The following is a 72,089-nucleotide window of genomic DNA, read 5'->3' as shown; positions in this document are numbered from 1 at the left end:
CATCACCACCATCATCGCCATCATCACCACCATCATTATCACCATCATCATCAACACCATCATCACCACCAACACCATCATCACCATCATCATCACCACCATCATCGCCATCATCACCATCATCAGCACCATCATCACCATCATCACCATCATCATCATCACCATCATCACCATCATCAGCACCACCACCAGAATCAGCACCACCACCAGCATCATCACCAATATCATGACCACAATCATCATTACCACCACCATCATTACTATACCATCACCACCATCATTACCACAATCATCATCATCACCACCAGCACCACCACCATCATCACCACCATCGTCACCATCATCACCACAATCATCATCACCACCACCATCAACACCAGCACCACCATCATCCTCACCATCATCACCGCCATCACCACCACCATCATCACCACCATCACCACCACCAGCATCATTACCACAATCATCATCATCATCACCACCACCATCAACACCAGCACCACCATCATCCTCACCATCATCACCGCCATCACCACCATCATCACCGCCATCACCACCACCATCATCACCACCATCACCATCACCACCACCATCACCACCATCACCACCATCACCATCACCACCACCATCACCACCATCACCACCATCACCATCACCACCATCACCACCACCACCAGCAGCAGCACCGATCAGCATGGCCGGTTTACGATGAGCTGCTACGACCTCCTTCTTGCACGTAAAATGCATGACGGTGATTCACACACACACAGACACACGTGTAACATCACTAATATTACACAGACACACGTGTAATATCACTAATATTACACACACACACACACGTGTAACATCACTAATATCACACACACACACGTGTAACATCACTAATATTACACAGACACACGTGTAATATCACTAATATTACACACACACACACACGTGTAACATCACTAATATTACACACACACACGCACACGTGTAACATCACTAATATCACACACACACACACACGTGTAACATCACTAATATTACACACACACACAGACACACGTGTAATATCACTAATATTACACACACAGACACACGTGTAACATCACTAATATTACACACACACACACACACGTGTAACATCACTAATATCACACACACAGACACACGTGTAACATCACTAATATCACACACACAGACACACGTGTAACATCACTAATATCACACACACACACGCACACGTGTAACATCACTAATATTACACACACAGACACACGTGTAACATCACTAATATCACACACACAGACACACGTGTAACATCACTAATATTACACACACACACACACACGTGTAACATCACTAATATCACACACACAGACACACGTGTAACATCACTAATATCACACACACACACACACGTGTAACATCACTAATATTACACACACACGCACACGTGTAACATCACTAATATCACACACACACACACACACGTGTAACATCACTAATATTACACAGACACACGTGTAATATCACTAATATTACACACACACACACACGTGTAACATCACTAATATTACACACACAGACACACGTGTAACATCACTAATATCACACACACACACGCACACGTGTAACATCACTAATATTACACACACACACACAGACACACGTGTAACATCACTAATATCACACACACACACACACACGTGTAACATCACTAATATTACACACACACACACACGTGTAACATCACTAATATTACACACACACACGTGTAACATCACTAATATTACACACACACACGTGTAACATCACTAATATTACACACACACACACAGACACACGTGTAACATCACTAATATTACACACACACACACAGACACACGTGTAACATCACTAATATTACACACACACACACACGTGTAACATCACTAATATTACACACACACACGTGTAACATCACTAATATTACACACACACACACAGACACACGTGTAACATCACTAATATTACACACACACACACAGACACACGTGTAACATCACTAATATTACACACACACACGTGTAACATCACTAATATTACACACACACACGCACACGTGTAACATCACTAATATTACACACACACACGTGTAACATCACTAATATCACACACACACACGCACACGTGTAACATCACTAATATCACACACACACACACACACGTGTAACATCACTAATATTACACACACACACACAGACACACGTGTAACATCACTAATATTACACACACACACACACGTGTAACATCACTAATATTACACACACACACGTGTTACATCACTAATATTACACACACACACGTGTAACATCACTAATATTACACACACACACACAGACACACGTGTAACATCACTAATATTACACACACACACACAGACACACGTGTAACATCACTAATATTACACACACACACACACGTGTAACATCACTAATATTACACACACACACGTGTAACATCACTAATATTACACACACACACACAGACACACGTGTAACATCACTAATATTACACACACACACACAGACACACGTGTAACATCACTAATATTACACACACACACACACGTGTAACATCACTAATATTACACACACACACGTGTAACATCACTAATATTACACACACACACACACGTGTTATATCGTACACGGGGAACTGAATGTTTGTGCCGTTCGCGTTTGCCGTGATGTTGGCAAATTCGCGATGAGTTTGCGGGGCAAGGTACCATTTTGGTGGTTCACGCTGCATGATGTTTCACCTGCGATGTGCATCGCCTCTGTTGTTGTTGTTGTCGGCGGATCAGTGGTGTTGTCCTCACTGGTGATGTGACATCTCAAGTCGGCAACGGCCACCCACCCACCCACACCGGCCACCCACCCACCCACACCGGCCACCCACCCACCCACACCGGCTACCCACCCACCTACCCACACCGGCCACCCACCCACCCACCCTCACCGGCTACCCACCCACCCACCCTCACCGGCTACCCACCCACCCACCCTCACCGGCTACCCACCCACCCACCCACCCTCACCGGCTACCCACCCACCCACCCTCACCGGCTACCCACCCACCCACCCTCACCGGCTACCCACCCACCTACCCACACCGGCCACCCACCCACCCACCCGAACCGGCAACGGCCACCCACCCACCCGAACCGGCAACGGCCACCCACCCACACCGGCAACGGCCACCCACCCACCCACACCGGCAACGGCCACCCACACACCCACACCGGCCACCCACCCACACCGGCCATCCACCCACCCACCCACACCGGCCGACGCGAAAAATGCGCCGCTACTTAGCGGCGTTGCCTCTCGGTACCCGAATGGGGCGTTGAAATCCGCCCTGTCTGTGAGTCCATATGTGTGTGTGCGTCGATGTGTTTCAATGTGTGTGTGCGTGTAAGTCGATGTGTTTGTATGTGTGTGTAAGTCGACGTGTTTCTATGTGTGTGTGCGTGTGATTCGATGTGTTTCTATGTGTGTGTGTGTAAGTCGATGTGTTTGTATGTGTGTGTAAGTCGACGTGTTTCTATGTGTGTGTGCGTGTGATTCGATGTGTTTTTATGTGTGTGTGTGTGCGTCAATGTGTTTCTATGTGTGTGTGCGTGTAAGTCGATGTGTTTGTATGTGTGTGTAAGTCGACGTGTTTCTATGTGTGTGTGCGTGTGATTCGATGTGTTTTTATGTGTGTGTGTGTGCGTCAATGTGTTTCTATGTGTGTGTGCGTGTAAGTCGATGTGTTTGTATGTGTGTGTAAGTCGACGTGTTTCTATGTGTGTGTGCGTGTGATTCGATGTGTTTCTATGTGTGTGTATGTGTGTGTGTGTCGATGTGTTTCTATGTGTGTGTTTGTAAGTCGATGTGTTTCTATGTGTGTGTATGTGTGCGTGTAAGTCGATGTGTTTTTACGTGTGTGTTTGTAAGTCGATGTGTTTCTATGTGTGTGGGTCGAGGTCTGTGTGTAAGTCGATGTGTGTTTCGTCTTTTTCGCCCGGGAAACGCCGGGAAACGCCGGGTACTTACCGCTATTATTATATTTAAGGTGCGCGAATTCGAGATCCCAATTTGTGTTTGTGTTCGCGCGGTGTGTTTGCTGCTCCGCTTGCGTTGCGATCGAAACGTCGTCGTTATTTTTCGAAACGTCGTTATTTTTGATTATTTTCTTTGAACCTATCTCTACGCGACTTTACCGAAAGACCCACGAATATGAATTCCTGCGGTCACGAAAGCTGAAAGTGAAGAATTGTGGTGTAGTCATGGACTGTGACGGACCCGCCGTTTGGGTGGCTGCCGTGTTAATTGCCTCGCGTGCCAGGGTCGGTGTGAACCCGCATCTCTGTGTTGACGCGTACATAAATAGTTTAAATAGTTTAACATAATGTTTATTCGATTTCCCCCGCCTTCCACTTCGGGGTGAAATGTGTTTTTAGTTCCAGCTGCTTCCGCCGAGCGGAGGAGTCGTGCTTTAGTCAAATCTGCCGGGCTGCTGTGACCACAACACTCAATGGCCAGGGACACATTCATACGTAGAGGACCGCAGAGCTTGGGAAATCGTTGGTCGCGCCGGCTCCTCGCCACCGCGTGGCTGCTGCTGCTGCCTTCCCGCTCCTCGTCTGTGGCTCCTCCTCCCCCTGGCGACTCGTCTGAGTCGTCCTCTCTCTCTCCGAGTCGTCCTTTCTCTCTCTGAGTCGTCCTCTCTCTTTCCGAGTCGTCCTCTCTCTCTCCGAGTCGTCTTCTCTCTCTCCGAGTCGTCCTCTCTCTCTCCGAGTCGTCCTCTCTCTCTCCGAGTCGTCCTCTCTCTCTCCGAGTCGTCCTCTCTCTCTCCGAGTCGTCCTCTCTCTCTCCGAGTCGTCCTCTCTCTCTCCGAGTCGTCTTCTCTCTCTCAGTTGTCCCCTCTCTCTCTCTCTCTCTGAGTCGTCCTCTCTCTCTCTCTGAGTAATGTCCTCTCTCTTCGAGTCGTCGCCCATCTGAGTCGTCCCTTCTCGCTCTGAGTCGTCCCTCTCTCGTCTCTCCACGAGAGCGATGAGCGGGCACCGTTGTTGGTGGTGTTCCAGGCGAAGCAGTCTTTTGTTCTTGGGATGGTTGTTTGACCATACTTCACCACGCTGGTCAGTGCGGGTTGGTGAAGGCAGTGGGACTGGCAGAGCCCAGGATCGCTTCTGATATCACTCGCCACTCATGTTAACCGCGGCCGGGTTATCGAACCTAAAATGTCTCGACTTAAAGCTTTAGGTAAAGTCACGTAGATAGGTTCAAAGAAAATAATTAAAAAATTACAAAAACTACGACGACGTTTCGATCGCAACACAAGCGGTCGTCCTCTAACAACCCGTTTCCTGGAGACGGCCGCGTGTGTTGCGATCGAAACGTCGTTGTAGTTTATTGTTATTTTTTGTTATTTTCTGTGAACCTATCTACGTGACTTTACCACCGAAAGAGCCAAGAATACTAAATTGGCTGGTCGGGGTTAGTGTCTGGATTGTGATCAGAGTTGGTGGTCGGTGTTACAGGTGGTGATGCAGGGCTAGAGTCAGCCTGGTTTCCAGGCGGATTTTATGTTGCGAGTTGGGGTCTGTGGTCAGCTTCGTGAGCCAGGGGCTTCGGTGTTATCATTTGAGTTGCGTCTGAGTTGAGGGTGAGTGTCGATTGGGTTAAAACTTGGGTCTTGGCGAAGGGTTAGGGCCTTTGTTCGGGTTAAGGCTAGATATATGGTAAGACATGCTCCACGTTTCTAAGGGGTAGGGTGAAGGATATGATATGCTTCAATTTGGGGTAAAGTGTAAGGTTATTGTGTGGTATCGAATTCGGGCTCGGCTTATGATTTGAGTGATGGTCCGGATTGGGTTAGAGCAATGGTCTGGTATACGGCGCGAGGGCTATTTCTGCGTGAGGATGATGGTTATGTCTGGTTTAGGGTAAAGGAATAAACTCTGGGCTAAACCCTGGCTTACTCTGGGCTAGGGCTGGGGCTATGGTACGGGATACTCTCTGGGCTGGGGCTGGGTCTATGGGATATTCTCTGGCTTACTGTGGGCTGGGTCTATGGGATATCCTCTGGCTTACTGTGGGCTGGGTCTATGGGATATTGTCTGGCTTACTCTGGGCTGGGGCTGGGTCTATGGGATATCCTCTGGCTTACTGTGGGCTGGGTCTATGGGATATTCTCTGGCTTACTCTGGGCTGGGGCTGGGTCTATGGGATATCCTCTGGCTTACTGTGGGCTGGGTCTATGGGATATTCTCTGGCTTACTGTGGGCTGGGTCTATGGGATATTCTCTGGCTTGCTATGGGATATTCTCTGGCTTACTGTGGGCTGGGTCTATGGGATATCCTCTGGCTTGCTATGGGATATTCTCTGGCTTACTCTGGGCTGGGGCTATGGGATATTGTCTGGCTTACTCTGGGCTAGGGCTATAGACTATGGGATATTCTCTGGGCTAGGACTATGGGCTATGGGATATTCTCTGGCTTACTCTGGGCTAGGGCTATAGGCTATGGGATATTCTCTGGGCTAGGACTATGGGCTATGGGATATTCTCTGGGCTGGGTCTAGGGCTATGGGATATTGTCTGGGTTACTCCAGGCCAGGGCTGGCCGTGCCTCGCGGAATGAGCACCACGCTCCGTCGGCCTCCGAGCTGCCCGCTCCTGATTGTCCAAACGCAATTCTTGATGTTTTCTTGAAAGGCCGAGGCTTGTGTCTGGACATCGGCAGCTGGTGGCTCCATCATCATCATCAACACGTGGGGGAAGAGAACCGAGTTCGCGGGTGTGCACGTGGTGGAAGTGGTGGCGCAGCGGTGAGCGCGCTACGTCGCGAACCCAGCCACCCCAGTTCCATTCCCGGCGACGGCGCATCTTAGCCTGTTCCGGGATCCGTCTAGGTCGACTTGACCTTAAATGAGTCCAAGGTTATTGGCGTTCCGAGGCAAGGTTTCTGCATGGACCGGGTTCCACCTCCTCTGAGACTCCTCAGCAGAGGCATGAGCCTGTGAAAGCAAAGCTGCTGCATTGCCAGCCGGTTGTTGACGAGTGCCCGCCATTGACACCTGCGAGCCGTCGCTACACCGCGGACCAGGGCGTGGAGTGAGAGGCGGAGTGATGGGTGCGGGAAAGAGGCGAGGAGCGGGAATGAGATTCCAGGACGGATGTTCCTGAGAGGGGAAACTCGGAGGAGGAGGCCCACGGCTCGAGATGAGCAGCAGCAGTAACAGTAGCAGCAGTAGCAGCAGCAACAGCAGCAGCAGTAACAGCAGCAGCAACAGTAGCAGCAACAGCAGCAGCAACAGCAGCAGCAACAGCAGCAGCAGTAGCAGAAACAGCAGCAACAGCAGCAGCAGTAGTAGCAGCAGCAACAGTAGCAGCAACAGCAGTAGCAGCAGTAGCAGCAGTAACAGCAGCAGTAACAGCAGCAGGAGGAGCAGCAGCAGTAGCAGCAGCAGTAACATCAGCAGGAGGAGCAGCAGTAACAACAGCAGTAGCAGCAACAGTAGCAGCAACAGTAGCAGCAGTAACAGCAGCAGCAACAGCATCAGCAGTAACAGCAGCAGTAGCAGCAGTAACAGCAGCAGCAGCAGCAGTAACAGCAGCAGCAACAGTAACAGCAGCAGCAGCAGCAGTAACAGCAGCAGCAACAGTAACAGCAGCAGTAACAGCAGTAGTAACAGCAGCAGTAGCAGTAACAGCAGCGCAGTAACAGCAGCAGGAGGAGCAGCAGTAACAGCAGCAGGGAGAGAGGCGCTGCAGGAAGGGGAGGGATGGCCGGGTTCAACATGTCGGGGACGATGAGAGGGTGGTGATGATGAGAGGGTGGTGGTGGTGGTGATGATGAGAGGGTGATGATGATGGTGATGATGAGAGGGTGGTGGTGGTGGTGATGATGAGAGGGTGGTGGTGGTGGTGATGATGATGAGAGTGGTGGTGGTGATGATGATGATGATGAGAGTGGTGGTGGTGATGACGGTGGTGGTGGTGGTGGTGATGAGAGGGTGGTGGTGGTGGTGATGAGAGGGTGGTGGTGGTGGTGATGGTGATGAGAGGGTGGTGGTGGTGATGATGGGAGGGTGGTGGTGGTGATGATGAGAGGGTGGTGGTGATGGTGATGAGAGGGTGGTGGTGGTGGTGGTGATGATGAGAGGGTGGTGGCGGTGGTGATGATGAGAGGGTGATGATGATGGTGATGATGAGAGGGTGGTGGTGGTGGTGATAATGAGAGGGTGGTGGTGGTGGTGATGATGATGAGAGTGGTGGTGGTGATGATGATGATGAGAGTGGTGGTGGTGATGACGGTGGTGGTGGTGGTGATGATGAGAGGGTGGTGGTGATGACGGTGGTGGTGGTGGTGATGATGAGAGGGTGGTGGTGGTGATGACGGTGGTGGTGGTGGTGGTGATGAGAGGGTGGTGGTGGTGGTGATGATGACAGGGTGGTGGTGATGATGATGATGATGAGAGTGGTGGTGGTGATGACAGGGTGGTGGTGGTGATGATGAGAGGGTGGTGGTGGTGATGATGAGAGTGGTGGCGGTGATGATGATGATGATGAGAGTGGTGGTGGTGATGACGGTGGTGATGGTGGTGATGAGAGGGTGGTGGTGATGATGAGAGGGTGGTGGTGATGGTGATGAGAGGGTGGTGGTGGTGATGATAAGAGGGTGGTGGTGGTGGTGATGATGAGAGGGTGGTGGTGGTGGTGGTGGTGATGATGAGAGGGTGATGATGATGGTGATGATGAGAGGGTGGTGGTGGTGATGATGAGAGGGTGGTGGTGGTGGTGATGATGAGAGGGTGGTGGTGGTGATGATGATGAGAGTGGTGGTGGTGATGATGATGATGAGAGTGGTGGTGGTGATGACGGTGGTGGTGGTGGTGATGAGAGGGTGGTGGTGGTGGTGGTGATGATGACAGGTTGGTGGTGGTGATGATGATGATGAGAGTGGTGGTGGTGATGACAAGGTGGTGGTGGTAATGATGAGAAGGTGGTGGTGGTGATGATGACAAGGTGGTGGTGGTAATGATGAGAAGGTGGTGGTGATGAGAGGGTGGTGATCATGAGAGGGTGGTGGTTATGATGAGAGGGTGGTGGTGGTGATGATGAGAGGGTGGTGGTGGTGGTGAGAGGGTGGTGGTGGTGGTGGTGGTGATGATGAGAGGGTGGTGGTGGTGGTAGTGATGAGAGGGTGGTGGTGGTGAGAGGGTGGTTGTGGTGGTGGTGGTGGTGAGAGGGTGGTGGTGGTGGTGATGATGAGAGGGTGGTGGTGGTGATGATGAGAGGGTGATGATGATGGTGATGATGAGAGGGTGGTGGTGGTGGTGATGATGAGAGGGTGGTGGTGGTGGTGATGATGAGAGGGTGGTGGTGGTGATGATGATGAGAGTGGTGGTGGTGATGATGATGAGAGTGGTGGTGGTGATGACGGTGGTGGTGGTGGTGATGAGAGGGTGGTGGTGGTGGTGGTGGTGATGATGACAGGTTGGTGGTGGTGATGATGATGATGAGAGTGGTGGTGGTGATGACAGGGTGGTGGTGGTGATGAGAGGGTGGTGGTGGTGATGATGACAAGGTGGTGGTGGTAATGATGAGAGGGTGGTGGTGATTTGAGGGTGGTGGTGATGATGAGAGGGTGGTGGTGGTGATGAGAGGGTGGTGGTGGTGGTGAGAGGGTGGTGGTGGTGATCATGAGAGGGTGGTGGTGATGATGAGAGGGTGGTGGTGGTGATGATGAGAGGGTGGTGGTGGTAGTGAGAGGGTGGTGGTGGTGGTGGTGATGATGAGAGGGTGGTGATGGTGGTGGTGATGAGAGGGTGGTGGTGGTGAGAGGGTGGTTGTGGTGGTGGTGGTGAGAGGGTGGTGGTGGTGGTGATGATGAGAGGGTGGTGGTGGTGGTGATGAGAGGGTGGTGGTGGTGAGAGGGTGGTTGTGGTGATGGTGGTGGTGAGTGGGTGGTGGTGGTGGTGGTGGTGAGTGGGTGGTGGTGATGATGAGAGGGTGGTGGTGGTGAGAGGGTGGTTGTGGTGGTGGTGAAGATGAGAGGGTGGTGGTGGTGGTGATGAGAGGGTGGTGGTGGTGATGAGAGGGTGGTGGTGATGATGATTAGAGGGTAGGGAGAAGAGAGAAGGAGCGAGCAGCAGTAAGCTGCACCTTTGATTAACACGGCTGGCAACGTACGGCGCCAAAGAAGTTCTCCACAGGGAGGAGCAGCGTCTGTTTTCACAGTGGGCGTGGTTGGGGCAGAGGGGTTCAGAGTGGGGCCACGCACAGAAGTCACGTGACGGGCACGCAGAGAAGTCACGTGATGTGCGCGCACAGACGTCACGTGATGTGCGCGCACAGCCAATCCACTGCTGGATGAGAGCCTCTCCATTCATTATTGATAATGGTGGTTATTTGACCATACTTCACCACGCTGGTCAGTGAGGGTTTGCTGAAGGCGGAGAACATAGAAGTGCCGTACAACGCAGACGGTGGATTTCGCTGCTCTGCCCTGCCCACCGCGCAGGCCCCACGGGATCCTGAAGCCGCTCGAGTCGCCTCGTGTGCGTGGTCCTCACGTGGTCGCCACGAGAGCGGCACATGGCGACCTGCACTGAGCGAGGTTCTTGTTAGAACTTGGGGAGAGAGGAGGGGGGGGGACGGGTGCGATGGGAGAAGGGGATTCTAAAGTGGAGGCGGACCTGGTGAGTGGTGAGTGAGTGGGTGGGTGAGCAGTGTGGTGAGTGGGTGAGTGAGTGAGTTGTGGTCTGCAGTGTGGTGAGTGAGGTGAGTGGGTGGGTGTGGTGGGTGAGTGAGGTGAGTGGGTGGGTGAGTGAGTGGTGAGTCAGGTGAGTGAGGTGAGTGGGTGTGTGAGTGGGTGAGTTGTTGTGTGATGGTGGTGGTGGAGTCCTCCACACGGCTGGAGCGATGGACTACCACCACTACCACCATCACCACCACCACTACCACCACCACTACCACCACCATCACCACCACCACTACCACCACCACCATTACCACCACCAACACCACCGTCGTAGCGACTCATGAGTGACGAGGAGGCGGACTGGAGGCAATCTGCGAGTCCTGATTCATCGATCTGTTGTTGTTGTTTTAGTATGTCACGATGTGTCTGTGTGTGTTTGTGTTTTATATATATATCTATATTAATGTTGTGTGGGGCGGTAGTGGAGTGGTTAGCGCAGCGCTGCGCCACAAACCCGGAGAGCCGAGTTCGATTCCCGCTCACGGCCAACACCAGGTCACGATTTTTTTGAACCGGTCCTGGGCCTCCCCTAGGTCGACTCGGCCTCAAACTAGCACCTGATGCACTAGGGAGACAAAAGCGGCCGGGCGTGGTGATAACGAACCATGCCCTCGTGTGCCGTGCCGGCCTTCATTGGTGCTCGCTAAATCGCTCTTTCCCCAACAGTTCCGTGAAGGCTACACGGGGGACCTTTGTGTGTATGTGTGTCTGTGTGTGTATGTATGCGTGTGTGTGTGTGTGCTCGCTAACAGCACTTGCCCCTACAGTCTGTTAAGGCTATACGGGGGATCTTTGTCTTTATATGTGTGCGTATGTTTGTGTGCGTGTGTGTGCGCGTGTATGTGTGTGTGTATGTGTGTATGTCTATGTGTGTGTGTCTATGTGTGTGTGTATGTGTGTATGTCTATGTGTGTCTGTGTGTGTGTATGTCTATGTGTGTATGTATGTGTGTGCGTGTGTGCATGTGTGTGTGCGTGTGTGTGTGTGTGTGCGTGTTTGCGTGTATGTGTGTGTAAGTATGTGTGTGTGTGTGTAGTGTGTGTGTATGTGTGTGTAGTGTGTGTGTGCGTGTCTGTGTGTGTGTCTGTGTGTGTATGGGTGTGTATGTGTCTGTGTGTGTATGTGTCTGTGTGTGTGTGTCTGTGTGTGTATGTCTGTGTGTGTGTATGTCTGTGTGCGTGTCTCTGTGTGTGTGCGTCTCTGTGTGTCTGTGTGTGTATGTGTGTGTCTCTGTGTGTGTGTGTATGTGTGTGTATGTGTGTGTATATGTGTGTGTGTCTCTGTGTGTCTCTGTGTGTGTGTGTCTCTGTATGTGTGTATGTGTATGTATGTGTGTGTCTATGTGTAGTGTGTGTCTCTTTGCGTGTCGGCGTGGCGCTCATTGTGTCCCATGGATGCTGCGCGAGTGGGCGGCGTGGCCATGACGACACCAGCAGGACGACGACGTTCGTCTTCCCCGGCGTCGTTCACGCAGCGCGTCGTGTCCTCGCTCGCTGTTAGGGCTGAGTCGACCTAGAGCACACCGCGGTCAACTCGCTGCACAGAACCATTCTTTGTTTTGAAATATCGCTCCGCCGATGTGTTAGCCGCGTTGCTGGAATCGAACTCGGGTGGGTCGAGTTCGGAGCGCGGCTTGAACCGCGCCTCGCCACGACTCCAGAGGACCGTGAAGGCATCGTCACGGAGGCGGAGCTCACGGTCCCAACACCACCAACACCACCAACAACACCACCACATCGCACCGCCCGCGCCTAACGCAGATTCATAATCATCGGCCGCTCCACTGCTGGATGAAGGCGGCCTCGCCTTGGTCACGAGCGCGTGAAGGCAGACGCGGGGAGGTGTCGCGGGGGGGGGGAGGGTTGATGCGCCACGGAGGTGTTTACCAGGGCGGGCCGCGCGTGCCGAACCGCGAACAAATCTGCCACGAAGCGAGGAGAGGGGGTCCGGTGGCGTGCTACAGTTCGATTGCTTTGTTTTTGGGCTTCGGCAAATGCTGCTGTGAGATGTTTTTTTCCCCCTAAAGAGAAGACAGAGTTTGATGGATGAAGAGGCACGAGGCGATGTTTTATTGCGTCGATGCTATCCTCGTGTTTATTTATCTTCCCGAATAAAACTAAATAACGAACGAAATACCGTCGTCAAATGAACACAGTTGCAGATATTAATATTTTAGAATGTACATGTATATATATAGTTGTGTGTGTGTGTAACAAACACAATGCCATCATCAGCATCGTCGTGGAGAATGTAACATCACGTGTCTTGCAGGCAGTGTGTGCACCCTTCCCGTGTCCGTCTCCGTGTCACCTACAGAATATAAAGTCGATATTTCACGCATCCCATCAGCGCCCCAGCAAGGCCTGCTGGGAGTGCATCGGCAGTATGGGTTCAGATTTCCCAAATGAGGCCGATAATGTCTGTTCGTATTGCTAAGATGTGTATGTATATGTTGGTATTTGCTATATTTTAGTATTTGTTCACTCGCAATAAATGTGGTCTGACTTGGTAAAAAACGAAACAAATAAAGGTTTGTATTTCCACTATTAAAACGTGTGTTGCAAATGTACACATTGATATACATATTCTTAGGTTTTTTCGGTAAAGTCACGTAGGTAAAACATTTAAATGAATAAAAGTAAAATTGATATACCCTTATACATATATGCAGCGCGCTGCGCTAGAAACCCGATTCCCGTTCACGGTCCTACCCCTCCCCTCCCCCACCACCAACTCAATCACCAACCCACAATGACCAGCGCGGTGAAGTATGGTCAACAATAACCTCCGCACGATTGTGCGCTCGGCTTGGACTGAGTGTGTAGGTGAGCGGGGAGCGGTGGTGCAGCGGTTAGCGCTACGAAGCCAGCGAGCCCCGGTTCGATTCCAGCTCATGGCCAACACCGGTGACGATTATCTGAACCGGTCTTGGGCTTTTTTTGGGTCCACTCGGCCTCAAATTAATACCTGGTGCGGTGTGTAAAACATCGCCACTGGGGAGACAAAGGTGGCCGGGCGTGGTGCTGGCCACCCACCCCCTCCTGTGCCGTGCCGGCCTTCATAGGTGCTGCTCGCTAACAGCACTTGCCCCTACAGCCTGTTACAGGCTACACGGGGGATCTTTGTCTTTGTGGACGAGTAGATAAATGGGGGGTGGGGTCGGTGAGCGAGGTAGGTGAATGGGTTCAGACGAAGATGCCGATGATCGTGTTGGCAGGTGGAGCATCCCGGATTCCCCTGTGATCGTGAGCAGAGCGAGGTTCTCGGCTGTAGACTCTCAACTCCCTGACATGGGGAGAGGCCATTTAGTGATCACACATTCAGAATATGTGGCAACCCTAACATGAGCATAGTCTATAGACGGCATATCTGTATATTGCCTAGGCCGGCTATACTGAATCTATGTTAACGTGCATGTCTATGATGATTTTGTATAAACTGTTTATCGGGTCGTCTGTGTCGCTACTACATCTGTGTCTATGCCGTTTTTGCCCTCTCCATGATGTGTATTGACAGAAGTTGTAAATTAATGTTATAGTATTTGTGTTCCTATAAATGCGAGCCTATGCATAATGGTGCAGTCTATATACAGCAGCTGTATACGACGTAATGATCATCGATGCTTTACACGTGTGTACAATGCACATACGAAGACAAAGATCCCCTTATAGCCTGAACAGACTGTAGGGGCAAGTGCTGTTAGCGAGTAGCAGCACCTATGAAGGCCGGCACGGCACACGAGGGGGGGGGGGGGGGGGTGGCCGGCACCACGCCCGGCCGCCTTTGTCACTCCAGCGGCAATTTTCTTTTACACACCACAGCAGCTACTCGCGTAACAAGGCCGAGTCAACCTAGGCGAAGCCCAGGGCGGTTTTATAGATTCGCCGCTGATGTTGGTCGTGAGTGGGACATGAACTCGGGCTCGCCGGGATTGTAGCGCAGTGCGCTAACCACCGCGCCACCGCTCCCATCATACACATACGGGCACTATACACACACAAAAACAAAGATCCCCCGTGTAGCCTTAACAGGCTTGGGGCAAGTGCTGGTAGCGAGCACCTATGAAGGCCGGCACGGCACACGAGGGGGTGGGTGGCCAACACCACGCCCGGCCGCCTTTGTCTCCCCAGTGACGATGTTTACACACCGCACCAGGTACTCATTTCAGGCTGAGTAGACCTAGGGGAGGCCCAGCAAGACCGTTTCAGATAATCGTCACTGGTGTTGGCCGTGAGCGGGAATCGAACCCGGATCGCCGGGTTCGTAGCGCAGCGTAGCGCTAACCACTACACCACCGCTCCCCACACACACACACATGTATGTATACATACACACATACACATATATATACACGCACAAAGTGCACACACACATATATATATGCAGTGTAAGAATGAGTTTTCAATGAAAAATGTATTTCGGATATTCGGAAAACAACATATTTATCGTTCGGATTGTATAACTCGTGAATATTTTTTTTATAACTTTAACCGTTTCACTCTTTAAATGTCGGCTAATTATTGTCTGTTTGAATATGTTTCTTGGGGTAATGAGTACATTATTTGAAAATCGAATTAACTTCAAACATTTTAACATGAACGATAATGCGAAACATTGTCATTAATTATAATTACGTCATTTTAATATTTAAAGCAACATAGCGACAATTTTAATTATTATCTTAATCTATTTTTAAAACGTTAGAACAATTGATTACACGCAACAAAGACAAAGATCCCCCGTGTAGCCTGTAACAGGCTGTTGGGGCAAGTGCTGTTCGCGTGCAGCACCTGTGAAGGCCGGCACGGCACACGAGGGGGTGGGCGGCCAGCACCACGCCCGGCCGCCTTTGTCTCCCCAGTGCTAATATTTTTACACTGCCCCAGCCATTAATTTAAGGCTGCGTCAACCTAGGGGAAGCCCAGGACCGGTTCAATTATCCGCCACTGATATTGTTCGTGAGCAACACCCGGCAGAGGACGTCACAGCCCCTGCACCAGGCTAGGTGCACCTTGAGGCCACGTGATGTGTCGGAGGCTCGCTGTTGGCAGGAGGTCACGGGACAGACCCGGGTGCCGCCATGGGTTGACAGATTGGTGCGTTTTATCTGTCCGGCGCTCCGCTCGTTGTTGTGAGCGTCGCTCCTGCGTGATTGCTGAACGACGGCTACCTCCGTCGGCCCGGCAGCATCCTTCACGATCCTGCTCCACAGAGGCCCAATATGGACACTGCTGGTACCGATTATGGAACATCCAATCAACTTCACGTCTTCCTGAACCACAACACCTCGTCTCTTCTCTAGCCCGGGTGCCATGCCCGTTCAATCCAACCAAAGGGAAGCTGCTTGGGCTCGCAGCCCCGCCCGTCGGAGGAGCGCGCTGATGGGAACTGTGTCCAGATCTGTCGAGGATCCGGTGAGCTCCTCGCACAATCGCAGCCCGGTTCGAACGAGTCGTGCCGCCGACGTCGCACAACGAACGAGACGCCGCCGCGTCCTTACACAGCGCCGTCTGACGTCACACGCAACGCGTCATTAGCCCCCCCCCCCCCGTGGCCCTGCTTGGCCCCGACCCAGATGTCGAAGCATCATCATCATCGATTCAATCGCCACCATCGCCATCAACGCGATCGTCATCCTTGATGCCAGCGCATAGCGATTTGAATTTCCGATTCGGAAACGGAAAATATCGCCAATTTAATAAAGACACCCGTGCCATGGAGGCCCCGTGCTGGTTCGGCTCGGATGTGCCAGTGGAAAAATAAAATGGGGTGGGGTAGGGGGGTGAGGTGGTGGAATTGGTGACAAGCTCCAGGGTTCGCGCGAAGAATCGTAAACTCCTTCTCAGAGTGAGCAGCAGTTACTGGATCCATACGAGATCATCAGCATGCATACCACGATCACCCACACGGGATTCATTCCGTGACCGCTGCCCGGCCTCTCGTTTATCAAGCTGTCGCTGTCTCTGTTGCACGTGCAGACTCCTCTGGCCCAGCCGTGGAAGGCTCCTGGAGCAACGTGGTCAGAAGGTAGAAAACAAATAAAGTTACTTTCTTTAGGAGGTCAGAAGACATCCCCCCCCCCTGCCCTCTGCACCATCGTGAAACTCGTGAATGATCGCGAGTACAAGGGTAGGGGGACCTGGATAAGGGGCCGTCCATAAATGACGTCACGCACCTAGGGGGGGGGGGGTGTCAAACATTTGTGACGATGTGTGACGAGGGGGGAGGGGTTGAGAAATGTGACGTCACATCAAAATGCGCAACTTTAAATAAATATAGACAACACGTTCTACTTAATTAAATAGACTTTTCAATAAATGTTTTCTCCTACAACATCAGAGTACAGCGCCACATTAAATACGCACTACAATGACGATAGTTTAAAGCGATTTGAAGCATGTTTTATTTTTGAAATGGAAATATGGTTTGGGGGGGGGCAGAGATATAGCTACAGTAGGTACAGTAGATACAGTAGCTACAGTAGATACCGTAGATACAGTAGCTACAGTAGATACAGTCGCTACAGTAGATACAGTAGCTACAGTCGCTACAGTAGATACAGTAGCTACAGTAGATACCGTAGATAAGTAGATACAGTAGCTACAGTAGATACAGTCGCTACAGTAGATACAGTAGCTACAGTCGCTACAGTAGCTACAGTAGATACAGTAGCTACAGTAGATACCGTAGATACAGTCTACAATACAGTATATTATACAGTCTATAGCTACTCCCCCTCCATCTCATCTCCCCCCCAGACCCCCACCCCCCCTCCCCTTCCATCTCATCTCGCTTCTCCCCCCCCTTCCATCTCCCTCCCCACCTCTCTCCTGCCCCCCCCCCAGCTAATGAACAGCAATGCCCCCCCCCTAACCATTCACGCGCGTGGTGGATAGGGGGGAGGGGGCATTTAAGTTCAAGGTCAAGAGGTCATCATCGAGACGCGTACCGCCATCGCTTCCTGCCCTCTGCCAGTTCGCATCCTGCCTAGGGGTTGACTCAGCCCATCATCCCGCAGGGTCTATAAAATTGGCACCACTTCGTGGGGAATTCAACAGTAGCCTCTCCCACGAACCCACTCGCCCTCGTCCATAGGAATGTGGCATTTTCGCCACTGGTTTCGGAGATGAACACAGATGCCTCATTATGGGCAGGACGTCATGTCGACTTAATACTCACACACGCGAATAACAGCACGGATATACAAAGACAAAGCCCCCCCCGTATAGGCAATACGAGCAGGTGAGGCAAGTGCTGTGAGCGAGCTCCTATGAAGGCCGGAACACCGCAGCATTCCCGATGCCGATGTTTGCACCCTGCCCAAGTCCACCTCAGGGAGGCCCTGGATCGGTTCATTGATATTAGAGCCGCCGGCTTCGTAGCACAGTACGCTAACCACTGCGCCACCGCTCCCCACACATGTACGCACAAGCATATTCACACACAGACACAGAGAGATAGACTGACGTTCACACATCAACCACGTATCTATCTATACACATACATCCTTATGGGGCCGTCCATAAATGACGTCACGCGATTTTGGACGATTTTTGACCCCCCTCCCCACCTCGTCACACGAGGTCACAAAAAGTCAGACCCCCCCCCCTCAAAATATGACGTCACAAAGTTCTGTCCCTCCCCAAAACCATTTTTTCCAGTTTGAAAATTAAACGTATTTCAAATCGCTCTAAACTGTTGCCATTGTAGTGCGTATTTAATGTGGCGCTGCACTCTGATGATGTAGGAGAAAACATTTATTAAAAGTCTATTTAATTAAGTAGAACGTGTTGTCTATATTTATTTAAAGTTACGCATTTTGATGTGACGTCACATTTCTCAAACGCCCCCCCCCCTCTCGTCACACATCGTCACAAATGTCTGACCCCTCCCCCCCACAGGTGCGTGACGTCATTTATGGACGACCCCTATATACCGTGTACACAGCCATATGAATGTACACACACACAACAACAACCGCCATTCGCCACTAAGTGGCGGTGACGTCACCACGACGCTTGTGCCAGGCCATGTGCACCTTGAGGCCACGTGAAGTGTCGAACGCCCGCTGGCAGGAGGTCACGGGGCAGACCCAGCAGGTGCCACGGGTCGACTGACTGAGATGACCGAGATGACTGGCTGATGCACCACCTGTGCCCCCTACTGTACCAACTTGCTGTGCTTTAGCCACCCGGCGCTCTGCTCGTTGTTGTGAGCGTCGCTCCTCCGCCCTCCGTTGTTGCTGGAGGGCGACTGGCTCCAACTGCCCAGCAGCACTTGCATACGCGTCGGGTGGCGGAGGACATCGACGAGACACATTTTGGGCATGGAGTTGGTGCGACCCTTACCCCTCCCACCCCCCCATGTGTCTCTTATCAGCTGGCCGGCAGATGAACTGGGGATGAGCCCTCCCCGCTCCAGGTGATATACAGCCCGGCCCCAGCTATCGCGTCGCCCGCCTGTGTGTGTCTCTGTGTGTGTGTGTTAGTGGGTGTTTAGTGTGTGTGTGTGTCTTTGTGTGTTAGTGTGTGTGTGTTAGTGTGTCTGTGTGTGTTTGTGTGTGTGTGTGTGTTAGTGTGTGTGTGTCTGTGTGTTTGTGTGTGTGTGTTAGTGTGTGTGTCTGTGTGTGTGTGTGAGTGTGTGTGTCTGTGTGTGTCTGTTTGTGTTTGTGTGTCTATGTGTGTGTCTGTGTGTTAGTGTGTGTGTCTGTTTGTGTGTGTGTTAGTGTGTGTGTGTGTGTCTGTTTGTGTGTGTGTGTCTGTGTGTGAGTGTGTGTCTGTGTGTGAGTGTGTGTCTGTGTGTGAGTGTGTATGTCTGTGTGAGTGTGTGTGTCTGTGTGTGAGTGTGTGTGTCTGTGTGTGAGTGTGTGTCTGTGTGTGAGTGTGTGTGTGTGTCTGTGAGTGTGTGTGTGTCTGTGTGTGTCTGTGTGTGAGTGTGTGAGTGTGTGTGTCTGTGTGTGTGTCTGTGTGTGTCTGTCTGTGTGTGAGTGTGTGTGTCTGTGTGTGTGCGCGGGTATTGTAGCGGTTAGCTCTGCGTTGCGCTACGAACCCGGCAACCCCGGTTCGATTCCCGCTCACGGCCAACACCCAGTGACGATTATCCGAACCGGTACCGGGACCTCTCCTAGGTCGACTCAGCCACAAAAGAATACCCGGTGCAATGTGTAAGAATCGCCACAAGGGAGACAAAGGCGGTCGGGCGTGATGCTGGCCACCCAGCCCCTCGTGTTCCACCCCGGGCTGTATAGATGCCTCCTCGCTCACAGCTCTTGCCCCAACAGTCTGTTTCGGGGTCTTTCTCTTCGTAGGGGGGGCAGTGCTTTTGGCTGTGGGTCGCGTGTTGCAACAGTCGAGTGGTGGCGGCGATAACCCACACGCGGGCATCGATTGCGTGCCGCTAACTGGGGGATGACAATGAGGAGGGGTTCATTGGCGGTCCGCGCGCGTGTGTCTCTGTGTGTGTCTCTGTGTGTGTCTCTCTGTGTGTGTCTCTGTGTGTGTCTCTGTGTGTGTCTCTGCGTGTGTCTGTGTCTCTGTGTGTGTCTCTGCGTGTGTCTCTGTGTGTCTCTGTGTGTGTCTCTATGTGTGTGTCTCTGTGTGTCTCTCTGTGTGTGTCTCTGTGTGTGTCTCTGTGTGTGTCTCTGTGTGTCGCTCTGTGTGTCTCTCTGTGTGTCTCTGTGTGTGTCTCTGCGTGTGTCTGTGTCTCTGTGTGTGTCTCTGCGTGTCTCTCTGTGTGTCTCTGTGCGTGTGTCTCTGTGTGTGTCTCTGTGTGTCTCTCTGTGTGTCTCTTTGTGTGTGTCTCTCTGTGTGTGTGTGTCTCTGTGTGTGTCTCTGTGTGTCGCTCTGTGTGTGTCTCTGTGTGTGTCTCTCTGTGTGTGTGTGTCTCTGTGTGTGTCTCTGTGTGTGTCTCTGTGTGTGTCTCTGTGTGTGTCTCTCTGTGTGTGTGTGTCTCTGTGTGTGTCTCTGTGTGTCGCTCTGTGTGTGTCTCTGTGTGTGTCTCTCTGTGTGTGTGTGTCTCTGTGTGTGTCTCTGTGTGTGTCTCTGTGTGTCGCTCTGTGTGTGTCTCTCTGTGTGTGTGTGTCTCTGTGTGTGTCTCTGTGTGTCGCTCTGTGTGTGTCTCTCTGCGTGTCTCTCTGTGTGTGTCTCTGTGTGTGTCTCTGTGTGTCGCTCTGTGTGTGTCTCTGTGTGTGTCTCTCTGTGTGTGTGTGTCTCTGTGTGTGTCTCTGTGTGTGTCTCTGTGTGTGTCTCTGTGTGTCTCTCTGCGTGTCTCTCTGTGTGTGTCTCTGCGTGTGTCTCTGCGTGTCTCTGTGTGCGCTCTGAGCGAGTAGCAGCACCGATACAGCCCTGGGCGGCACACGAGGGGTGGGTGGGTGGGTGGCCAGCATCACGGCCGACCGCCTTTGTCTCCCCAGTGGCGATGCTTACACACCGCACCACGTTACTCATTTTAGGCTGAGTCGACCTCGGGGAGGCCCGGGACCGTCACTGGGAATGGAACTCGGGTGGCCGGGTCACGGCGGTCATCGCGCTACGAACCCGGCCACCCGAGTTCGATTCCAGCTCACGGCCGCCGACGTCGGTGACGAATGTGTGAAGCGATCCGTCGTGGGCCTCCCGCAGATCGACTCGGCCTAGAAACGAGACAAAGGCGGCCGGGACGTGGTATTGACCGCCCACGCCCTCGCCTGCCGGGTTGACCCGCTAACACCACTTGCCCCAGCAGTCTGGTGTAGGCTATACGGGGGTTCTTTGTCTTCTACGCAATGTGATGTTTTAGCAGCCGAGCAGGGCTCATCGCACAGAGCGCTAACCACTGCGCCACCGCTCCACCCTCGTCTTCATGTGTGTGTGTATTTGAATGTGTTTGTATGTGAGGAGCGGTGGTGTAGCGGTTAGCGCGCTGCGCTATGAACTCAGCGAGTTGGATTCCCGCTCACGGCCAACACCATCAGTGACGATTATCTGAGCCGGTCCTGGGCCTCCCCTAGGTCGACTCAGCCTCAAATGAGTACCTAGTGCGGTGTGTAAGCATCGCCACTGGGGAGACAAAGGCGGTCGGGCGTGGTGCTGGCCACCCATCCCCTCGTGTACCGTTCCGGCCTTCATAGGTGCTCACTAACAGCACTTGCCCCTACAGGCTATACGGGGGAACTTTGTCTTAATGTGCATATAGGCAGCAGTGTGCGCATGCATACACTGCGTTCTTCACGCGTACATGAAACCCACACCACGTGTGCGCTTACAGAGCGGTGGCGCGGTGGTGAGCGCACTGCGCGACAAAACCCCCCGGCCACCCGAGTTCGATTCCAGCTCGCTGCGAATATTTGCGCGCGAACCGAGCGTCCCATCGGTTCGACTCAGAGTTCAAAGAAGAACACTGCGTGGTGTGGCGAATATCGAACACCGGAGAGACAAAGGCGGCCGAGCATTGTGGCGCCACGCAACCACCTCGTTTGCAGTCAGCGGGACGTGGCCCGGGGGATATTTGTCGATCGTAGGATGTTTGCGTCCGCACGAGTAATCATGCGTGTGCGTGATGCGTGTACGCTTGCTCATGCGTGAATGCACACACGTGTCAGTATGTGTATCTGCGTCATTTGTGGGGAGCGGTAGTGTAGCGGTTAGCGCTGCGCTACGAACCCGGCGAACCGGGTTCGATTATTTGCTCAAGGCCAACACCCACAGTGACGATTATCTGAACCGGTCCTGGGCCTCCCCTAGGTCGACTCAGCCCCCAAATGAGTACATGGTGCGGTGTGTAAACATCGCCACTAGGGAGACAAAGGCGGCCGCGCGTGGTTGCTGGCCACCCACCTCATCGTGTGCCGTGCCCACGTTCATAAGTGCTCGCTCAGCGCACTTGCGCCAACAATCTGTTAAGGCTACCCGGGGCATCTTTGTATTTGTATGCGTGCGTGTGTAGTCGGTGAGCGCATGGGTGTGTGGCAGTGCGTCTGTGGGCTGGCACTGCGCAACGAACTCGCAAACCTGAGTTCGATACGAGGCCACATCAGCGATGAACTAATCTAGATTTGAAGTTTTCGTTACTGCAGGGATCCATAAATTAGATCACGATGTTTCGGGCGCAACACAAGCGTCCGAAACGTCTTGATTTAATTCATTTTATTTTCTACCCACGTGACTTTACCGACAGAACCAAAGAGTATGGATCTCTGAATTGGTCCGGCACCGCTCCGCCAACTTTTACTTGCCAGCACCGACCAGCGAGGTGAAGTATGGTCAAACAGGCGACACCACGGGCACGAGGTGCGGGGAGTCCTTCACCAAGCAGTGGCTTGACACAAGGCTAAGATGTGTACACCTGAACGCACCGTCTGTTACGCGCGTGCGTGTCTAATGCACGCGCGTGCGTGTCTAAGGACGCACGCATCCATGTGTAAGTGACATATTATGGGGAGGCGCTGGGATAGGGCTGACCCCACTCCTGACCTCGTCGCGGGGGTTAAACTGCCCTCATTGGGGGTTCACCCGGCACTGGGGTCAAGCGCTCGCAGCCTCCTCTTCCCACAGTCCCCCCCCTCCATCTCCTGCGAGGGGGATGGGGGGGGTGACAGGGTGGGGACGTCATTCACACCATCATGATCCTCATCATCATCAGGCGACACTGATTTTTACTACGATCATGATGATGTCACGATAACCGTCGTCATCATCATCATCATCACACACTAATAGTAATCATCATTATTAATTGCACCTGATGTCATCATCATTAGGTATTCATCATCGATTCAATCCCCAACAGCAATATCGTCACCCTTTAAATCATCATCATCATCAATGATCCACCTTTTCAACACTGACTCAACGAAAAATACTGGCGTCATCATCGTCATCATCGAATCAGACGTGAACAGCATCACATGTATATCACAATACAATACGCGGCATTGAATCTTGACTTGAAGTTTTTGTGACTGGTTCATTCGGTAAAGTCACGTAGGTAGTAAAGTAATCGATCACGACGTTTCGATCACAACACAAGCAACCGTCATCAGGTGGGACAACCACAGCAATGTGTTCTTGCTGTGCTTGTGTTGCGATCGAAACGTCGTGATCGATTACTTTACTACCTACGTGACTTTACCGAACGAACCAACGAGTACGATACACGGCATCTCGATTGCACGACATTCATCTACTGCCTGGGGTGGAGCGGTGGGGCAGAGGTTAGCGCGCTGCTGCTACGAACACGACGGCCACGTGACTTCACGTCTAACATCAGTGGCGAGTGAAAGTCTCCTCCCATCCCCTCCCGCGCGCCTGACACCCTTCACCTATACCGCACTGACCAGCGCGGGGAAGTATGGTCAAACATCCGACGTAGCGGACGTGGTGTTGGGGGTGGTGTCATTCAGCGGTGGAATGGCAATGGGATGCCAATAAACTGGGGTGTGTTGTGTGTAGTCATTGCAGGTCTCTGCTTGTCTATGGGTCTCTGTGTGAGTCTATGGGTCTCTGTGTGAGTCTATGGGTCTCTGTGTTAGTCTATGGGTCTCTGTTAAGTCCATGGCTCTCTGTGTTAGTCTATGGGTCTCTGTTAAGTCTATGGGTCTCTGTGTTAGTCTATGGGTCTCTGTTAAGTCTATGGCTCTCTGTGTTAGTCTATGGGTCTCTGTTAAGTCTATGGGTCTCTGTGTTAGTCTATGGGTCTCTGTTAAGTCTATGGCTCTCTGTGTTAGTCTATGGGTCTCTGTTAAGTCTATGGCTCTCTGTGTTAGTCTATGGGTCTCTGTTAAGTCTATGGGTCTCTGTGTTAGTCTATGGGTCTCTGTTAAGTCTATGGGTCTCTGTGTTAGTCTATGGGTCTCTGTTAAGTCTATGGGTCTCTGTGTTAGTCTATGGGTCTCTGTTAAGTCTATGGGTCTCTGTGTTAGTCTATGGGTCTCTGTTAAGTCTATGGCTCTCTGTGTTAGTCTATGGGTCTCTGTTAAGTCTATGGGTCTCTGTGTTAGTCTATGGGTCTCTGTTAAGTCTATGGCTCTCTGTGTTAGTCTATGGGTCTCTGTTAAGTCTATGGGTCTCTGTGTTAGTCTATGGGTCTCTGTTAAGTCTATGGGTCTCTGTATTAGTCTATGGGTCTCTGTTAAGTCTATGGCTCTCTGTGTTAGTCTATGGGTCTCTGTTAAGTCTATGGGTCTCTGTGTTAGTCTATGGGTCTCTGTGTTAGTCTATGGGTCTCTGTGTTAGTCTATGGGTCTCTGTGTTAGTCTATGGGTCTCTGTGTTAGTCTATGACTCTCTGTGTTAGTCTATGGCTCTCTGTGTTAGTCTATGGGTCTCTGTGTTAAGTCTGTTTGTCTCTATTTATGTCTATATGTTGCAATGTAGTATGAGGGTCGCGTAAGTCTATATGTGGGTCTCTATGCAGTCTATGGAAGTCTCATGTCTGTATGGAGGTCTATGGGTGCGTTTTCGTTTAGCGCGCTGCGCTACGAACCCGCCGATCCGAGTTCGATTCCAGCTCACGGCCATCCAACACCAGTGACGATTATCTGCAGCAGTGCTTGGCCGCCCCTAGGTCGACTCAACCACAAATGCGTACCTGGTGCGATGTGTAAACATCTCCACTAGGGAGACAAAGGCGGCCGGGCGTGGTGATGGCTACCCACCCCTTTGTGTGCCGTGTCGGCCTTCATAGGTGTTCGCAAACAGCACTTGCCCCAACAGTCTGTTAAGGCTGTACGGGGGATATTTGTCTGTGTATTTCTTACGTCTATGGGCCTCTGTGTCTGTGCCTATGGATGTCTAAACAAGTCTACGGGTGTCTATGTGCAGCAAGGCCGTAGCCATGGAGTCAACATTGGGGGGGACCAAATCTTCCAGGGGGTCTGGGGGTTCCAACCCAGGAAAATATCTACATTTGAAAAAATCTTTAAAAAATTCACAAACACATGGGATGGACTTTTTATTTATGTTTTACAATAATGTCTAATAGTGTATTGTATTACATTGCTCTGTTTTTACTTTTTTTTACCATTTCTTGTTTCATTGTATGTAGTGGCAGAGATTAGGGATTAATACAGTACAACCATAACCACAATCATATAAACATAAATCTATGCATTGATTTATATGAAGACAAGTCCAGATATTGTGACCAAGGTTTAGCAAATTGTTGTTTTTATTTACATAGCATAGCAATTATATATTTTTAAAATAATATATGTGGGGGACGACGACATTTTGAGCATATCTGAATATTGGGGGGGGGGGGGGGGGGACCCCCCCCCCACAATATATATTATAATTAGGGCTTTGGTGTGAATGTAACCGGTTTCTACACGTGCATCTCTCGCACTAGGAGTCTACGTGTCAGTCCGTGGGTCTCTCTCGATGTGAGTCATTGGTGACGGGGCTAAGACCACCAATAAGCCACAATTCAAAACACATTTTCACCAAGAATATATTATGTTAATGAGTGTACATGATGTTAATATTATTTGGGTCTTTCTATAAAGTCACGTAGATTGTGGCCGTCCATAAATGACATCACGCGATTTTGGACGATTTTTGACCCCCCCCCCCCCCCCTAGTCACACGGCGTCACAAAAAGTCTGACCCCCCGCCCCTCAAATTTGACGTCACAAAGCTCTGCCCCCCCCCCCCCCAAAAAATATAAAACATGCTTCAAATCGCTTTAAACTATTGTCATTGTAGTGCGTATTTAATGTGGCGCTGCACTCTGATGTTGTAGGAGAAAACATTTATTAAAAAGTATATTTAATTAAGTAGAACGTGTTGTCTACATTTATTTAAAGTTGCGCATTTTGATGTGACGTCACATTTTTCAACCCCCCCCTCGTCACACATCGTCACAAATGTCTGATCCCCCCCCCCTCCCCAGGTGCGTGACGTCATTTATAAACGGCCCCCTGCCTTATTACAGACCAATTCAAACCGTATGGGTCACCACTTGCCCTTACAAATCTCAACGTTCATCCCACAAAGTCCCATCACAAGGGAGAAACACAAACAAATTGACCAACACAAAAATTGTGCCCGTGTTGACACGGCTGTACGCCGCATAGAGCTGACAACTCAATTCCCTTGTACAAGAATGCGGGCTAAACCGTGTGGGTCATCAGGGATGCTGACGTGAACGGGATATATATACAACTCTTCTCTCTTAGCTCTACAGCGACCTCTGCTGGCTGGCCAACGCGGCAATATGGAAGCGCTGTTTGATATCTGAGTGGTCGTCAGCTTTGTCATTCAGACGCTGTCTTCCCGACAGACTTGTTCTTCACCTGAGGACGGCTGCTTGCGTTGTGGCCGAAACGTCGTGAGAATTATTTTATTATGTTTTATTTGTATTATTTTATTATTTCCCTTCTACGTGACTTTACCGAAAGAACCAAGAAGATGAACCCACTGCTGTTGTTCCACTCCGTGCGTCATGCCCAGGGGTTCGGCAACCGGTGGCTCCCGAGCCGCATGCGGCTATTTAAGGACACAATAATTGCAGAATGTGAAGAACCAGTGGCATCTATATCTGCAGAATGTGAAGAACCAGTGGCATCTACATCTGCAGAACGTGAAGACCCAGTGGCATCTACATCTGCAGAACGTGAAGACCCAGTGGCATCTACATCTGCAGAACGTGAAGAACCAGTGGCATCTACATCTGCAGAACGTGAAGAACCAGTGACATCTACATCTACAGAACGTGAAGAACCAGTGGCATCTACATCTGTAAAACGCGAAGACCCAGTGGCATCTACATCTACAGAACGTGAAGACCCAGTGGCATCTACATCTACAGAACGTGAAGAACCAGTGGCATCTACATCTGTAAAACGCGAAGACCCAGTGGCATCTACATCTACAGAACGTGAAGAACCAGTGGCATCTACATCTGTAAAACGCGAAGACCCAGTGGCATCTACATCTACAGAACGTGAAGAACCAGTGGCATCTACATCTGTAAAACGCGAAGACCCAGTGGCATCTACATCTACAGAACGTGAAGACCCAGTGGCATCTACATCTGCAGAACGTGAAGAACCAGTGGCATCTACATCTGCAGAACGTGAAGAACCAGTGACATCTACATCTGTAGAACGTGAAGAACCAGTGGCATCTACATCTGCAGAACGTGAACAACCAGTGGCATCTACATCTGCAGAACATGAAGAACCAGCGCCATCTACATCTGTAGAACGTGAACAGCCATTGCCATCTACGTCTGCAGAACATGAAGAACCAGTGGTATCTACATTTGCACAATGTAAAGAAGCAGTGGCATCTACATCTGCAGACCAGTGGCATCTACATCTGCACAATGTAAAGAGCCAGTGGCATCTACATCTGCAGAACATGAAGAACCAGCGCCATCTACATCTGCAGACCAGTGGCATCTACGTCTGCAGAATGTGAATAACCAGTTGCATCTACGTATATAGGAGATTATACAACTTTTAACGCCATTCCCCATGCTGAGGGGTCGGTAACCAGCGGCTCTTTAAGGACACTATCATTGCAAAGTATAAAAAGCGACTCTTTACTTTCGATAAACGGTGAACGTCTAAAAAGCCAACTCGAACACGTTGACTGTTGCCCATAGAGGGCGCTGGAACGCGATACAGGGAATTCCTCTACTGACGAACCACATGCTTCAAATCGCTTTAAAACACATTCCTGCGGAGGGAGCTGGTAGGAACGTTGGGTTGCTCGGTCAATGGCCAGGGTCAACGGCGGCGTGTTATATTCTGCAAATATGGCCGACTGTGAGGGCGGGCACGAGCCGGCGTGAGTAGGTTAAACGTTGAGTTTTATAAGGGCACCACGGGGTGACCAGCCACTCCCCACCCAGCCCCACCCCTCCCACCCCCCACCCAGCCCCACCCTCCCCACCCAGCCCCTCCCCACCCTCCCCACCCAGCCCTTCCCCTACCCACCCTCCCCACCCAGCCCCTTCTCACCCTCCCTTCTCCACCCAGCCACACCCCTCCCATTTTGGATGCACGACGGACGGACGGACACAATAATCCCCTGTGGGCTGGTGTAATCAGGAGGTTCTTACCAGTACTATTGTCATTGTAGTGCGTATTTAATGTGGCGCTGCACTTTGATGTTGTAGGAGTGTTGTTATAACAATTAGTGTTATAACAATTCTATATTTATTTAAAGTTGCGCATTTTGATGTGACGTCACATTTCTCACCCCCCCCCCCCTCATCACACATCGTCACAAATGTCTGACCCCCCCCCCAGGTGCGTGACGTCATTTATGGACGGCCCCATAGGTCAACAAAGCCACGTAGATAGGTCAACCTATCTACGTGACTTTGCCAAAAGACCCCAAAAATATGAATTCCTGCAGCCACGAAAGCTTTAAGTCAAGACGTTAATGATACATGTTATGTTTATAAATATATATTATGTTAATGCTTGGAAAGCCGAATCGGTGTCAACGTTCGGGCCTAATATGGGATTTAGTTTTGATTCCAGCAATGTCTCTTTCTGATCAAGAGATCATGGGACAGGAATGAAACAGCCTCGATCACTCCTCGGGCACTTTGGGGGAAGTGGGGTTTGGTCTTCGTATCGTTAAGAAATCGGTCGAAATCCCATTTCCAGTATTCCTAATATGGTCAAAGCCACGCCTAAAACTCCATATATGGGCCTCAAGTATTAACATAATTTATGAGCTCTCGCTCTGTCACGGATTCATTGTATCACGTTATCCGGTGCTCCTTATATGGTCAAAGCTACGCCCAAAGATTCCATATATGGGCCTCAGATATTAACATAATTTATGAGCTCTCGCTCTGTCACGGACTCATTATATCACGTTATCCGGTGTTCCTTATATGGTCAAAGCCACGCCCAATGCTTCTATATATGGGCGTCAAACTTTAACATAATTTATGATCCCTGCTGTCACGGATTGATTACGTCACGTTATCCGGTGTTCCTTATATGGACAAAGCCACGCCCAATAACTCCATATATGGGCCTCAGATATTAACATAATTTATGCTCCCTCGCCGTGTCACCAATTGATGATATCCTCGTCGGGCGCTCCATGTCCACACGGTCTCACGCAGGCGCCAAGCGCGACAGGCGGCCACCCACAACGCAACAACAAGTGTCACCTTGCGCGCGGAGATCGACAACTACGTTAACGACATCACGCCGCCCACGACGATGGTGGTGGTGATGGTGGTGATGTATAACGACGCGCTGTGTACACACGCGTGTGATGGTGCACTGTAGTGGACCCGTGCCTCTCCCATGATAAACAAGCGGCAGGCGTCGTCGCTATTGATGATGGGAGCTCGCAGATCGCTGCCGACGCCGTGATGTGGTGAGTTGTTGTTGTTTGTCTCTCTGATTGTTGATTGTGGTGGCGGGGGGGAGCGGTGGCGTAGTGGTTAGCGCCACGACCCCGCCTGAACCGAGTTAGTGACGATTATCCGAATCGATTATCCGAACCGGTCCTGCCGGGGCCTCCCCTAGGTCGACTCGGCCGCAAACGAGCTACCCGGGTTAGGGCATGAGGTGAATATCTCCGCTGGGGAGACAAAGGCGGTCCGGGGCGGAGCGAGCGGGCGTGGTTGGTGGCCACCCATCGCCCATCGCCGCCCAGCCTCGTGTGTTTGTGTGCTAACAGCACTTGGCCCTGACAAGTCTGAGGCTACACGGGGGAGCTTTGCGTTGAGTGGTGGTGGTGGTGGTGAGGGGAGGGAGCGGTGGCGCAGTGGTTAGCGCCACTTGTATTCGGCTATCTTCGGTGGCGGCTGTCTGGGCCGGGGCTCTCGGCATTGAGCAGCACGTGCTCCCCAGTCGTTTAAAAGCGACGACAAAGAGCTTCACTGCTCATCGGATTTCTCCGGTATAAATGCACATTGTGTATGATGTGTGGGTTGTGTGTTCATAGTGTTTGTGGTGGGGGAGCGGTGGCGCAGTGGTTAGCACACTCGCGCTACAAAACCACGGTGAGCCTCAGTGGCGAGGGCGGATATAATCAGACTTGGTCACCGTGATAACTGGGGAGACAAAGGCGGCCGGGCGCGCTATTATTGAAGACATCAGCTACCACCACTGCCAACAACATCACGTGTCCTGCAGTGGCCTTAATAGGTGCTCGCTAACAGCACTTGCCCTAACCGCCTGTGTTGTCTGTATGGGGGAGCTGTATCTCTGTGTTTCTGTGTGCGTGTGTAGTTAGTTGTACTGTACACACCGTTTCGTCTACGCGTCCTGGAAGTGGCTGAGCTGAAATGTAAGGAGACTGAAACCTCCATCCCCGACGATGATGGGAGTAAAGGTAAGAGATAATTAACTACAACAGCACTGATAAAGGGCCATTGGCCGAAACGTCGCCGATTATATTTGTCCTTTTCAGACAGGTCTCTGCGTCATTCTGTGGGTCCCTGTCAGTCTATGGGTCTCTGTGTGAGTCTATGGGTCTCTTTGTGAGTGTATGGGTCCCTGTGTGAGTCTATAGGTCTCTGTGTGAGTCTATGGGTCTCTGTGTCATTCTATGGGTCTCTGTGTGAGTCTATGGGTCTCTGTGTCATTCTATGGGTCTCTGTGTGAGTCTATGGGTCTCTGTGTGAGTCTATGGGTCTCTGTGTGAGTCTATGGGTCTCTGTGTGAGTCTATGGGTCTCTGTGTGAGTCTATGGGTTTCTGTGTGAGTATGGGCCTCTGTGTGAGTCTATGGGTCTCTGTGTGAGTCTATGGGTCTCTGTGTGAGTCTATGGGTCTTTGTGTGAGTCTATGGGTCTCTGTGTGAGTATGTGGGTCTCTGTGTGAGTCTATGGGTCTCTGTGTGAGTCTATGGGTCTCTGTGTGAGTCTATGGGTCTCTGTGTGAGTATGTGGGTCTCTGTGTGAGTCTATGGGTCTCTGTGTGAGTCTATGGGTCTCTGTGTGAGGCTATGGGTCTATATATGAGTCTATGGGTCTCTGTGTGAGTCAGTGGGTCTCTATGTGGGTCTATGGTTCTCTATGTTAATCTATGGGTCACTATGTCATTCTATGGGCCTGTATATCATTCTGTGGGCCTCTGTGTGTGTCTGGGTCTCTTTGTGAGTCTGTGGGTCTTTTTGCGAGTCTAAAAATATAATTCTCACCAGGTCCCAATGGTGCAGTCTCCAACTCTCGTTATGCACTCCGGCTTTCTCTGGCCTCGCTGTTTTCCTATGTGCTATGAATAAGTGCACTGGCGGAGCCAGTGGGGGTAGGGGTGGCACGTGCCCCCCCCAATGATCCGATCGAAATTAGGGATTTCGATCGGATCATTGGGGTTTATTAGTAATAAATCGGCATTTTGCAAACCCCCACTGCCACTGTGTAGCATATTATTATGTGCCAGGGACTCTATGAGATGATAGGACAACAGTCTGAGTCCATAATTGGCAATATGTAACGGCAAAGCGGTTATAAGTGACTCACAGAATTGTGCGCAGTTGCGTGTACAGGACACGACTTCCCTGAAGGCATCAACACCTTCAGCGAGCGCGATGCCGATCACACAACGCGGTTCGAATTCGACCCTAGATCGATGGCTGCATTATCGCCGCACACGCGTCGAATGGAAAGCAAGTGACAAGTCCTTACTCACTAACAACTCCTCTATCATTGTTCATTGCTGGAGGGGTTGCCCCCCTACCTGAAAATCCTGGCTCCGCCATTGAATAAGCGCCATTGCGCCAGTCATTCGTACGTTCGTATATATTTATCCTTTTTAAGACCACGGTGCTATTGACGAATGTGTTGATTTTTTCGTGTCATAATCGGCAAAGAGCACGTCCGTCGAGGAGATGGAGCCATGAGATGGCTTCACGTGGCAGGTGCTGCTGGGTGGATCAATCGCATCGCAGAATCGTGAGGGGGCTTGAGAAGTCCTTCATGCAGCAGTGGAATGACCATGGCTGATGATGGAAATAATCGTCTACGGCCCTCTGCTCAGTCCACTGCTGCATTGGAGGCCTGAAGCTTTGTCCCGGTCGTGAGGGTTGTCTGACCATACTTCACCACGCTGATCCGTGCCGGTTGGTGAAATCGCAGGTTTTCTGTACATCGGTCGGCCTCTATATGTCACTGGGTCCCGATGCAAGTACAGTGTATGGGTCTCTAAGCCTATGGGGTTTCTAGGAAAGTATTAGGAGGTCTCTGTGAGTCTGTAGATCTCTATGTGAGTCTATGGGTCTCTGTGTGGGTGCTGTATATGGGTCTATGTGAGTTTATGAGTCTATACTTGAGTCAATGGGTCTCTGCGAGTCTATGTTAGTCAGTGGGTCTCTGTGCGAGTATGCAAGTCTCATAATGTAATCATAATAAACAGCCTCTACTTGACCCATGCGGTCAGTGCTGATTGCTGACAAGGGTTTGTGCAGGATCAGTTGAGATCTCACTTGCCATCGATGTTAGCCGTGACCAGGTTTCGAGCTCGGGTGAGTGGGTTTATCGTGCTTTGTGCCGGCCACCGTTGTACCGCTCGTCCCTGCTGTGAGTTTACGTGTGTGCTTTAAATATTTTTTTGTCGTTTTGGATTTGTATATCGCGTATCTGTATACCACCGCTCCTACTGCCATCGAAACCGTTCACGTGAATGTATGAGGGCTCGGCCCACCAGACATGTTCATCTCGGTCATATTGCAGGTCACATCAACGACAAACTCACGCACTCGCCCACCCTCCCTCCCTGTCACTCGCCAAAAACACTCACCCACTCACTCACGCAGCCACTCGCACACATTCTCACACGCTCACCTCACTCGCCTCCCCACACACTCGTCCACTCGCCACACTGCAGGTGACCTCACTTCTCTTTACGCTTTTTCCGTCGCCACTGCTGCACTTGGGAATTCCCTTCGCCCATCATCATTGTCGTCGTCATCTCTCATCCCCAAGCTCTTGAAATAATAAATAACCTCGCTCAATTCGCGAGACAATGTTACACTCTTAACGAGTACAACTCGAATTTCGATTTAAAGCTTTCGTGACTGCAGGGATTCATATTCTTGGTTCTTTCGGTAAAGTCACGTAGAGGGGAAATAATAAAATGATAAAAATGAAACATAATACAAATTCTCACGACGTTTCGATTGCAACACAAAGCAATCATCATCAGGTGGGAAAACCACAGCAAGAAAAACATTTTCACAGCAAGAATTTTTTTCCCACATTTTCTTGCTGTGGCTTTCACACCTGATTATGATTGCTTGTGTTGCAATCGAAACGTCGTGATAATTGTATTGTTTTTTATTGTTTTATTATTTCCCTTCTACGTGACTTTACCGAAAGAACCAAGAATACAGGTCAAAGTTGTTTGTTCGAGATGATCAGCGGCGAAGGATGCAGATGGCTCCCAGGCTGCGTGCGCTATTGACGCGTCCGCTCTCTGTGGGTGGCCGTTTTGTGGTTCCTCAACAATAACCCTCCGTCGGAAAAAAATTAAATAAAACCGCAGCACCACTTGAGAAATTCACATCAACCCGAGGGGTTGCTGCTCGCAAGGGTCGTGGAAGAGCACGGTGGCACCGTCAGAAATGTCCCAGCATTACGGGTGAACTAACTCAACATTTAAGGGCCCTTTTTTGAAGATGAAGGGTAGCTCCTGGACTGTACAGGACGTCCGCACGGGGTTAACGTAATCCGCGTGTGCCGCCGTGCGATGAGATTCGCACCGATTTAGGGAATTGGAGATTTTCCTCGGGGCGTAAGTTAGTGGGTGGGATTCCAGTTCGTTTGCGATTAATTATGAACGCGTCGCCAGTGGGCAGCGCAAATCCAACATTGTGGGTACAGAACTTGCGCCTCCCGCCTTTGCCGATCCGCGCTGACCAGGGTGGTGAAGTACGGTCAAACCCACCTGGCGCTTCCCGCAGGGAGGCCCTGATCCAGCAGCGGATTGATGAAGGGGCTGCGCACGTCACACTTGGGCACGCGTAGGTCTCTATTGGACTATTTGTAAGCCGAAGAGTCTCCGCTAGTCTATATATAGGTCTCTGTTAAGTCTGTGGGTCTCTATATAGGTCTATGGGTCTCCAGCTATGTATGTTGGTGTGCGTGTGTGGGTCTCTGTCTGTGGGTATCTGCGCGACTCTCTAAGTCCGTGGAACTCTACGTGAGTCCGTGATCCTACGGGTCTCTGTGTGAGGGTCTGCATGTGGGTCTCTATCTAAATCTATGGGTCTGTCTGGACCCGTTGTGCACACGGTGAGTCAACATTTTAGCTGGATGGTAACTTTTTGCCACGGGGCCCCCTTGACCGAACGCGATTACAGATGGAGATATTGTTCATCATGGGCAGCTGTGCAGCTGTCATCTGCATTGCTAGGGCCTTGGGGCACCGCACAAACAATCTTCACTTGCCAGCTGTTTCTTATATAATGAGGGGGGGAGTGGTGGGGCAGCAGTTGGGCGCACCGCGCGGTCCACTTGGCGACACGGGTTGGGCTGACCAACGTCGGGGCGGTCGACTCGCCTGAGCCGGCGTGGCGACGCCTGGTCGTGTCCACCCCGACGGCCAACACAGCGTGGTGATGCCCTCACCCAGCACGGAATTGACTCAAGGAGCTGTGCGGGACGACGCGACTTTTTGATATTTAACAGTTAAAAAACATCATGACGGTTGTTGGGATGGGCAGACTGGACCCTGCCGTAGGAATGAAGAATTTCCATCACAAGCTTCGGACCGCCGACAGAAAGTACCGCAAACATTGCTGGGTTAAGTAGCGAGTGGCTTTGAATTTTGACTTTGAGAGTAAACATGGCTCTCATAATAATGTCAACGAGTTACACTGCACCGCCACCACCGCCCAGTGTCCGCTGCTCGCTCTCGTGGAGAGACGACGACTCAGAGAGGGGGAGAGAGAGAGTGGACGACTCGGAGAGAGAGGTGACGACTTAGAGAGAGAGGGGACGACTTAGAGAGAGAGAGGGGACGACTTAGAGTGAGGACGACTCAGAGAGAGAGAGGACGACTCAGAGAGAGAGTGGACGACTCGGAGAGAGAGGACGACTCAGAGAGAGGACGACTCGGAAAGAGAGAGAGAGGACGACTCAGAGAGAGAGAGAGGACGACTCAGAGAGAGAGAGAGGACGACTCAGAGAGAGAGAGGACGACTCAGAGAGAGAGAGAGAGGGGACGACTCGGAGAGAGAGAGAGAGGGGACGACTCGGAGAGAGAGAGAAAGGATGACTCAGAGAGAGAGAGAAAGGATGACTCAGAGAGAGAGAGAGGACGACTCAGAGAGAGAGCTAAGTGGGAGGGCAGCAGCAGCAGCCACAATCGCACCGCCTCAGCTTTTGTCTTTCCATGTTCCCTTCACGAAGGAGACGCGGCATCAGCCCGGCGCTGATGTTCTGATGATGCTTCAAAGCCAAGGATGTGCCACGGTGTCTGGGGTGTCTGGGGTCTCGAATAAGGCGGTGTTTGTTCTGGACGACCCCGTCGCTCCGTTTGCCGGCGGTTCTCCTGGATCTGGGTCGCGTGTCGAGAGAGGACGACTCGGAGAGAGAGAGGACGACTCAGAGAGAGAGAGAGAGAGGACGACTCGGAGACAGACAGAGCGATCCCATAGAAGGGGTGCTATCGGGGCTGGAGTTGGAGGGATGGTTGATGCTGGCAAGCAAACGTCGACGCTTCACTCCAGTTTGACGATGACGGTGACGGTGATTGAAATCATCGTTATCATCATCGTCGCCAGGGATACAATTGGGGACAAATGTTCAACTTCCGCTTTCGTATGCAGACACTGGGGAAACACATTTCTCGCCAGGGTACTGTCTGTTCACGAGTGCCAAGGCCCTTGTATTCCTCAAGGGGCCCGTTCGGATGTGTGGTCAGCCCGCTGCATTGTTCATTGTGTTGGTGTGTCCTGTGATTTACATGCACTGTATATTTCGCCCTGTTGCGCCATGTACTGCCCTAGAGATAGTTTGGTCTATATATGTAACTCTCGTTTGTGTGTGTATAATTAGTTTGTGTGTGTATAATTAGTTTGTGTTGTATATAATTAGTTTGTGTTGTATGTGAGCACCTTCGTGCGTGTGTGTGTGATGGGGAGCGGTGGTGTAGCCAGTTAGCGCTACGAACCCGGCGACCCGAGTTCGATTCCCGCTCACGGCCAACACCGGTGACAATTATCTGAACCAGTCCTGGACCTCCCCTAGGTCGACTCAGCCTCCAATGAGGACTTGGTGTGTAAACATCGCCACTGGGGAGACAAAGACGGTCGGCCGTGGTGCTGGCCACCCACCCCCTCGTGTGCCGTTCCGGCCTTCGTAGGTGCTCGTTAACAGCACTTGCCCCTACAGTCTGTTACAGGTTACACGGGGGGGGGGATCTTTGTCTTTGTGGAACATTTGCATCCTGGACGCAGTCCCATCAGTGAGCCCCTCCGGCAGTTGTGGCCGGGTCACGCAGCCCGCATGTCCAGTCACCGCATGCCCAAGCAGCTTCTGTTTGGCTGCATAGAGGGGGCTAAACGGGCACGGCGCTGGCTAGAGAAGAAAATGGGCCGATGTGGTACAAGAGGATGTGAACCTGATCCAGATCGGCCTCTGTGGAGGAGGAGGCTCGTGAAGGACGCTGCTGCTGCTACTGGGCAGTTGGAGGCAGTCGCCCTCCAGCGACAACGGAGGGCGGAGGAGCGACGTTCACAACGACTTTGGGGCGTGGCGCACGCCACCCACCCCCAATCTGATGCTGTGGCCGCCTTCGCAGGCGATCGCCAACAGCACTTGCCCCAACGGTCTTGGTTTTTGATCGGAGCCTCAAAGTGCACGTAGCCTGGTACAAGCCCTGTGGTGACGTCACCGCCGCCCGGTGTCGAATGGAGGCCGCCGCGGCTGTTGTCGATGGGAGCGGTGGTGCAGTGGTTAGCACGAGTTCGATTCCAGATCACGGCTGTCATCGGCGGTGAATATCTGAACCGGTCGCGGGCCTCCCCTAGGTCGACTCAGCCTTAAAATAAGTAACTGGTGCAGTGTGTGTAAACATCAGAGAGACAAAGGTGGCCGGGCGTGGTTCACACCACCCTGACCTTGCGAGTCGCGCCGGCCTTAATAGGCACTCGCTAACAGCACTTTCCCCAACAGCCGACGTCTGCTCCGTGGATGTGTGCGCATGACGAGTTTGTGGCGCAGTTGTTAGTGCAGCGCGCCACGAACTCGGCGACCCACATTCCATTCCCGGCCGGGGCTCGAGCATCAGTGGTGCGAGTGACATCCAAACCGCTCCCCAGGTCGACTCGGCCTTCAGAAATGACTCCCCGGTGCGGTGTGGAAACATCGGCACCGGGGGAGGCGAAGGCGGCCGGGCGGTGTCCCGGCCACACCACGCCAACAGCCGTGCCGGCCGCACCACGCCGACCTTGCGGGAGCCGTGCCGGCCGCACCACGCCGACCTTGCGGGAGCCGTGCCGGCCTGTTAAAATAGGCGCTACCTGACTGGCCGCGCTCGCTGACCGATGGCTCCATTGTCCAGTGTCGTACATTATGAATGGCGTATCCATTACTTTCAATCGCCAAAACGCAACGACGAGGCCTCTCGGGTGAGCGATGGCAAGGGCCGTCCGCCAGCACGTCCGGCGCTTCGTGTATCGGAGGTCCGCGGATTGCGAGGCATGTGGCCCGCCCTGGTCAGTACCGCGTGGAGCATTTGAAACGACGGGCAGGTTTCGAACAACCTCCCCCACCACCCCCCCTCCCCACAACCGACACAGCCATTGGCCGCATCGTAAACACCCCGCTGTGTTCACTCCTTTCAGTGAGGAGCGTGGACGGGATCCACCCCGCTTCTGAACGGGCAGCAATTGAGTGGGTGGCAAATCTCAAGTGACGTCCTTAAATCTGCCGCAATTAAAACCGTGGAGGAGAAGGCCGACACGGCATTTGCGGGGAGACCTTCACCCAGCGGCGGATTTGACGAAGGGCCGTCCGATCGTCGTCGTCGTTACGCGTGGGACGCCGGCGTGGTGACGCCGTGACGGCCGGCGCCACTGGGCCCCGTGGCGGTCCGACGCTCGCCGGGTCGACTCCATCCGCCCGGCGTCGCCGTCGATCGGGGAGGTCGCGTGCGGCGGGGTCAAAGGCGTGCGTTGGGCCCCCCCCCCACGCTGGCTATCGTAGAACGAGCTCCCTCTCAGGCGGAAAGCGCTTCGGCTCGCAGCGTCGCGAGCCGCGAGGTTGCAGGGGGCTGCCCCCCTCGGCCTGTGCCGAGCACAAGGAGAGGAGGCCGCCGCGCGCCCGGCGTCACGGTTGGCGGCTTTGACAGCGACACAAAAAAAATCGCGACATCGCTCAATTGGGATTGCGCACGGTGGCAACGCCGCCCCCTACCGGGACGCTGCCGTGGCCTGCGGCGTCTGAGCAACGTGGCGGCGGGCACCGGCGCCCGTGACGGTCGCCCTGCGCTGTAGGAACGGCTTGGACGCGAATGTGGACTGGGCCGTGGAAAGGCGATCGAAGGGTTGGCGTCAGCCACTTTGCTCAAGGTCACAACGCAACACCTTCCCCTCGGCGTGATTGGTCGGGCCCTGTTTTGGATGCCACTCTTTGGATTGACATTGCTGGCCGGAACGTGCCGTTGCGTCGTTGAGGGCAGGTTGGGTGTGGGTCGGGTGGCATCGGCAACGCGCGTTTTGTCCTCATCGTCAGCCATTGTCTATCCTCTGCTGGATGAAGGCCGCCCCAACCGTGGCCACCATCGCACGTGAGCCAATGCTGCTCCCGTCACTCCGCGGCGGTCGCCCCCCCTCCCTCGTGACGAGTTCTGGCGTGACCCACACGTACGCGAGATGTTGGTGGTGATGGGTTTCGGGTTACGGGCGTCACAATGACGGCGTGAAGGTGAATGGGGGAGCTAGTAACTCTACACCTTGCGTTGTTTTGTTGGAGAGAATGCGTTTCTGTGCGCGTGCGTGCGTGTGCGTGTGCGTGCGTGCGTGTGCATGCGTGCGCGTGCGTGCGTGCGCATGCGTGCGTGTGTGTGTGCGTGTGTGCGTGTGTGTGTGTGCGTGTGCGTGTGTGTGTGCGTGCGTGTGTGCGCATGCGTGTGAGCGAGAGGTGGCGCAGTGGTTAGCGCGCTGTGCTACGAGGGTGGCGACCCGAGTTTGAATACCGCTCGTTGACCAATAACGGTGACGGCGAATTGTTTGAGCCGGTTCTGGGCCATCCCCTAGGTCGACTCGGCCTTAAACGAGTACCTGGCGCAGTGGAAAAACATCGTCACCTGCGAAGACGAAGGGGGCCAGGAGCGAGTGCTGGCCCACCCGCTCCTTCATAGCTGCGCTGTGGCGGCCTTCATAGGCGCTCGCTAACGACGCTTGCCCCGACAGTCTGTTAAGGCTTTGCGGGTAGCGAGGGGGGTGGGGGATCTCTGTCTTTGTGTAAGAGTGATGGCTGTGTTACTGTATTCACCGCTGAGGTCCGCTGACCTGGGTTGAATTGCAGTGTCAAGTTTCCAGCCGTCAATTTCTCAGGCTCCAAGGCCACCACCCAACGCCAACCGGAGCGCAAGTTTCCATGCGGAAGATCGCGCTGGGAAGAGCTCACCCGTGAACAAAAAATACTAAATCCCACAAACGCCACCTTGTCTATTGGGCGGTTGTCCTACGGATCGACTTGCCCCCCCCCCCCCCCGCCGCCATCGGAACGTCGAAATTCCATTCCCGGCTCTTGGCGGGGCTTGCAAAGACGGGAGATGAGATGCGAGGCCTCGGTGCGCATTCGGGCAGCAGAAAACCCAGCGGCGACTTGGAGGCGGCCACGACGCACGTGGCCTGCACACGCAGCAGCGCTGGGCGTCGAGGAGGAGCCCCGTAACCCTCGATCGGCAAGAAGTGGTGCAGGGGCGCCAGGGTGGCTAGGAGATGTTAACCCCCTCGCCTGGACTACAGGAGGTCGTGGGTTCGACCCCGACCCTGATGACGCCTGCTGCTGTATATTTGGAGTTTGCGTGTCTCTCTCTCATCATCATCACGGTGGCTAGGAGATGTTAACTACCTCGCCTGGTATACAGGAGGTCGTGGGTTCGACCCCGACCCCGATCCTGACGCCTGCTGCTGCTGTATATTTGGAGTTTGCGTGTCTCTCTCCCCGTGGTCACGTGGATATTTGTCATGGTTCTCTGGTTTTTCCCTCCACAATTCAGAAATATGCATTGGGAGCATTTGGCAGCGATACATTCCCACGTGATGAGCCACTTGATTGAGCTATCGATTTGTGGGCAGGTCACTTCTGAAAAAGAGCGATATAGCTCAGTGGGCCTTACCTGGTAAAATACAAATTAGTTAAATAGTTCCAATCTGTGTGGGATAGAGTTTTCTCTGGGTGCTCCAGGTTCACGAATTGTGACGTTTGAGTAACAAACCCTTCAATAATCACAATGTGCAGTGTGACTACTCTCATCTTAAAAGTATAATCGTAAAAGGTTGCTGGTGCGTCCTTCGGAGCACTTGCGTGCCGTGAAGAAGGCCAGACACCTGAAACGTCAACTATGAAATAATCATCCTTATTAAGGCTGCACACAGTGCTGTTGACACGGAACGCGTTTGTTCGGTGTGATGACAATTACAAAGACCCTGGTATAGCCTGAACAGACTGTTGGGGCAAGTGCTGTGTGCGAGCAGCTATGAAGGCCGGCACGGCACACGAGGGGGTGGGTGGCCTGCACCACGCCCGGCCGCCTTTGTCTCCCCACTGGCGATGTTTACACATCGCACCAGGTACTCATTTGAGGCTGAGTCGACCTAGTGGAGGCCCGTGGCCGCTTCAGATATTCGTGACTGGTGTTGGGCGTGGGCGGGAATCAAACTCGGGTCGCCGGGTTCGTAGCGCAGCGTAGCGCTAACCGCTGCACCACCGCTCCCCACATCAACAACAGCCACCAGTGGCAGTGACGTCACCACGGTGCCTATTCCAGGTGAGGAGCACCTTGAGGCCACGTGAAGTGCCGAGGGCTCGCTGGCAGGAGGTCACGGGACAGACCCAGGTGCCATGGGTCGACCGGCTTTAAGATCGATTTTTTTTTTTTGACCCGCAGATGAATATCCCACGACGCGTCCCATAGATCCACATCACCGCGGGGTTCCCCAGGTTGACAATCATCGCTCCGGAAGATCCCCCCCCCCACCTCCGCTTCAGATGCATTGCGAAAGAGGCAAAGGTGCAGCCCTGCAATTGCCTGTTCGTGCCACTGCCGTTGGCGCAGAAGGTGCCTCCACATTCTTTGGGTCTTTCGGTAAAGTCACGTAGATAGGTTCAAAGAAAATAGCAAAAATAACAAAAAACTTTTAGTTTTGTCGTTGTTACCGAAAGACCCAAAGAGTGTGAATTCCTGCCGTCACGAACGCTTTGAGTCACAATGTTTGGTGCCTCCACTTGAAGGGAACACCTCTGGCGGATGTGCGTGGCCTACCCCCGTCTCGTCCTTGCCGGCCACACACCTGGAGAGAGTTGGGATTACCCACATTGTACCCCACCGTACACAGTCTGGCTGTGTGACGCAGCACTATAATTTGTAATACGACTGCTGGCCCGGGCGGAGGGGTGGGGACCGGGTGGTGCTTGGTTTTAGTAAATGTGCGCATTGCTAGGACATTTAAGCCAAACGTCTATTTTAATAATTCCATCTTGGGACAAATCTGTCTCTCTTCCCCCCCGCCCCCTGCTCGGCAGCAACGCGGTCACCCCGAGAGAGCTGCGTTCTCAACACAAACAAACCCCCCCTCCCAGCCTCCCTCCCTCCCTCCCCAAAGAAAAACATAAATCGACTGCGGGGAGAATAAAAAAACATCGCTGCCTTCGCGGGCGGAGTGGGTTGTGAAAACAATGTTTGTACGCTGGTAAAGTCCGAGCCGACGCGAGGTTGCTGGGGGGGGGCGGGGAGCGCTGCGTCCTTCATTCACCCCCAGCCCACACTTGTCCACGGCCTCCCCTCACAATCTGTACCCCGCCAGGATCGCCTCGAGCCCCCCGATGCCCCCCACTCCTTTGTATCCTCTCCTCCTCCTTGCCCCCCTTCTTCTCCGCTGTTCCCACTCCACCGTCTTCCTCCTTTTTGCGCGAATCGTCTCCGCGCCCCTCAACCCACCACCTTCTTCTGTCTCCGTTCCTTCCCCTGGCGTCCCTGAAGCCAGCGGTCCACAACCCCCGGGCTGTGGACCGCTCCGTGGCCTGTGAGGCACCGGGCCGCTCAGCAGCAAGATGTGAGCGGTGGGCGAGCGAGCGACGCCTCCTCGTCTGTGTTGACAGATGATGAAGCTTCATCGTCTGTGTTGACAGATGATGAAGCTTCATCGTCTGTGTTGACAGATGATGAAGCTTCATCAGATGATGAAGCTTCATTGTCTGTGTTGACAGATGATGAAGCTTCATCAGATGATGAAGCTTCATCGTCTGTGTTGACAGATGATGAAGCTTCATCACCAGCTTTGACAGATGATGAAGCTTCATCGTCTGTGTTGACAGGTGATGCAGCTTCATCATCTGTGTTGACAGATGATGAAGCTTCATTGTCTGTGTTGACAGGTGATGCAGCTTCATCATCTGTGTTGACAGATGATGAAGCTTCATTGTCTGTGTTGACAGGTGATGAAGCTTCATCATCTGTGTTGACAGATGATGAAGCTTCATTGTCTGTGTTGACAGGTGATGAAGCTTCATCATCTGTGTTGACAGATGATGAAGCTTCATTGTCTGTGTTGACAGGTGATGAAGCTTCATCATCTGATGAAGCTTCATCGTCTGTGTTGACAGACGAAGCTTCATCGTCTGTGTTGACAGCCGCTCCCCATCGCTCGCCTCCAGGCTGAGCTCCGCCTCCTGTCAGATCAGCGGCGGCATGAGATTCTCGTAGGAGCGCGAGCCCCACTGTGTCAACTGCGCACGCCAGGGATCTGGGCTGCGCGCTCCTTATGAGAAGTCACGATCCGACACTTACTTTAGTCCGCGCGTGGCCCGCCCCCATTACTTTATTATTGACCACTTCCGTCCGCGCCTCTCTCCCGCACTGCGCACTCGTCTCAGCAGTCGCAGTGTTTGTGAGCCCACGAGTTGACCCCTGGCCAACATGAGTACTAAACAAACGTCGCTGGAGAGCTTCTTTGAAAAGGGGGAATGACCCAATGATGAACTCCCCCCCCCGTCCGTCCGTGAAAAAATTGTCTTCCACGAAACCGGTTTCCTGGTGCCAAAAAGTTTGTGGACCCGGTGCCTTCTGCGTTCTCCGGCGTTAGTTTTAGTTTTTTGACCGGCTGGCGGTCACGCGGCGTCGTCTCTGCGACCCGCGTTCCGCTCCGTCCCCCTCGCTCCGCTCCGCCGCCGCCGGGAGAGAGCCGCTTCGCCAACCCGAATTTGGCTTCGACTAAAAGCCCCGACGAGCTCAGTGCCTGGCGGAGCAGCTCCGTGGCGCGTTTGAGCCGTCGGCAAATGCCCGCGGGAGCATCGGGTGTCTTGTCACGCTCGGGGTTTTGGTGTCCATGCCGCTGCGGAGGGATCCGTGAGTTTGGGTCACCGCCTGCACCGAGCCGCGCCGCTGCCAGGGGGACAGAGGGCAGCGATCGGGGGGCGCGGGGACGTCGACGGGCGCGCGTGCGGCAGCGTCAGGAGAGTGGATAATCGACGGAGGCGTCGCCGCTCGTCATTGTGCGGAGTGTCAACAAAGACAACGATCAACCCGCATGGCCTTCGACGGGACTCCGGTTGCCCTTCGGTTGCAAGCGCTGTCCAAGGCTGGCACATGTGGGAGCCGCCGCGTCTCTCCCCGGTGCCGATGTTTACACAACTGCAGCTGGCACGCACGTGTGAAGGCTGAGCCGACCTAGGGGAAGGCCCCAGGACCGGTTCAATTGTTCGCTGCCGTTACCGGCCGCGAGCGGGAAGTGAACTCGGGCGAAGTGCGCTAACCGTGACACCACCGCACACACGCACACAAAGATCCCCGTGTAGCCTTAACAAACTGTAGGGGCAAGTGCTGTGAGCGAGCACCTATGAAGTCCGGCACGGCACACGAGGGGGTGGGTGGCCAACACCACGCCCTGCAGCCTTTGTCCGCCCAGTGGCGATGTTTTTACACATCGCACCAGGTACTCATTTGATGCTGAGTCGACCTAGGGGAGGCCCGGGACCAGTTAAGATAATCGTCACTGGTGTTGTTGGCCGTGAGCGGAAATCGAACTTGGGTCACCGGTTTCGTAGCGCTAACCGCTACACTACCGCTCGCATGCACACACATGAACACACACGTGAACACGCACGTGAACACGCACGTGCACACGCACGTGCACACGCACGCTCCCGAGGAGTGTATAAATCGTTAGTAGGGGGGGGGGCAGGGAGCCCCCTGGAAATGTCTCCCCATGCCCCCCCAAATAGCCCAGCACCACCACTCATCAGTACTGTGCAAATGTGCTCGTCCATCTGCACAGCACGACCTACTGTACTCTGCCCCTCGGGACAAAGAGCAATTTTACACATCCCATCAGCGGCGACATCCCGTCTGGGAGAGCCGCGTTAATGTCGTCAGCAGCGTTTCGTCCAACGCAAAGCAATAACTCTGCGGGGCGATTACGAATGTTCGGCCGTCGTTCACCAGTAGTGCGGCACACCGTGTACCCCGCGCGCCGCATCTGCTGCGAGTGCTTTACCCCCCCGCTGTACAGTGCACTGCTTTTGCCCTCGGTTGCCACAGGGACACACGGGGCGGACTTTTGCCAAAAGTGACAGAAAGCGGCGGCCGGGTTTTTCCACGCCAAGATCAGCATCGTCGCCTCGTTTCAAGCGAGCGAGTAAAAAAAGCGGCCTCCCTCGAGTGATTTCATTTATTTCGTCAACTTTTTTTCTTCTCGTTTTCAAAGGCGGCAAACGGGGTTTGCCGCGCGCCTCCCTCGGCGGAGGTGGTCTGCAGAGTGGCTTGGCGGAGCGTCGTAGCCGCGAGACGAGGCGATCCCGTCGAGGGGTTCGGGCGTTGCTGACGGGGGGGGGGGTGGGAAGGTGTTTTTAGTGGTCACCAGATTGTGCCAGAGCGCATGTCTAATGTGACCCCCCGCCCCGCCCCCCGTATCGCCTGAACGGACAAGCGCCGTTCAGCGAGCTGCACCTGCGAAGGCTGCCCTGGTCTCCAGACAATGACGACAACAACAACAACCGCCATTCGCCACTAAGTGGCGGTGACGTCACCACGACGCTTGTGCCAGGCCATGTGCACCTTGAGGCCACGTGAAGTGTCGAACGCCCGCTGGCAGGAGGTCACGGGGCAGACCCAGCAGGTGCCACGGGTCGACTGACTGAGATGACGGACAACGACACACACACAGACACACACCACAAGATCAGTTTCCTTGTCATTATGAACAAGCGGACATTACTACGTCTTTTACACATCCCATCAGCAACGTGGCCTTTCCTTCTACTGGGAGCGCATCATGTTCTGCAGCGTTGGTTCAACGCGAGGAGAATTCTTGAGAGCGGTTTCGACATTCTTCAGTCTTATCAGCGGACTCGGGCTTGCTTGGGGCAATGCTTGTGAACTGCCAGATGTTGTAGAGGCATGGACCCACCCCTCTCTTGTTAGATATGGCTTCTAATTTTTTTCTCGGCAGCGTAAGTCCGATCAGTGTTTTTGTTTCCGCAGTGCGTCCACGCGGGACGGGAAGTCGTGCGGTGTGAAGGTCACCGAGTTGCACTCGCGATGGAGAGGGCATCTACTCGATTCTATCTCGCGGTGCCCCCGCAGGTTGAAACAATGGGGGGGGGGCGGGTTTTTGAACTCCCCCCCCTCCCCCCCTCTCCCCCCCGCGCAGCGAACGACTCGGCGTGAGGGAGGCGACGAGCCATTTCCTCCCCCGATGCTTCCTCGCTTCCCCCCCCCTTCCCGCTCGACACAAACGGGGGCCGCCCTTCCCTCCCCTTCCTTCCCCTCTCCTCCCCGCTCGGTTTCCACGAGGCTCCTGCGCCTACTGGATGATGGAGCCCCTCGCGATCACGCGGGGAGGTTCGCCAGCCGCCCACGGGGGAGGCAAAGTGCCTCGTCGCTGACGGCCAACTTTCGTTTCGCGAAGCCTTCGCTGCGCGGTGTACAGCTGCGCGGTGTACAGCTGAGCGGTGTACAGCTGCGCGGTGTACAGCTGAGCGGTGTACAGCTGAGCGGTGTACAGCTGAGCGGTGTACAGCTGAGCGGTGTACAGCTGAGCGGTGTACAGCTGAGCGGTGTACAGCTGAGCGGTGTACAGCTGAGCGGTGTACAGCTGAGCGGTGTACAGCTGAGCGGTGTACAGCTGAGCGGTGTACAGCTGAGCGGTGTACAGCTGAGCGGTGTACAGCGCACACGGCTCTCTCGGAGCAGAGATGTCGATGTCTCTTTGCCTACGACGCCCGCCGTCGTTCCCGTGGATTGCTTCGCTCGCAATCCACGGGGTAACCATGGAACCGCAAAGCGGCCAGCCAGGCAGCGAGGGTGCCTGCCGCAACCAACGATTGCCCGAGCTCTGCTGTCCCCTCTATCAGGATGCTTTTCGATGCTGCTTGACGAGTTGTTTACGGGCGTGGGAGGAAACCGTAGCATCTTGAGGGAGGCATCTTGCACGGAAGTGATGGCTCGTGGTAGTCCGCACTTTGCTGCATTGCCTTCTATTGAGCCGGGGTGCGGCTCCGGCTGGACGCCCACGGGAGAGGGGAGTTTCACGACATCTCTGCCAGTGATCTGCTGCCTCCGCAGCTCTGAGTTAGAGGGACTCCTCGACTTATGAACGAGTTCCAAAGGTTAATTCGTAAGGGAACAAGTTCGCAAGTCCAAATTTACTGCTGGCAATTCCAAACATGTTGTACGGCATGTACACTACACACGGGGAATGGCTTTAATCGTTGTATAATCTCCTGTAGATGCCGCTGGTTCTTCACGTTCTGCAGTTGTACCGAGGTGTGCATATTAGCCACACAATACCACGACTGCTACGACTCTGTGCCGCCTGCCTCACAGTTCGACGTTCTAGATGCCGCGGCGTCTGCCGCGAGAGGAGACCATCGCGTGCCGGCCTCACCGGCCAAATTTGGCAAAATTAAAAAAAATTACACCGCAAATTACTCGCTTGGGATCACACATGGCAACAATCATCGCCGCCCCTATCCCTCGCGCCCCCCCCCGCACGCCCCCACCCCCACGCCCCCCCCCGCGCGCCCCCACCCCCACGCCCCCCCCCCCCGCTCCCCCACCCCCTACTGCTAGACTTGTGCCTGCTTGCAAGGCCAGTTGCCGTGTGTCGCACAGGTACGGCCGCGACTGGGGGCTGCTGGTAGGGCGTTGTTGTTGTGGTTGATGTTGTTGTGGTTGATGTTGTTGTGGTTGATGTTGTTGTGGTGGGGGTTGTGGCGCAGGCTGGGGAGGTGACGGAGTGGGGCGAGGAGAGGGAAGAGGGAGCCATCTACACCGTGTGTCTCCGCCGGGTCCACATCACGCAGGGCCTGAGCAAGGGGGCACGCTGGCTCGGGGTGAGGGGACATCACCGGGGAACATCACCGGGGCCATCACCGGGGGCCATCACCGTGTCACCGTGGACATGACATGCCATATCACTCACAACATCACGCGACATGGACAACATCACGGAGTACGAGTGTGTATCTGTGTCTAGCGTCTGATTGTCTGACTGTGACTGTGCGTCTGACTGTCTGCCCGCCCACCCCCCCAGGCGGTTGAGAGCGGCGAGGAGGGTGGCGGCTTCGTGGAGAGCCGCTCGGACACGCGGCGAGCGCGCGTCCTGCGCGCCGCCACGCTCGAGCGCCTGGTGGAGCACCTGCTGGCGTCGCGGCGCCTGCACGACTCCTCCTTCGTCACCGTCTTCCTCGCCACCTTCCGCACCTTCGCCACGCCGCTCCGCGTCCTGCAGATGCTGCTCGACAGGTGCCCCCCACCCCCCCCCCCCCCCACCGCCTTAGCCGCGGCTCGTCGCGGTTCGAACACCGGGGAGGCCGCCCCGGTTATATTGTTGCGAATGTGCCAAACGTCGCCGACTGCGGCGACAGTGCCGCCGTCCGTCCCTTCGCGGTCCACCTCCCCCCCCCGCCGACGAAGAATGTCGGCGTCGAACCGACGCTGCAGAGCGTGATGCGCTCTCTCGGAAGAAGGAAGGCCGTGTGGCCATTGGGATGTGTACAATAACGTCGACTTTTATTCGCGTTGAAGTTTTTTACTTGGGAGGTACAGATATGGGAAGGACGCTCATGGTATTGTCTGCTTGTTTATGACAAGAAAATTGTCTGGTGGTGTCTGTGTACACGTGTGTGTGTGTGTACACGTGTGTGCGTGTGTGTACACGTGTGTGTGTACACATGTGTGCGTGTGTGCGTATGTGTACACATATGTATGTGTACACGTGTGTGTGCGTGTGTGTAAACGTGTGTGTCTGTGTACACGTATGTGTGTCTGTGTGCGTGTGTGTACATGTGTGTATGTGTGTACACGTGTGTGTGCGTGTGTGTACACGTGTGTGTATCTATGTTCACGGGGAGCGGTAGTGTAGCGGTTTGCGCGCTGTGCTACGAACCCTGCGACCTGGGTTTGATTCCCGCTCGTGGCCAACACCAGTGACGATTAATCCGAACCGGTCCTGGGCTTCCCTCAGGTCGACTCAGCCTCAAATGAGTACCCAGTGCGGTGTGTAAACATCGCCACTAGGGAGACAAAGGCGGCCGGGCGTGGTGCTGGCCACCCACCCCCTCGTGTGCCGTGCCGGCCTTCATCGGCGCTGCTGCTCGCTGAACAGCGTTTGCCCCTTTTTGCGGCAGCGCTCTCGCGTGGACAGCGACGACCTCTCCTGACCTCACACTGCTGAAGCGCCGTTACCGTATCATCGCACGTACCGGGGTCCGCCAGGTGCCACGCTAACGTGCCCGCCCGCCCGCCCGCCTCTGTGCCGCGCAGGTTTGCCACCCTGCAGGGCCTCGTGAGCGCCGAGGAGCTGGAGCAGAGCCAGGCCCAGGCCGCGACCGAGGAGCTCAACGGGTAAGGGGCATGTGTGTGCCTCCTCACCTGCAGAATCCATCACGTGTGTGTGTGTGTGCCTCCTCACCTTGTAGAACCCATCACGTGTGTGTGTGTGTGCCTCCTCACCTTGTAGAACCCATCACGTGTGTGTGTGTGTGCCTCCTCACCTTGTAGAACCCATCACGTGTGTGTGTGTGTGCCCCCTCGCCTTGCAGAGCCCCTTGTGTGTGTGTGCGGGCAACCCAGGCACTCGCAGTAATGGCCACGAGTCGTCATTGTTAACCCCTGTGGCTTTATCGCAGCCACGTCACCACGCGACTTTGAAGCGTCCGGCGCGTGTGGAATAGTGTTTCACACAAGAGACAAAGATCCCCCTTGTAGCCTTAAACAGACTTTTAGGGCAAGTGCTGTTAGCGAGCAGCATCTATGAAGGCCGACACGCACACGAGGGGTGGGTGGCCAGCACCACGCCCGGCCGCCTTTGTCTCCCCAGTGGCGATGTTTACACACCGTATCAGGTGCTCATTTGAGGCTGAGTCGACCTACGGGAGGCCCAGGACCGGTTCAGATAATTGTCACTCTCGGCCGTGCGCTGGCATCGAACTCGGGTCGCCGGGTTCGTAGCGCAGCGTAGCGCTCATCGCTACGCTACTGCTCCCCACACACATACCCACACACACACCCACACACATACCCACACACATACCCACACACATACCCACACACATACCCACACACATACCCACACACATACCCACACACATACCCACACACACACATATACCGTACCGTGTAACCGAATCCAACTCTGAAAGTGAAACCAGAACTTGGTGGTGCGACTGACTGTTGTGGTTGTACTACGGGCCGGGACAGCCTGTTGTTGCTCACACGTGGTGACACACACACAAGTGCACAAGCGGCTAACCGGGCGGGCTGTATGGGTGGGTGGGCGGCGTTTTGTGGGGCGCCTGCCGCTCTGCAGGTGCCTCTGCTCCATCCTGGGGGCCTGGCTGGACGGCTACGGCGAGGACTTCCGCGAGCCGCCCGACTTTGAGAGCCTGCGGCTGCTGCTGTCGCACGCGGCGCACTCGCTGCCCGGCTCCGACGTGGAGCGGCGCGCCCACACGCTCCTCGCCCAGCTGCAGCAGCCGCAGCAGCAGCAGCAACCGGGCACTGCGTGGAGTGAGGACTTCCCCCCCACCTCTCCATCCCCCCCCCGCCCTACCGCCACCCCCCACCCCCTGCCGCCGCACCGTGCTCCACTGTCACCGTGACATCGTCGTCGTCGTTGCCATTTCTCTCCGTCGCCTCGGTTTGCCCGAATCGTTTTTTCGTCCCTTTCCGTTGCTTCCATCCGGAGGATGTCGCGGTGGCTAGGAGATGGTAATTGCCTCGCCAGGCATACAGGAGGTCGTGGGTCCGGTCCAGGCCCTGACGCCTGCTGTGTATTTGGAGTTTGCGGTGTATAACTCCCCGTGGTCGCGTGGATTCTTCTCCGGTTTCCCTCCCGCCACATTTAGAATCAACGTCGCACGTTCTGAGCATTTGAATGCTACGCATTTCGCCGCCGCCACTGGTGCGAGCGAGCGAGCAGTTTTTCCAGGGGCCTGCATCTTCAACCTCCGTGACGGCGATGGAACCCGTCCGTGTTGGCCTCCGCAGGGAGCTCGGGAGCCGTGGGTCCGTGGCCGGCGGGGGAGACGCGTCCTGACTTCCTGTCGTTCTCTGCCGACGTGGTGGCGTCGCAGCTCACCTTCATGGACGCCGTGAGTCGCGCCGGCCATGACGAGGCTTGGTGGGGGTTGGTGGTGGTGGGGGGGGGGTTCAGGTAAGACACAGAGCCCAGTGGGGAAGAGGCAATGGGAGGGCTAATCAGGAAGGGGTCGGCGGCCTAATCAGCGAGGGGCGGGGCTTAGTCAGGAAGGGGTGGGGCCTAAGGAGTATGGAGGGCGTTTCCAATGGATGCTGAACTTCCCTGTTGAGTTCAGGTAACAAGCAAAGAATCCAACACGTGCAGCAGCAGCAGGCAGCAGCAGCAGGCAGAAGCAGCAGCAGGCAGAAGCAGCAGCAGCAGGCAGAAGCTGCAGCGGCAGGCAGCAGCAGCAGGCAGCAGCAGGCAGAAGCAGCAGCAGCAGCAGCGTAGCTTTTGTGCCGCAGATGCAGCCGCAGGCCGACGGGCAAACGTTAAAGTCCCTGGTCAGCGTCGTTAGGAGTCGCCGTCGCTGTCGGCGTCCTCACGTCCCCCGGACTCGCCACCGTCTCCCCAGGAACTCTTCAAGCGAGTGGTTCCGCACGACTGCCTGGGCAGCGTGTGGTCGCGCCGGGACCTCTGCGGCGGCGCCGGCGGCGGCGGACGCTCGGGGTCGGTGAGAGCCACCGTGCGGCAGTTCAACGCCGTGGCGGGGTGCGTGGTGTCCACCGTGCTGGACGGGGCCCTCGCTCGACCCGCTCACAGGGCCAGGGTCATCCAGCGCTGGGTGACGGTCGCCCAGGTGAGCCAGCCGCCCTGCGGGCCCGGCAGAGACACGCGAGTTCGATTCCCGCTCGCCGCCACCCAACACCCGCGACAATTGTCTGAACCGGTCCTGGGCCTCCCCTAGGTCGACTCGGCCTCCAATGAGTACAGATAGTCCCCGAGTTACGATGGTCCGACTTGCCATATTTCGATCTTACGATGGCGATAGCGATACGGCAAAATTGTCAAAATATTTAAATTTCGCGCGGCAGGCAAACGCAGCGGCGTACGAGGTACGATGCTGTACGTTGGGACGCTGCCGGGATGTACGCATCTCCCGCCTTGTGTGATGCAGAAAGGATTGTTTCCTGAAGAAACTTTCTATTCAATTGCAGTTCATGTAGATAGGCTAAGAATTTACCATGTTTTTTACTTTACATTTTACTGTGCAATACAGTATTGTAATTGATAAATATGCATACAGTATATAGTTTATACAGTACGGTACTGTAAATTGCTCTGTTTTGCTAAATTATCACCATTCTTTAAGACTCCTGGGTAGGCTAGGCCATCTTCGACTTACGATATTTTTGACTTACGATGGGGTCGTCGTAACTCATCTCCATCGTAAGCAGAGGACTACCCAGTCCTCGGTGTGTAAACATCGCCACTGGGGAGACAAAGGCGGCCGGGCGTGGTGCTGGTCACCCACCCCTTCGTGCACTCCCTCGACAGTGCTTGTCCCAACAGTCCGTTAAGGCTATACGAGAGGTCTTTGTCTCGTGGAAGAGTAGGCCAAAAATGCCCTTTCGGAGAGCGGCGGGTCTCTTAAACGCGCTCGAGTGGGAGACCCTTCCACCAGCAGGGGCACGGGCAAAGAGATTGCAGGGCTGCGACTTTACGCTGTTTACAACGGCCTCCTAAGCAACCCCTTGTTAAGATGTGACAACAACAACAATAACAACAACAATAACAACAATAACAACTTAATTCATTATCCTGGGGAGGAGCCGCACTGGGTCAGTTTCAGGAGGGTGAAGCTACTGCTGCTGCTGATGATGCTTTGGGGCTTTTATCTGTACGATGTGTTCAGGAAACCAGAGCACCCGGAGACCATTAGCATATTAAACCATTACCCCCCCTCTCTCCACTCCCCTCATCCCTTCCCCCCCTCCCTTCCCCACCTCCCTTACCCCCCTCTCTCCACTCCCCCCTCTCTCCGCTCCCCCCCCTCCCTTCCCCCTCTCTCTCCACTCCCCCCTCCCTCCCCCCCCTCTCTCCACTCCCCCCTCCCTTCCCCCTCTCTCTCCACTCCCCCCTCCCTCCCCCCCCTCTCTCCACTCCCCCCTCCCTTCCCCTTCTCTCTCCACTCCCCCCTCCCTCCCCCCCCTCTCTCCACTCCCCCCTCCCTTCCCCCCCTCTCTCCGTCCCCCCTCCCTTCCCTCCCTTCCCCCGCCCCTCCCCTCGTGCAGGAATGCCGCCTGCTGAAGAACTTCTCGTCGCTGCGTGCGGTCGTCTCTGCGCTGCAGTCCAACCCCATCTACAGGCTCAAGCGCACCTGGGCTGTAGTGGCGAGGTGTGTGTGTGTGTGCGTGTGTGTGTGTCGGTGTGTGTGTGTGTGTGCGTGTGTGTGTCGGGGTGTGTGTCAGTGTGTGTGCGTGTGTGTGTCGGGGTGTGTGTCGGGGTGTGTGTCGGGGTGTGTGTGTGTGTGTGTCAGGGTGTGTGCGTGTGTGTTGGTGTGTGTGTGTCAGGGTGTGTGCGTGTGTGTCGGGGTGTGTGCGTGTGTGTCGGGGTGTGTGTGTGTCAGGGTGTGTGTGTGCGTGCGTGTGTGTCGGGCTGTGGTGGCGAGGTGTGTGTGTGTGTGTGCGTGCGTGTGTGTGTGTCGGTGTGTGTGTGTCAGTGTGTGTGTGCGTGTGTGTGTCAGTGTGTGTGTGCGTGTGTGTGTGTCGGTGTGTGTGTGTGTGTGCGTGTGTGTGTCGGTGTGTGTGTGTCATGGTGTGTGCGTGTGTGTCGGGGTGTGTGTGTGTGCGTGCGTGTGTGTCGGGCTGTGGTGGCGAGGTGTGTGCGTGTGTGTCGGTGTGTGTGTGTGTGTGCGTGTGTGTGTGTCTGTGTGTCGGTGTGTGTGTGTCAGGGTGTGTGCGTGTGTGTCGGGGTGTGTGTGTGTCAAGGTGTGTGTGTGTGCGTGTGTGTCGGGCTGTGGTGGCGAGGTGTGTGCGTGCGTGTGCGTGTGTGTGTCGGTGTGTGTGTGTGTGTGCGTGCCATCAACAACCGTAGGGGATTGTAAGCGGTTGCCGCGCTGCGCTACGAACCCCCTGCGACCCGAGTTTGATTCCCGCCCGCGACCAATCACAGGGCCGGATATCCGAACCAGTCCTAGGCCTCCCCTAGGTCGTCACAGATCGTTACAACGACAAACAATACATAAACAAAGTACAAGAAAGGTAAACGAATGACCCAAACACATTCAAATGAAACTGAACCATCCCCATTCTCCCAAAGCCCACCGAGGTGTTGACTGATTGTCCAACAGCGGCCTGGCCACAAATGATGGCTCAACAATGTCGCGTATCATTTGGACATTTTGTAGCAGCACGATAATCTAAATAGTCTAGAGACTCATGGGCTCACGTAGACTCGCATAGATACCCACCGAATCGCAGAGACCCACAGACTCACATGGAGACCCATAGAATCACATGGAGACCCACAGACTCACATGGAGACCCACAGACTCACATGGAGACCCATAGAATCACATGGAGACCCACAGACTCACATGGAGACCCACAGACTCACATGGAGACCCATAGAATCACATGGAGACCCACAGACTCACATGAAGACCCACAGACTCACATGGAGACCCATAGACCCGCACAGAGGCCCATGGGCTCGCACAGATGCCCACATTCTCACACAGGCACCCACAGACTCAGACGCATAGGCTCACGTAGACTCACATTGATACCCACCGAATCGCAGAGACCCATAGACCCACGTGGAGACCTATAGACCCGTACAGAGGCCCATGGGCTCCCGGAGACTCGCGTGGGATGAGCACGAGCGTGGGCGCGAGGACGGGCGTGACGCTGCCGGGGGGGGTGGGGTCCTTCCCGCCGGCGCAGGGACACGAGCGCGCTGTTCGAGGAGCTCTCCGACATCTTCTCGGGAGACAACAACCACCTGAACAGCCGCGAGTTGCTCCTCAAGGAGGCGAGCTCCAAGTTCGCGACGCTCGAGAGCCACATCAAGGACAACCACAAGAAGGTGCAGAAGCGCCTGCAGATGCAGAAGGACACGGTGAGCGGGCACGCGGTGAGCGAGTGGTGAGCGAGTGGTGAGCGAGCGGTGAGCGGGCGGGCGGTGAGCGCGCGAACTGGTGATGCCTCGCAGCGACTGGTGGCTCATTCGCAGCGACGTTCTGCGTCGTCGTCCGCGAAGTTGGCGGCCCTCGCGTTTGCCGAGTGGCCACAGACGGGCCTGAAGGTGGCAGCCGGTGCGGTGGGCTGGCGCTCGCTGCCAACGGATGCCTCCGAGCTCTGCGGTCCTACGCGTATATATATTTACATGGCCACATTTCCCCCAACTCTCTTTGAGTTCTATACGACAAGACGGTTGCAGATAGTTATTTTGAGTTGGTGGTCTGGGCAAGGCTAGTGTACACGGCACATTGCAGTGCCGTGCACACCTCTGTGCGTTGATTAATCTGCGTGTGTGGCGAGATGTTAACGACCTCACCTGGTATGCAGGAGCCCGTGGGTTCGATCTTGACCCTGACACGTGCTGTATATTCGGGGTGAATTAGTGAGTCAGTTGCTGGTCCCACCGGTGGCTTCGTGGAGGAGAAGAAATGTCAACGCCAGGAGGGGGTGCGGTGACGTTTTGGTGGTGAATGAGGAGGTGTTTATTCTGGGCTTCCGCGTTGTTCCACTGTTCTGAACGTCGTTTTTGTTGTTGTTGTCGTTGTTGTTGTCGTTGTTGTTGTTGTCGTGTGGCAGGGCGCTGTGCAGGGAACTGTCCCCTACCTGGGCACGTTCCTCACCGACCTCACCATGCTGGACACCGCACTGCCCGACCACGTGCAGGTAAGGGGCGCTCACTCACCCACTCACACGCACACTCACCCACCCACTCACCCACCCACTCACTCACCCACTCACTCACCCACACGCACACTCACCCACACGCACACTCACCCACCCACTCACCCACTCACTCACTCACCCACACGCACACTCACTCACCCACACACTCACTCACCCACACACTCACTCACTCACCCACCCACTCACTCACCCACTCACTCACCCACACGCACACTCACCCACCCACTCACTCACTCACACGCACACTCACCCACACGCACACTCACTCACCCACACACTCACTCACCCACACGCACACTCACGCCCACTCACCCACCCACTCACTCACCCACACGCACACTCACCCACCCACTCACTCACCCACTCACTCACCCACACGCACACTCACCCACACGCACACTCACTCACCCACACACTCACTCACTCACCCACACACTCACTCACCCACAGGCACACTCACCCACACGCACACCCACCCACTCACTCACCCACACGCACACTGAGGTCCGCCGTGTTGCCTTAGGGCAAGTGCTGTTAGCGAGCGCCTATGAAGGCCGGCACGGCACATGAGGGGGTGGGTGGCCAGCTCCACGCCCGGCCGCCTTTGTCTCCCCAGTGGCGATGTTTACACACCGCACCAGGTACTCATTTGAGGCTGAGTCGACCTAGGGGAGGCCCAGGACCGGTTCAGATAATCGTCACTGGGTGTTGGCCGTGAGCAGGAATTGAATTCGGGTCACTGGGTTGGTCGTACAGTGTGCTGACCACTACACTCGCACTAAACTCACGCACTCGCTCGCACTCACTCACCCACCCACTCAATCGCACTCACCCACACATTCACTCACCCACTCACTCCCCCACACACTCACTCACACACTCACTCACCCACACACTCACTCACCCACTCAATCGCACTCACTCACACACTCAATCGCACTCACTCACTCACTCACACACTCACCCACACACTCACACACCCACTAACTCGCACTCACCCACTCACTCACTCGCACTCACTCGCATACTCACACTTTCCCACACACTCACTCGCTCTGACTCGCTCTCACTCAACCACCCACTCAATCACTCGCACTCGCTGTAGCCTTGCATGCGAACTGCAGGTTTCCTCACACACATCAAGCCATGCTACGCTGAGTGGAATCGACCAGACGTCCATCGGCCGCGGGGCCTTCCCGACCGAGTGAGCCTTGGGACTCGGCAGGGCTTTATTGGCTCGGCGCTAATACCTCGCTTAAAATCGCCGATGTTTCCCGCTTTCATTCATTTCATTTGTATGGCGTGTCACAGGGAGGACTTGTCAACTTTGAGAAGAGGAGACGGGTGGGTGCCTTCGTACACTCGGGCAGTCCGCACCAACCACCCATCACTCCCTCCACCCATCACTCCCTCCACCCATCAGTCAATATACCCATGAATCCATCCACCCATCTATCCATCAATCAATACACCATCCATCCATCAATACATCCATCAATACATCCATCCATCAAGCTGTCCATCAATTCATACGTCTATCCAATGCTTGAAACCGTCCACCTTTCTGTCAAACCGTCCACTTATCATGTAATCCATCTGCCCATCCTTTTTCCGTTCAATTGTCCATCACTGCCACCACCATCATTATCGTCACCACCACCATCATTATCACCACCACCACCATCATTATCACCACCACCACCATCATTGTTACCACCACCACTATCATTATTATTTTCATCACCACCATCATCATTTGCACCATAATCGTTTTTTTAGGTTATATCGTGTCAATTTAACATTTATATTTCTATACATTTTATATTTAAAATGTTATATTTATATAGTTGTATACATTTTATATTTTTATAAATATGAATTTAATATGTACGCGGTGGAACCAAAAAAACACCTTTACTATGGACGATATTGTTTGCTAAGCCTCTCATTCGCACCACCACCATCATCACCATCCAGTGATCTGTCAGTCCATAATTGCTCCCCTTCATCCGCCCACCCCACCCACCCCGCCTACCCCCCCCCTGCCCCCCCCGCCCCCCCCCGCCCCCCCCCGCCCCCCCCGCCCCGCTTGCCCCCCGCCTGCCCCCCCCTGCCCCCGCGCGTCTCGACCGTGCGTGTCACTGCGTCTCCGCCTCAGGAGTTCGAGGTGCTGGCCCAGATCAAGTTGCTGCAGTCGGCGTGCAACAGCTACAGCCTCCGCCCCGAGGAGCGCTTCCTCGCCTGGTTCCACAGCCAACCGAGCCTCTCCGAGGAGCAGAGGTACCCAGCGGCCGCGACGGCGCGGGCGGGCGGGCGGGCGGGCAGTGGCGAGCTTCTCCCAGCGCGAGGGGGGAAGAGCAATGGATTGGAGTGGCCCAGCGAGTGGTGGTGACGACGATGATGACCGTGATGGTCACGCCGATGGCGGTGGCGATGATGATGCTGACGATGATGATGCTACAGTGATGATCACGTAGACGATGGTGGCGATGATGATGATGATGACGGCGATGACGACGATGATGATGTTGTGTTCCAGCTACTTGTTGTCGCGCCAGCTGGAGCCGCCCGTGGAGAGCACGCTGTCCCCCTGCCCCCGCAAGAAAGTGACCCGCCACTTCAGCGGGTGAGACAGATGGGCGTCGCTGGCGCTCACCCGCTCCCCCACTCACCCGCTCCCCCGCTCACCCGCTCCCCCACTCACCCGCTCGGCCGCTCCCCCACTCACCCGCTCCCCCACTCACCCGCTCCCCCGCTCACCCGCTCCCCCACTCACCCGCTTGGCCGCTCCCCCACTCACCTGCTCCCCCGCTCACCCACTCACCCGCTCACCCGCTCACCCGCTCACCCGCTCCCCCACTCACCCGCTCACCCGCTCCCCCGCTCCCCCACTCACCCGCTCCCCCACTCACCCGCTCCCCTACTCACCCGCTCACCCGCTCCCCCACTCACCCGCTCGGCCGCTCCCCCACTCACCCGCTCCCCCGCTCACCCACTCACCCGCTCCCCCACTCACCCGCTCACCCGCTCACCCGCTCCCCCCGCTCCCCCACTCACCCGCTCCCCCACTCACCCGCTCCCCTACTCACTCGCTCACCCGCTCCCCCACTCACCCGCTCCCCCACTACTGAATAAGTAATATTTTTAAAAACTTTTTTAAAAACACGCTTTTCTGAATTGTACTAGTAATGGCAGAACTCCACGACTCTGTAACGTAAGGGGCCGTGGCCAATTACAGCCAACGTCAGTTGACCGTGGACAATTACACCCAAGCCGAAACATAACATATAAAAAATAATGTTTAAAATATATATATTTTTTATGATAGAATATAGTATTGTCATCGGTATGACATAAGTATACCAAGTTTGCAGTCGATACCACATTGGGAAGTGGGTTAAAATTTTGTTACAAGATTTGAGGATACAACAACGACGACAACAACGACAACAACAACAAACAGAGTGAGTTAAATGGAAGCGTGTAACAAGTTAGCTCCGTCGCTCGACGCGGCTCACCTGGTAAAATACAAACTGTTTGAGTTTATAGTTTAGAAGAAACGGAGTAATAATTGTTGTTGTTGACGTTGTTGTTGTTGTTGTCATCCCACTCCCCGCCCCAGTGTCTCTCCCTATCTCAGCAGGGTCTTCTCCGGAGTAATAATTGTTGTTGTTGACGTTGTTGTTGTTGTTGTCGTCCCACTCCCCGCCCCGGTGTCCCTCCCTATCTCAGCAGGGTCTTCTCCGGAGTAATAATTGTTGTTGTCGTCCCACTCCCCGCCCCGGTGTCCCTCCCTATCTCAGCAGGGTCTTCTCCGGGGCCGACTCCCCGTTCCTGGCGGCCGAGGGGGGGGGGCCCAGGGTGCGGCGCTGCCAGTCGGGCCGCGTCGGCTCAAGCGGCAGCGCCTCGGAGGGAGAGGGCCCCCCCCCAACGCCGCCCCCCCCCCTCCCCCACCACCGGCGGGGGGCGGGCGGCCCCCCAAATCCGCACGAGCGGCTCGGAGCCGGAGATCCGCATCTTTGTGATGCCGCCCGGCCCGGAGGGGTCAGAGGTGAGTGAGGGAGGGGGGTGGTGGTGGGTAGGGAGAGAGGGAGAGAGAGTGTGTGAGTGTGAGAGAGAGAGTGTGAGAGAAAGTGTGAGGGGGGGAGAGTGTGAGGGGGAGAGAGAGGGAGTGTGAGAGAGTGTGATAGAGGGAGTGTGGGAGAGTGTGAGAGGGAGTGTGTGAGCGTGTGAGCGAGTGAGCGAGTGTGAGAGAGGGAGTGTGAGACAGAGTGTGAAAGTGTGAGGGGGGAGAGTGTGAGGGGGAGTGAGAGATTGTGAGAGGGAGTGTGTGAGCGTGTGAGCGAGTGAGCGAGTGTGAGAGAGAGAGTGTGATAGATGGAGTGTGGGAGAGTGTGTGAGCGTGTGAGCGAGTGTGAGAGAGAGTGTGATAGAGGGAGTGTGGGAGAGTGTGTGAGTGTGAGAGAGAGTGTGATAGAGGGAGTGTGGGAGAGTGTGAGGGGGAGTGTGTGAGCGTGTGAGCGAGTGAGCGAGTGTGAGAGAGAGAGTGTGATAGATGGAGTGTGGGAGAGTGTGTGAGCGTGTGAGCGAGTGTGAGAGAGAGTGTGATAGAGGGAGTGTGGGAGAGTGTGAGGGGGAGTGTGTGAGCGAGTGAGCGAGTGTGAGAGAGAGAGTGTGATAGATGGAGTGTGGGAGAGTGTGTGAGCGTATGAGCGAGTGTGAGAGAGAGTGTGATAGAGGGAGTGTGGGAGAGTGTGAGGGGGAGTGTGTGAGCGAGTGAGCGAGTGTGAGAGAGAGAGTGTGATAGATGGAGTGTGGGAGAGTGTGAGAGGGAGTGTGTGAGCGAGTGAGCGAGTGTGAGAGAGAGAGTGTGATAGATGGAGTGTGGAAGAGTGTGAGGGAGAGTGTGTGAGCGAGTGAGCGAGCGAGTGTGAGAGAGGGAGTGTGAGACTGAACGTAGCTGGTTTTGAGCAACACAATCTCAGTGCACAAAAATGCCTGCGAATCCCTGAGCGTAGCAGTCGCAGCAACACCGCCCCCTCCTGGGACAGCCTCGCAGGACCCTCCCGCTACACCAAGGATGTTGATGCTCTATCAAACCATCTGTTTAATTTCACCAGCTAATGCCCGCTGAGCCATATCGCTCTTCGTTAGAAGCAACTTTGCCATCACAAATGACAACTCCACGAAGTGGCTTATCATCATCATCATCATCATCGTCGTCATCATCACCTGGAAATCTACCGCAGCCAATTACTCTCTAAATGCGTGGTGACGTTGATTGTAAATGTGTGGGGGGGAAACCGGAGGACCCGGAGAAATATCCACGTGACCACGGGGAGAGAGAGAGAGACGCAGACTCCAAACACAGGGGGGTGCTTCAACAACATGTGAACACTTCCGAGAATGTGCAACAATGCCACGAGAAGTGGTGCCACCTCCGGGCTCTGGGGACCACCTGGAGGAGATTCCAGGCACGCGTCGGCAACGATGGCGAACACGTGGAGACTCTTTGACTTTTTTTAGCTATTAACATCACATTTGTTATCGTGGTACAGTGTGTTGTTATTATCCGCTCCTTTTTCCATTAAAAACGATAGGCCCATATGAGTGTTAAACACTTTTTTGAAGCACCCAGTATACAGCAGCAGGCATCAGGGTCAGGACGGAAGCCTCGCGAGGTCGTGGGTTTCCCGAGCAAACAAACACAACAACAACAACGAATGATCCCCCGTCTCTCTCGCCGCGCTCCCACAATGCATCAGTGGGACGACACGGACACGGCTCTCGAGGGCAGCTCGGACGCATCGCTGGCTCCCCCCCCCCGGGCGGCCGCCTCCGCCTCGACGCCGGGGTCTCCCGAGAAGAGGCCCCGGGCCACGGCGGCGACCGCCGTCGACGGCGCGACGCTGGCGGCCCCTTCGTCGAGGCCGGCGGGGGCGCGGACGCACAAGCGCTCGGGGTCGGACGTGCCGAGCGCCGCGCGCGCCGCGTCGCCCGCGTGCAGCCGCCGCTCGGAGGGGGAGTGCATCGTGCGCGTCAGCCTGGAGAGGGCCAACGGCAACCTCTACAAGAGCGTGCTGGTGAGCCGTGACGGTGACGCGCTGTGGCGCGCGTTCATGGTGACGCGCCGTGACGCGCCGTGACACTTTCCCCTCTCTCTGTCCTCTCTCAGCTGACGAGCCAGGACAAGACGCCGGTGGCCATCCGCAAGGCCATGACCAAGCACAACATGGAGGCCGAGAATCCGGATGACTTCCTGCTCGTGCAGGTCATCGGCGAGGGCAAAGGTCAGAAGGCAACGCTCACCACGATCGTTTATCGAGCGTCCCACTGTTGTATCTTTATTAATTAGAAATTTTTTTCGAAGAAAATTTTCGACAATTTTATCTTGATTGTGCGTTTGGCATTATATTTATTATTATTTTTAAATCACATTTGCTGAGCTCAGGCCCAAAGGCCCAAAAACGCCAAGTGGCCAGCAACTACCAGCATCAATGGAGGTGCAATCTGGCCGGATGGCTCAGCAGTAGAGCGAGCGGCTTGCAGACCACCTGACCCAAGCATCTCACAAACCACGTGACCCAAACATCTCACAAACCACGTGACCCAAGCATCAAGGAGGAATCACAAACTTCCTTTTAGTGTCTCTGCATCATTATTTTTTCCAACCAGGGTTTGAAAGCGTCCGTGTGCATTAGCTCTGTCCGTGCGTCTGTCTCTGGCCAGATGATTGAGATTGTTTTGCTGCTATAAATATCCACGTGACTTGACACTTTGTTGAGTTGTCGTTAGTGGCCAGGCCACTTCTGAAACATAAGTTAATGCCTCAGTGGTCTTTTCCTGGTGAGATAAAAAACTAGTTGTATTTGTACATCTTTAAGTGATTTATTTACATTTAAAGCTTTCGTGACTGCAGGGATTCATATTCTTGGTTCTTTCGGTAAAGTCACGTAGAAGGGAAATAATTAAATAATAAACGTTTAACAATAAAATTCTCACGACGTTTTGATTGCAACACAAGCAATCATCTTTTTTCAAATTTTCTTGCCGTGGTTTTCACACCTGATGATGATTGCTTGTGCTGCAATCGAAACGTCGTGAGAATTTTATTGTTTATTATTTTTATTATTTTATTATTTCCCTTCTACGTGACTTTACCGAAAGAACCAAGAATATGATTTACTTACCTTTCCTATCGTGTATGTTGTTTTGTTTGTTGTGGTGACGTTCCTACCCCGTGCCCCTACTGGACATCTGCGAAAAGAGCTTTAAAGCTCATCGGATTCCTCCTGCAGTAGAAACAAACATTCTGATTCTGAATACCGGAGCTATCCAAAAGCACAGGTTCACCGAATTCCATGGAACAGAGAAGTGTGTCACTTTACAATTGCCGTGCTGACCTCCCACGCCGGATCACCTGTGCCTGGGTGCCTCCCCCCCCCCCCCCCCCCTCTCTCTGCCATGCAGAGTTTGCGATCCCGGACGGCTCCAACGTCTACTACGCCATGGTCACCTCGCCCAGCTACAACTTCATCCTGCGCAAGCGCTCCTCGGGGCGCCGGCGGGGGGGGGCGGCACCCTCCTCGCCATCCCACCACTCCGCCACCTCCTCATCCACCTCCTCATCATCCTCCTTCTCCTCCGTCGCCGCTGCGGCCCCGCGGGCCCACGCCAGCGCCCGCGCCGCGCTGGCCGAGACGTTCTCGCGCCTCACGCTCTGAGCGGGCCTCACGCCCCGGCCGCCGCCGCCGCCAGCAGCAGCAGCAGCAGCGTCTGCTCTTTCTCTTTTAATCCACGGGCACAAAACGGAGCCACGCCGGTTTCCGGCTCGGCTCGGCAAATGGCCGAGCGGAAAACCACCGCGTCGTAGCGCGAGGGGACCCCCCCCCCCCCCCCGCACGCCAGCTGGTGGTCGCGTGCGGCGGCACGAGTGGCGGTGCTGGTGGCGACGCGACGGTGGCGGTGGCCGGGGGGAACTGTCCACCTTGGGACCAAAGCTATCTGGAAAGAATTGCGCGCATCCAACACGGCGATGGGGACCGAGGGGGGCTCTGAGAGCGGCTCCGCCCAGGGGTGGGGGGCACGGTGAACGTTTGTCCGGTTTTGCCGAGTCCCTTAAAGCGACGCAACTTCATACCGAAAGTTTCGTTCAGATCGGACGAGCGCTATCGTGAATCCCTCCCATCCCCCGCACCTCCAACCCCCCCCCCCCGGCCCCGCCGTTACAGACAGACGGACAGAGCCGCAGGAAAACGTTCTCAACCTCGTTTGGGAAAGCCTTAAAAAAAAAAATGTCGGTGACCTGCGGGAGTCTGCGATTGGTGGTTCGAGGTCACATGACGCCAGTGTGCCGATTGGCCTCTCGGTCTGGGCCCCCGTGACGCGCCGCGGGGCGTGTCGGGGACCGCGTGTCGCGTAACGATTGTATATTTCTATTTTTTTTAACCGCTCAACATCTTCTGCACTCGCCACGGAGCCTAAAGACCTCCTCTATTTTTACACTTTTCTAGCCCAACGTGGACCGACCGCGGAGGGGCACTGGCCTGAGAAGCCGAGGGGGCCGTCGTTTCACCGGTGGGGGGGCGGGGGGCCGGGCCTTCGTTTACAAAACGCGCCTGTGCTCGTCCGTCACACCGCATCCAGGATACCTCTCGCGGCACCTGCGGTTACTGGTCACGTGCTCCTCTCTGGGGGGCCTGCCACTACCGTCTACCGGCGACGTGGGCGATGTTTCCTGCGCCCGGCGCGCCGCGTCTCGCGCACCGCCTCTCTCGCCGCGCCGTGATTTTTATTTTTTACTCTCCGCCGGCTTGCCGGCACGTCCACGAGTCTGCCGGCCACACAGCACAGTCGGTGAGCAGTCGAGCCCTGGTTTGCGGCGATCGATGTTAGGTGAAGCAAGGCCTTTTCAACAAAATGTAAATTTTATATATATATAAACAAAATGAAGATACCTCCTTCCCCCTGCGTCGTCACCTCGTCCGACGCCGGGGGTTCTGTATTTTGTACGGAGATCACTAAATCGGTGTCTTTTTGCTTTTTTAATGGGCTGTTGTGGTTTTCGGCCGTCACGCTCTCCCGGCGAAGGGGCGGTGGCCCCGCCTTGGCCCAGCCGTGGCCCGGCGGTCGCGGTTAGAATCCAGCAGGCCACCCTGGTTAACATCGTGGCGTGTGTGCACGCGTGCGTGCCTGTGTTTTGACAGTCAAAATAATAATATGATGCGGCCGTCCAATTTTACTCGCAGCGGACGCTAAAGATACCAGTGGCGTCGTTCGCAAGAGCTAGTAGGCCGCTGTGTGCCGGTGTTGTGGTAAGAATGTTGCCAAATTTTCGTCGCAAAATCACACCGCAAATCACTCGAATTGGAATCGTACGCGGCAACCATCGCCCCCCCCCCCCCCCCCGAACTGCGAAAAACTCAGCAGAACCCTTGTGACTAAAGAGTCAAGCGACTCGGTGCCGCTTTCCTGGCCGGTATAAACAGGGCGTGATCATTATAATATGGTCATCATAACTAAACAATGACGTGGCCTTCTGCACAGAACGCAAACATTCCCTCCCTCCCGGTGTCGGGGAAAGATGCATCGTGAGTTGACCTCAAGGGATTATGCCGCTCAGTTGAGACCCGGCGACTGGTCTCCCTGGTTAATAACTGCCGGCTGTGCGTGAATTGACCCAAGTATATAAACATATATATATCTAATCACGTCTATGCCGGCCCACTTTGCAAGTGCGAGATGAAACATTTCAATGAAAATCATCTAAATCCCATGGTGCGTGCGATGGCGTTGTTGTAAAACTTTGGGAATTAAACATTGGGGGGGGCAATTTAATCAAAATAATCTCGATTTATTTAAAAGCGCCTTTTCTTGAAGCCAAGGCCCCCCCCCCCTGTACGTAGCGTTATTATCCTCCCTGTTGTTAGTTAATTGTTTAGCCATGCAATTAAAATAGTCGTCAGGATCACCTGCAACAAATGGGCGTCTTTTTTTTCTTTCTCTTTTGTAAAAATCAACGCCGTTTTCTTTTCCCACCTGACGACAGCCCCGGGCCGTGCGGGCGTTTGTAACTTTAGTAAGTTCTCTCTCTCGTGTAACTGTAGGGTGAGGCCGAGCAGTCGGCTCCGTGTCAGGAGGAGAGACGCCATCTACCCGTGGGGCACAGCCCACCACGTGGATGGCAGCCACCGGGCACCCCCCCCTGGCAGGGCACTTTCGATAGCCGCCCGCGAAACGCAGCCCCTTCGCCGATGGCCTCGTGTGCGTAAAGAGCGGCGCGCGCGGAGAGCGAATGTCAGACGTCGTTGTTTGTTGTCGTGCGGAGAGAGACGTCGTCGTCGTCGTCGTCGTCATCGTTGTCATCGTCGTCGTCATTGGGCGACACGTTTTTGTGATGCGGCAATTTTTGTGGCCCCTCGCGAAAGGCGTTTGCCGGGGCTGCTGCGTCCGACCCGGTAACTTTGCGCGAGTTTTTGTCGCCCGCGAGTCTCCGTGCCTTCGGTCATTTCTCTTGGAGAATATGGGGGGGGGGGGGGGGGGTTGGGTGGAATCACCACCACCACCGTGCATAACAGGTGTTATAGGCTTACTGCTGCTGCTGGACTACGTGGTGGGCAGCAAAGCCGAGCGTGGCACTCGGGACTTGCGAGCTCCCACGTCCTACGGAAGGCTCCCTTACGCCTTTACCAAACCGCAGTGACCGGCGTGGTGAAGTATGGTCAAACAACCTCCCTCCCCCCCGTGTGCCCACACGACATGCGGGGGTTGTGCGGCTCGTTGTTTGGCAACGGTGTCCGATGTTTCGGTGGTGATGGTGGTGGGGAGCGGTGGCGCAGCGGTTAAGTCGCTGCGCTACAAAACCCGGCGACCTGGGTACGGCCAACACGATTGTCTGAACCTGTTCTGGGCCTCCCCCTAGGTCGACTCGGCCTAAACTGAGTACCTGGTGCGGTGTGTAAACATCGCCACTCGGGAGACAAAGGCGGCCCGGCACGGTGCTGGCCACCCACCCCCTCGTGTGTCGTGCCGGCCTTCATAGGTGCTGCTCGTTTACAGCACTTGCCCCAACAGTATGTTGAGGCTATACGGGGGATCTTTGTCTTTGTTTTTTTTGGTGGTGGTGGTTGTGGTGGTGGTTGTGGTTATTGAACCGGGCTGCTGTGAAGAAGGTCCCAGCACGTGGTGGAGCGGGAGAGACTGAAGAAGTCGTTGACCGGCCGCTCGCACGCGACGCTTTCGCCTCGCAGCAAGACAGACCCCGGGGTTCGATTGCCACCTCGGGCCGCTTCCGTGTTGCGGCGTTTGCGTGTCCTCTCCTCCTGTCCTGCAGAGAGTGCCAGTGCCGGTGGTTGGTGGCCGTGAGCGCGGAATCAAACTCGGGTCGCCGGGGTTCGTAGTTCAGCGCGCGAATCGCTGAACTACGAACTCGCCACAGACATAAACACACAGACGCATTATACGATCATGCACAACACTTATGCAATGGGTCGCTCTACAGAATAATTGCGTGCGCAGTGCTTCGGTGTAGATGTTGTGCGTGGCATGCGGTAGACTTGGGGTATCGGCGGATCTGTGCAAGGGTCGGATAAGCAAACGTCTGTAAGAGATTGGCGGTGTAGCGGCACTGTGCACACACAGGGTTACTGTCGCGCAAATAAAGCACCACACGTACCCTGCCTGTCGCGACGACGCTTCGCTCGCCCTGGCAAGTCGCTTGCCGCACACTGGCACTGGTTTGAACAAATAAGCGCAAGGGCTGCCGCGATTGCGGTGATGATGATGTTGTTGATGGAGTTGATGATGGTGTTGATGATGGTGTTGATGGTGTTGATGATGGTGTTGATGATGGTGTTGATGGTGGTGTTGATGGTGCTGATGGTGTTGATGGTGTTGTTGATGGTGCTGATGGTGTTGATGGTGTTGTTGATGGTGGTGGTGGTGTTGATGGTGTTGGTGTTTATGGTGTTGATGATGTTGATGGTGTTGATGATGGTGTTGATGGTGTTGATGATGGTGTTGATGGTGGTGTTTATGGTGTTGATGGTGTTGATGATGGTGTTGGTGGTGTTGATGGTGTTGATGATGGTGTTGATGGTGGTGTTGGTGGTGTTGATGGTGATGGTGGTGTTGATGGTTGTGTTGATGGTGGTGTTGATGATGGTGTTGATGGTGGTGTTGATGGTGTTGTTGATGGTGGTATTGATGGTGTTGATGGTGTTGATGGTGGTGTTGCTGAGCCCCTGGGGGGTTGGTGGTAGCCGAGTGGAAGGGAGGACCGCTTGGCCCAGCGCGCGTGGTTTGCCGTATCGAGGGCAGTCGTCGCTGCCTGTGTCTGCCACCAGACAGCCGCAGAGACGACGCGCGGGCGTAGCTGGACGTCTTGAATCTCGATCGCAGCTGTGCCTTCTTTCCAAGGCGCTTCACAGCAGTGATACAATGTGCACGTGAGATGACCGTGGTCGAGATGGCGAAGAGTGGGGGTTGTGTCGTTATGGCGACGGGAGGACAGCTGGGAGTGCTTGAGGAGGACTGGGGGGGGGGGGCTTGCAGTGAGCCGCAGTCAGCCGGCGCTGTAACAGGATGAAATGAATTTTGCTCGAGGATGAATGATGGGTCATGTTAATGAAGAAGGAAGCTAAAAGTATGGCTATGACATGATGAGTACATGTGCCTGTGTGTTCGAGCATGGATCGAGCTTTGTTTCGTAAAATAATGGGCAAGGCCGCGGCCAATTACTGCCATAGATGGGCCTAAGTCATGAACATTATCATCATCATTCACCACCACTGCCTCTAGGTGCAGTGCAGAAGATCCCCCCCACCGCCTCCTCCCATCTCTCCGCCCTCTCACCACCTCGCCCCGCCCACTCACCACCGACCCCGCCTCCCTATAGAGACTCAGTGGTACAGACTCACAGAGGCTCGGACACATGCACACTCACAGACACTCAATGACCCATAGAGACCCATAGAGACTCACAGAGACTTAGATATTGATAGAGACTCACAGAGACACAGAGACCCATAGAGACTCACAGAGACTTAGAGATCCATAGAGACTCACAGACACTCAGAGACCCAAAGAGACTCGCAGAGACTCATAGACTTAGAGACCCATAGAGACTCAGAGACCCATAGAGACCCACAGAGACTCAGACCCATAGAGGCTCATAGAGACTCAGACCCATAGAGACTCAGAGAGACTCAGAGACCCACAGAGACTCGCAGAGACTCACAGACTTAGAGACCCATAGAGACTCAGAGACCCATAGAGACCCACAGAGACTCAGACCCATAGAGACTCAGACCCATAGAGACTCACAGAGACACAGCGACCCATAGAGACTCACAGCGACTTAGAGACCCATAGAGACTCACAGAGACTTAGACCCATAGAGACTCACAGACACTCAGACCCATAGAGACCCACAGAGACTCAGACCCATAGAGACTCACAGAGACTTAGACCCATAGAGACTCACAGAGACTCAGACCCATAGAGACCCAAAGAGACTCAGACCCATAGAGACCCACAGAGACTCAGAGACCCACAGAGACTCTCAGAGACCCATAGAGACTCACAGAGACACAGACCCATAGAGACTCACAGAGACTCAGAGACCCATAGAGACTCAGAGACCCATAGAGACTCACAGAGACTCAGAGACCCATAGAGACTCACAGAGACTCAGACCCATAGAGACTCACAGAGACTCAGACCCATAGAGACCCACAGAGACTCAGACCCATAGAGACTCAGAGACCCATAGAGACTCACAGAGACACAGACCCATAGAGACTCACAGAGACTCAGACCTATAGAGACTCACAGAGACTCAGACCCATAGAGACTCACAGAGACTCAGACCCATAGAGACCCACAGAGACTCAGACCCATAGAGACTCAGAGACCCATAGAGACTCACAGAGACACAGACCCATAGAGACTCACAGAGACTCAGACCTATAGAGACTCGCAGAGACTCAGACCCATAGAGACTCACAGAGACTCAGACCCATAGAGACTCACAGAGACTCAGACCCATAGAGACTCACAGAGACTCAGAGACCCATAGAGACCCACAGAGACGCAGACCCATAGAGACTTACAGAGACTCAGACCCATAGAGACTCACAGAGACTCAGACCCATAGAGACTCACAGAGACTCAGACCCATAGAGACCCACAGAGACTCAGACCCATAGAGACTCACATAGACTCGGAGACCCATAGAGACTCACAGAGACTCAGAGACCCATAGAGACTCACAGAAACACAGACCCATAGAGACTCACAGAGACACAGACCCATAGAGACTCACAGAGACTTAGAGATCCATAGAGACTCATATAGACACAGCGACCCATAGAGACTCACAGAGACTCACAGACTTAGAGACCCATAGAGACTCACAGAGACTTAGAGGTCCATAGCGACTCACAGAGGCTCACCGACCCATAGAGACTCACAGAGACCCCGAGAGACTCGTAGACACCCACAGAGACTAAGAGATCCGTGGAGACTCAGTTCCAGAGACGATTATAGACCCAGGCTCATGGAGACCCACAGACTCACAAAGACCCATAGACACGCACAGACCCATAGAGACACCACAGCGATGACGCTGCACCACCTCGCTGGCTGCTGGCGCTACGGCTGTGAGCTTCACCTGCATGTGGCAACCGCAGCCGTTGGCTGTGCCCAGCCGCAATCAACAGGTTGCGGGCCACAGCAGGAGGAAGGCGCCGACGCGCTTGAAGCAACGGCAGGTGGCGCTCGAGTTCAAAGTTCCCTGGAGACTGAAGTTGAATTCTCGCGTGCCTGGCACGCGAGCCTGCTTAGGGGGCCGTCCATAAATGACGTCACGCACCTAGGGGGGGGTCAGACATTTGTGACGATGTGTGACAAGGGGGGGGAGGGGTTGAGAAATGTGACGTCACGTCAAAATACGCAACTTTAAATAAATATAGACAACGCGTTCTACTTAATTAAATATACTTTCTAATAAATGTTTTCTCCTACAACATCAGAGTGCAGCGCCACATTAAATACGCACTACAATGACAATAGTTTAAAGCGATTTGAAGCATTTTTTTTGGGGGGGGGGAGTCAGAGCTTTGTGACGTCATATTTGAGGGGGGGGGGTCTGACTTTGTGACGTCGTGTGACGAGGGGGGGGGTCAAAAATCGTCAAAAATCGCGTGACGTCATTTATGGACGGGCCCTTACTGCTACGTTGGCAGCGGTGCTCGAGAGGAGCTCACGAACAACAGCCGAACACATTCGTCAACGGCATAGCAAACGTATGACAGGCGACGTTTCAGGCAATTACCCTTATGTGCTATGAAGAAGGGTCCATTATACAAAAACGTCGCCTATTACAGCGACTCCTCTACTGACGAACTTTCAGAGACACGAACAAACCTGGTCCCGTCTGTTCCAGTTGCCTGTTCGGGCCGAGAGTCGCGAGTTCAATCGCCGCGCAGTAGATGGCGGTGGTGGCATCTACATCTCTAGAACGTGAAGAACCAGTGGCATCTACATCTCTAGAACGTGAAGAACCAGTGGCATCTACATCTCTAGAACGTGAAGAACCAGTGGCATCTACATCTGTAGAACGTGAAGAAGCAGTGGCATCTACATCTGCAGAACGTGAAGAACCAGTGGCATCTACATCTCTAGAACGTGAAGAACCAGTGGCATCTACATCTGTAGAACGTGAAGAACCAGTGGCATCTACATCTCTAGAACGTGAAGAACCAGTGGCATCTACATCTGTAGA

At 54.3% G+C, this 72,089-nt stretch overlaps 1 protein-coding gene across 1 annotated transcript; it reads left to right on the top strand.

Annotated features, from left to right (window-relative positions):
- Positions 1 to 29,796: 29,796 nt before the first annotated feature.
- Positions 29,797 to 65,708, top strand: LOC144951209 (ral guanine nucleotide dissociation stimulator-like 1). The gene is given in 19 exon segments (XM_078881358.1): positions 29,797 to 30,111; positions 30,972 to 31,074; positions 48,136 to 48,249; positions 48,450 to 48,661; positions 49,682 to 49,762; positions 50,727 to 50,926; positions 51,407 to 51,510; positions 52,012 to 52,236; positions 53,672 to 53,775; positions 55,325 to 55,499; positions 56,198 to 56,284; positions 57,617 to 57,649; positions 58,464 to 58,585; positions 58,845 to 58,931; positions 60,109 to 60,356; positions 62,071 to 62,246; positions 62,248 to 62,388; positions 62,481 to 62,595; positions 63,776 to 65,708. Coding segments are annotated over 18 exon segments (2,493 nt in total). The 5' UTR covers positions 29,797 to 30,111; positions 30,972 to 31,059; the 3' UTR covers positions 64,030 to 65,708.
- The last annotated feature ends 6,381 nt before the right edge of the window (positions 65,709 to 72,089 follow it).

The sequence above is a fragment of the Lampetra fluviatilis genome, chromosome 61, assembly GCF_964198595.1.
Source record: "Lampetra fluviatilis chromosome 61, kcLamFluv1.1, whole genome shotgun sequence".
Lineage (NCBI taxonomy): Eukaryota > Metazoa > Chordata > Hyperoartia > Petromyzontiformes > Petromyzontidae > Lampetra > Lampetra fluviatilis.
This window is presented reverse-complemented; position numbering and strand designations above follow the sequence as displayed.